Genomic DNA, 70,991 nt, shown 5'->3' on the forward strand with positions numbered 1-70,991 from the left:
CTCAAATTCCCCGAAATCTCATAGCCAACAAGTGTCCAGGTGTGTCAGAGTTCCCTAAGGACCTCAAGGATCCCGGGCAGTGCTCACACCATGACTTTTCTCAAATAGGGACTGGTTATGTGCAGTATGGAAGAGCCAGCCCTAGTATGCCAGAGTTTAGAGAGATCATAAGGATCCCTAAGCAGTACACATACCAGAGGGGCAGAACTTAATAATTAAGAGTAAGTGAGAGTCTTGACATGGTTTTGAAAGACTTAGTGAAAAACAGTGTGGAGGTAACTTTTAGGAGTGAAAAAGATTTTAAAATAGACCAGTTTTAAGAAAATGCTAAGAATGAAAACCAGTTTTTAGAAGAATACTAATAACATTTTGATATCAGTTCCGAAGAGAGCAAATTCAGTAAGCAGCCAATCAATCATAGAATACTCAGATTCACAGGCACTTAGCAAGCAGGTTTGCACACAGGGGTGAAAGGGATTGGGAACATATGGGAATCTCATCGAGGGTACATGAACAAGGTACAGGGAGGCATATAGACAACAATATGCATAGAACAGTTAGGAGCTTCATAGCCTTAACAAATTAACCAGGATAATAGGCAATTAGGACATGGAGCAAGGATGTAGTGGACAGAATCAGACACAGAAGTAGGGCCAATCACATGCATTAGGTAACCAACCTGATCACATAGTTAAGGGATTAAACAGAAATCAACAAACATGCTGGTCAAGTATCAGATAACCAGGTGAAGTGTAGACATACTAGCTATACATTGAACATGACAGAATTTAGACATGCTAAGCAAAGAAGTAAACAAGAAGAGAGGTTGAATTCATAGTCAATGAGCTAGTGCAGGAATGAAACACATAGAGTTTGGGTTCAAAGTTTAACTAGAGACATACCAGTTGAAGAAAAGAGTGCAGAATATAAACCAGGTGTAGTTCCAATATCTACCCTTGGCTTTCAGCTGGCTAGATCAAGAGTTATCACAAGTAGCAGAGAAAGAAAGAGAGTTTGAGTGTGAGTGTGTGTTCTTTGAACTTGTGTTCGTGCGTCAAGAAGTAAAACAGATGAGTTCATATAGTAGTTTAAGAGTAGGGCAAATAAGGTAACAGTACCAACTTCAGTTAATCAAGGGAAGATCACATAATCAATTACACTAAAAATCAGCATAGTCTTCCCTTAATTAAGGGAATTAACCAACGGTAAGGACATGAAATATTTAAGGAAAGAAATTCAAATCAGACTTAGGCAAAGAGTGAATGATTAGGAATCTAATTAAGGAAATAATCGGGCAGGGAATCAGTAGATACTACAGGCAATTAAATAAGGCAAGAAGACTAATTAAAGTCATAAACAAGGAAATAATCAAGAATCATGCACACGAATTTTTAACAGAGCAAATCACTTAACAATTTCTGGAAAGAACATATCATTTCCATAAACAAAATAGGCTGAGTAAAACTTTAGGAACATAGAGAAATTAGACGGAAAATAATTCAAAAAACACTAATAGAGATTAATTAGGATAAAAAATCACAAAGCAATGAATTTGACTAAGGAAAAGCGTGTAAATCAGAATATAGAATGAACCAATACGACTGGTAACTTTGAAAAGCTCATAATCGAAGCAAAACATCGGACAGTTAGAGTTTTAGCATACATCAACTAAGGCTTATGCAACTTTAGCATAAATCAGTCAAGAACACTTAAGAACAAATGACTAAGCATTCAAAAATCAGAAAAACCTTCTGAGAAGATGACTTAGGGTAAACCCTAGTTTAGGAAAACGGGAAATCATTTGAAAACCAGAAACTTTCAAGGAAAACATGTAAGGCTTGCTCGATTCGTCTCATATCTATACAGACCTAAGAAGATCGAGATAATAAATTAGGTTTTCTTATAAAGCATAACAGAGACGAGAACATAGGCCTAGAAAACCACGGGTTCATAGATAAATAAGAAAGGTTTCTTACTCATGGTCGAGCAAACGGCCTGAAACAGGCAAAGAAATCACAGGTGCAAGCTAGACCGCCTAGGTCCCTTGAGATCTTCTCAAGGATCTAGGAAACTGATGAACCATAGCAAGTAGGAGGCCAGTATAGGCTTGAGATGACGAAGAAACATCATCGAATGGTGGTGTGAGCCGGTGACGGCGCCTGAGGATTACGGTTCAGATGGAGAGCATTTGAGAAAGAAGGGAACGGAGGGCGGCGGAGTATCGTGGGAAATGAATTAGGTTAGAGAGGGGTTGTTTGGAATTAAAATGGTAAGAACAATTACGGGTCGTTGATCTCAGAGATCAACAGCCAGGATTATGGGGGCCTTGGTCGGGTTTAATTGAATTTGGCCTGGGGTGAATTGGGTTAGGGACTTGGGCTGGTATTTAGGTCCGAAAATTAGAGAAATTAAAAGGCTTTTTTTTAAATACCCAGATAATTAAATAAAAATTATTTTATAAAATAATTAACAATGAGAAAAATAATTTTCATGCATAGAAGTGCTTCAAAATAATTATTCAATATTTTAAAAATATAAGGGACTAATTTCTGGTAAAATCATGCATTGATGTGTACGTGGGCTATAATTGCAAAATCAATGCAATTATAACCAAAAGGTGTAAATCTTGCCTTTTGTGAAATAAATAGAACTTAATATGGCTATAAATAGCAAAATTAAATCAATGAAATATTATAAGGACATTTGTGATGCAATTTTATAATCATTTATATAAATAAAATACTAGAATAAATTAATTTAAAAATATGAAAACTATGAAAAATGTCCATTGATGCTAATGCATAGTTTTGAAGGTATATATGCATTTTAAAATATTATAGGGGAAAATCGGGTATCAACACATGGCTGCTCCACCAAATTTTGAAGAGGGTCAGTCTACCTGCATACCACCCAGGTTCAATGGGCAATATTATGGGTGGTGGAAGACAAGAATGCATGACTTTATCATGGCAGAAGACTCCGAGTTATGGGATGTTATTTGTGATGGTCCTTATGTCCTACAAAGAAGGTTGAAGACCCTGCTGAGACAGTGCCTAAGACGAGGAGAGAATACAACGATGCGGATAGGAAAGTTGTAGAGAAAAACTTTTGTGCCAAGAAAACTTTGGTGTGTGGTATAGGACTTGATGAATACAACATGATCTCAGCTTGTCAATCCGCCAAAGAGATATGGGAAGCTTTGCAACCAGCATACGAGGGAACCACTCAAGTAAAGTAATCCACGATTGACATGCTCACCATTGAGTATGAGCTCTTCAGGGTGAAGGACGGTATCTCTACTTCTTTTACGATTTTTTTTCACCACTTCATCAAAGTTTCTATTTCTTATCAGGTAAATCAACCGATCTTCTTTTTTTTTTAAATTTAATTGCACAAAGCTCATGTTAGTGCACCCAAGGTATGTTATCTAGGAAAAAAATAACTTTGTCGTCAATTACAATAGTTATATTAATTTTGTGACCTTTTTCACACGATAATTTTAAAAAATAACACATGATATCAATAAATAAAAATAGGAAATTTTTGTTACGAATCAAAGTCATCCTATCACAAAACTAACATTTAAATAGGTTAGTAATCAGAGTTTGACTGGGATTCAACTACTACTCTTCTATCGTAGAAGAGTTCATGATGATCTCAAACTCTAACACTATTTTCATCCTAAACTGTGTTCTTTTCATGTAAGGAGTCTTTCTCTCCTTATCCAATATGCAACATTTTCGATCAGATCGGGAGATATTGCTGCTTGATCAGTTAGACTTATCTCCTTCACGTGCATCTCACATGTACAGGTTGATCATGACTGTGCTTCAAAAGATGGACCCGGTCCATGTCTGAGTTCTTTTGTCAATCTTCAAAACTTCACCTGTTCTTGGGCCAACACTGGTCCTAACCTCGTCACTACTTCGCCGAGGTTAGGCTAGGCACTTACCAGCACATGGGGTCGGTTGTGCTGATACTACACTCTGCACTCTTTTGTGCAGATCCCGGTGTTTTAGCTTACGGATCGCAGTGAGATTGTTGTTTCTTATTCATCAGGCGACCCGAGGTAGTCGTGCAGGCGTCCGCAGGCCTTGGCGTCTCCTTCTATCTTTTATTCATGTTTCTTTCATGTATTTCTAGAGACTGTTATATTATTTCTTTCAGACCTTTATTTGTAGTACTCCTAGACAGTCTGTGAAGTTGTGACATCGGTCTTGGGTAGATTTGTTATGGATTGGTATTAGCAGTATTATTAAAACTTTGCAATTTAGTCTTCCGCCTATTTAAATTCTGTTGTTATTTAAATATGGTTCTTAATTGTTAACGGATTAAAAATTAAAACAAGGTAAATAATTCAATTGGTTGGCTCGCTTAGCTTTCACTAGTAGGCGCCATCACGACTCCCGAGGGTGGGAAGTTCGGGTCGTGACAAGTTGGTATCAGAGCTCTAGGTTGCATAGGTCTCACAATTCACAGACAAGCTTAGTAGAGTTTGAGGGATCGGTACAGAGACGTTTGTATTTATCCCCTAGAGGCTACAGAGTTAGGAAAAACTTCACATCTATTCTTTCCTGTCGTGCGGTTTGGGTTCTCAATGCTAATTGAATTTCTACTCTGTTCTTTCGCAGATGCCGAGAACACGTGCTTCCTCATCCGCTGATCAGCAGCCCGATCCCCCAGCAGCAACTCCCACGAGGGGCAGAGGGCGAGGACGAGAGGCCGAGGTAGGGGCAGAGCTCAGCACCAGTGGCAGAGCCTCAGGTCGAGTTTGACAAGGAGGTTCCGGCCCAGGCAGTCTCAGCAGGACCAGCTCAGGTCCCAGAGGGGTTCATTGCTACCCTAGTACTTCAGGATGCTCTGGTCCGTCAAGTGGGCCTTATGGAGAGTGTCACCCGGGCAGGCTTGCTTCCTGTAGCACCAGCCGTCTCTCAAACTGGAGGAGGAGCCCAAAATCCTGCTACTCGCACTCTGGAGCCGGTCGCTCCCCAATTTCAGACTCCAGTAGCTCAGCCAGCTAGAGCAGTTCAGCCGGGTGTGGTAGCCCAGACCAGTGATGGAGCAGCTATGTGTGCTGATGCCTTGTGGAGATTGGCAGGTTCACCAAGCTCTTCACTACCACTTTCAGCGGTGCATCTTCTGAGGATCCCCAGGATTATTTAGATAGCTATCACGAGGTTCTCATGAACATGGGGATAGTGGCGACCAATGGGGTCGACTTTGCTACTTTTCGCTTATCTGGATCTGCCAAGACTTGGTGGAGAGATTATTGTTTGGCTAGACCAGTTGGGTCACCAGCTCTGACTTGGGATCAGTTTTCACAGCTATTCTTGGAGAAGTTTCTTCCCGTCACTCAGAGAGAGATCTATTGGAGGCAGTTTGAGCGTCTCCAGCAGGGTTCCATGACTGTTACTCGATACGAGACCAGGTTTATTGATTTGGCCCGTCATGCTCTACTTATACTTCCCACTGAGAGAGAGAGAGAGAGAGAGTGAGGAGGTTCATTGAGGGGATCATTTAGCCTATTCGACTTCAGATGGATAAGGAGACAGGGAGTGAGATTTCCCTCCAGGAGGCGGCCAATGTGGCTAGGAGAGTTGAGATGGTTTTACCGCAGGGAGGTGGTTAGGGGTCTGACAAGAGGCCTCGCATGGTAGAGGCCATCCTCCTAGGCCTTTTCAGTCACCACTTCAGGTTTCTCATGGTGCTTCAAGTGGCCGTGGTTCTCATATGCAGTATTCTGATCAACAGTCCTACAGTGCACCACCAGCTCCTATCAGAGCACCTCATATTCAGAGCTATTCTCACGGTCAGTCGGCCAGCCACGGTAAGTCTCAGTTTCCTCAGCCGCAGCACTCCGGTGGATGCTTTGAGTGCGGTGAGTATGATCATATCCGGAGGGCTTGCCCGAGATTAGTGGGTATTCAGTCGCAGCAGCAGGGTTCCCGTGCCATAGTTCAGGCACCGAGTGTTCCACAGCCTGCTCAGCCAGCTAGAGGTGGAGGTAGAGGTGCTAGGGTGGAGGTAGAGGTGTTAGAGGTGGAGGTCAGGCCGCTAGAGGTGGAGGCCAGCCAGCAGCAGGCCATCCCAGAGATGTAGTCCAGGGTGGTGGGGCCCAGCCCCGATGTTATGCTCTTCCAGCCAGGCCTGAGGCTAAGGCTTCCGATGCTGTTATCACAGGTACAGTTCTAGTTTTGTAGTAAGGATGCTTCAGTGCTATTTGATCCAGGGTCTACATACTCTTATGTGTCATCTTATTTTGCGCCGTATCTGGTCATGCCTAGTGATTCTTTGAGTGCTCCTGTTTATGTGTCTACACCGGTGGGTGATTCTATTGTGGTAGATCGTGTTCATCGTTCTTGCGTAGTTGTGATAGGGGGTCTTGGGACCCGAGTAGACTTGTTACTGCTGGACATGGTTGATTTTGATGTCATACTGGGGATGGACTGGCTATCACCTTACCAAGCTATCTAGGATTGTCATGCCAAGACTGTGACCTTAGCCTTACCGGGTCTACCTCGTCTTGAGTAGAGAGGGACTCCCGGTCATTCTATCCGTAGTGTTATCTCATATATGAAGGCTCGGCGTATGGTCGAGAAGGGGTGTTTGGCTTATTTGACATATGTTCGTGATTCTAGTGCTGAAGTCCCTTCTATTGATTCTGTGCCTGTAGTTCGTGAGTTTCCTGAGGTATTTCCTTCAGACCTGCCGGGTATGCCATCCGATAGGGATATTGACTTTTGCATTGATTTGGCTCCGGGCACTCAGCCCATTTCTATTCTGCCGTATCGTATGGCCCCGCCTGAGTTGAAGGAATTGAAGGAGCAGTTGCAAGACTTACTGGATAAGGGCTTCATTAGGCCTAGTGTCTCGCCATGGGGTGCGCCGGTGTTGTTTGTCAAGAAGAAGGATGGGTCGATGAGAATGTGTATAGATTACCGGCAATTGAACAAGGTAACAATCAAGAATAAGTACCCATTGCCGAGGATTGTTGATTTGTTCGACCAGCTTCAGGGTGCTCAAGTGTTTTCTAAGATCGACTTGAGATCGGCTACCATCAGTTGAGGATTAGGGCATCCGATGTCCCTAAGACAGCTTTTCGCACTCGGTACGGGCATTATGAGTTCTTGGTGATGTCATTCGAATTGACAAATGCCCCAGCAGCTTTCATGGATTTCATGAACCGAGTGTTTAGGCCTTACTTGGATTCGTTCTTGATAGTCTTCATTGATGATATGTTGATTTATTCCTGCAGCCGGGAGGAGCATGAGCAGCATCTGAGAGGTCCTTCAAACTCTGAGAGATAGTGAGCTGTATGCTAAATTTTCAAAGTGTGAGTTCTGGTTGAGTTCAGTTGCTTTCTTGGGTCATGTGGTTTCAGTAGAGGGTATTCAGGTGGATCCAAAGAAGATAGAGGCAGTCAAGAACTGGCCTCGACCCACATCAGCTACAGAGATCCGGAGTTTCTTGGGTTTGGCAGGCTATTACCGTCAGTTTGTGGAGGGGTTTTCATCCATTGCAGCCCCGATGACCAGGTTGACCCGGAAGGGTTCCCAGCTAAGGTGGTCGAACGAGTGTGAGGTGAGCTTCCAGAAGCTCAAGACAGCTTTGACTACGGCGCCAGTGTTGGTTTTGCCCACAGGTTCCGGGCCACATACAGTTTATTGTGATGCATCTCGTATTGGACTTGGTGCGGTGTTGATGCAAGATGGCAAGGTTATTGTTTATGCTTCGCGTCAGTTGAAGTTTCATGAGAAGAACTATCCAGTCCATGATTTGGAGTTAGCAGCCATTGTTCACGCGCTGAAAATTTGGAAACATTATCTGTATGGCGTGGCATGTGAGGTGTTCACGGATCACAAGAGTTTGCAGTACTTGTTCAAGCAGAAGGAGGTAAATTTGAGGCAGAGAAGGTGGTTGGAACTGTTGAAAGACTATGATATCACCATCGTATATCATCCGCGAAAGGCCAATGTGGTGGCCGGTGCTTTGAGTAGGAAGTCAGCTAGTATGGGCAGTCTTGCGTATATTCCGGTCGGTGAGAGACCGCTTGCCTTGGATGTTCAGGCTTTGGCCAATCAGTTCGTGAGGTTGGATGTTTCTGAGTCCAGCCGTGTATTAGCTTGCATAGTTGCTCTTTCTTCTCTATTGGAGCGTATCCGAGATCGGCAGTATGATGATCCTCATTTGTGTGTCCTTAGAGACACGGTGCAGCACGGAGGTGCCAAGCAGGTTACATTAGGAGATGATGGAGTTTTGAGGCTGCAGGGTCGAGTTTGTGTGCCTAATGTGGATGGGCTCCGGGAGCTAATTTTAGAGGAGGCCCATAGTTCACGATACTCTATTCATCCGGGCGCCGCCAAGATGTATCAGGATTTGCGGCAGCATTATTGGTGGAGGAGAATGAAGAAGGACATTGTTGCATATGTGGCTCGGTGTTTGAATTGTCAGCAGGTTAAGTACGAGCATCAGAGACCTGGTGGTCTGTTCCAGAAGATTGAGATTCTTGAGTGGAAGTGGGAGCGTATCACTATGGACTTCGTTGTTGGACTCCCACGGACTCAGAGGAAGTTCGATGCAGTGTGGGTTATTATTGATAGGCTGACCAAGTCAGCATATTTCATTCCTATGGCAGTCTCCTATTCTTCCGAGAGGTTAGCTGAGATCTATATCCGGGAGATTGTTCGTCTTCATGGTGTGCCCGTGTCTGTCATTTCGGACCGAAGTACGCAGTTTACCTCACATTTCTAGAGAGCAGTTCAGCGTGAGTTGGGCACACGGGTTGAGTTGAGCACAACGTTTCACCCTCAGATGGACAGGCAGTCCGAGCGCACTATCCAGATTTTGGAGGATATGCTCTGAGCTTGTGTTATTTACTTTGGAGGCTCGTGGGATCAGTTTTTGCCTTTAGCAGAGTTTGCCTACAACAACAGCTACCAGTCGAGTATCCAGATGGCTCCTTATGAGGCCTTGTATAGTAGGCGGTGTCGGTCGCCGGTTGGGTGGTTTGAGCCGGGAGAGGCTCGGTTGTTGGGTACGGATCTGGTGCAGGATGCCTTGGACAAGGTCAGGATCATTCAGGATAGGCTTCGTACAGCTCAGTCCAGGCAGAAGAGTTATGCCGATCGTAAGGTTCGCGATTTGGCATTCATGGTCGGTGAGTGGGTGTTGCTTAGGGTGTCGCCTATGAAGGGCGTGATGAGATTTGGGAAGAGGGGCAAGCTTAGCCCTAGGTTCATTGGCCCATTTGAGATTCTTGATCGAGTGGGAGAGGTGGCTTACAGACTTGCGTTGCCGCCGAGTTTATCAATCGTACATCCAGTGTTTCATATGTCCATACTTCGGAAGTATCACGGCGATCCATCCCACGTGTAAGATTACAGCACTGTCCAGTTGGACAAGGATCTGTCCTACAAGGAGGAGCTGGTAGCTATTCTAGACCAACAGCTTCGTCAGTTGAGATCGAAGAGTTTCCCTTCTGTTCGTGTTCAGTGGAGAGGTCAGCCTGCTGAGGCATCGACCTGGGAGTCCGAGTCCGATATGCGGAGCCGTCATCCCCATCTTTTCTCCGACTCAAGTACTTCTCTCTTATGTCCGTTCGAGGACGAACGATTGTTTTAGAGGTGGAGGATGTGATGACCCAAAAAGTCATCACTTGCTTTAGAAATAAATTCTGTGTTCCCAGGCCTTAAAACCTCCTTTTTGTCCCACCTCGATTTGCATGCGCAGTCCGGGCGCTATCCGGAAAGCCATTATGTGAAAATCTATGAAAAATAATAAATTTTGCTTTTAAAATGAATTTAAGTTGACTTCTGTCAACATTTTGGGTAAACGGACCCGGACCCGTGATTTGATGATCCCGGAGGGTCCGTAGGAAAATATGGGACTTGGGCGTATGCCCAGAATCGAATTCCGAGGTCCCAAACACGAGAAATGAATTTTTAAAGAAAATTATTTCCTGGAAAATATATGAGTTTTTGGAAATGAAATGTGTTTGAAAGTTGATGGTATCGGCCCCGTATTTTGGTTTCGGAGCCCGGTACAGGTCTTATATGTGATTTAAGTTGAGCCTGTAAAATTTGGTAAGAAACGGACTTGAAATGACGTGAATCGGACCTTGTTTGAGAAAATTGGAAATTGATGTTCTTAAGTGATTTCATGAATTTGAGGCTTAATTCATAGTTATTGATGTTATTTTGGTGATTTGCACGAGCAAATCCGTATGATATTTTTAGGTTGGTGTGCATGTTTGGTTTGGAGCCCCGAGGGCTCGGGTGAGTTTTGGATAGACCACGGAGTGAAATTTGCACCTAGGAATTTGCTGGTATGTTGCAGGCCTGCAGGCTTCGCATTTGCGAAGCCTGGCTCGCAAATGCGAGCTCGCAAATGTGAGAAGTCCATCGCAAATGCGAACAAAGGCTCGGGCAGGCCTGATCGCAAATGCGACCATTTAGGGTCGCAAATGCGGGAGGCCCCAATCGCAAATGCGACGCCTGCCTCGCAAATGCGAACCCCTTAGGAATAAGGGGAGGTCGCAAATGCGAAGATTTCAGTCCTCTGAAGGATTCGCAAGTGCGAACCCTGGTCGCAATTGCGACATCAGAGACCAGTTAATTAACACCTAGACGCATTTTCAGCCATTTTTCATATCTTCTCAAAACATAAACTCTCTTGGGCAATTTTCCAAAGAAATTTTTTTCTCCAAATCGATTGTAAGTCGTTTCTAACTCGTTTTCTTCAATCTTTAGCATCTTTTCACATGATTTCAACTCAAAATCAAAGGTTTTCATGGGGGAAATTGGGTGTTTTGGGTAGAACCTAGGTTTTTAAAATTTTGAGGATTTGGACCTCTATTTGAGGTCCGATTTCAAAACAAATTATATATTTGAGATCGTGGGTGAATGGGTAATCGGGTTTTGGTCCAAACCTCGGGTTTTGACCATGTGGGCCCGAGGTCGATTTTTGACTTTTTGGGAAAAACTCTAGAAAACGTATTTCCATGCATTAAAATTGATTCATTTAGCATTTATTGATATAATTAAGTAACTTGTGGCTAGATACAAGCGAATTGGTGGTGGAATCAAGAGGTAAAGTGATAGTTGAGGCTTGAATTGTGTTCGAGGCATCGAGGTAAATGTCTGGTCTAACCTTAGCTTGAGGGATTAGGAGCCGAGTCCTATTTGCTATGTGTTATATGATGAGTACGACGTATAGGCATGGTGACGAGTATCTATACGTTGGTGTCAAGCATGCCCGTGAGTCTTAAATTGAAATCGTTGTGTTCTTAATAAGTACTACAAATGCCTAAGTTGTTGATTCCCTGTGTTGGGGAAGAATTATGATTATTCTCGCGGAAATTGCTTATGGTTGAGTAAGGGTTCTAGCTGAGGTCTCTTTTGTGAAGTTAAATGTTGGAACAAGTTTGGTTATAGCTGACTCCCTTGTCGGGACGTATTTACTTCTTAGTGTCGATTCCCTTGCCGGGATATTGTTGTTCCCTTATTGCTCCCTTGTCGGGATTCTTTGTGATTGGTGTTGAATTGAATATTGGGATCGGGTTGCACGCCGCAATAATATTATATGGATCGGGTTGCACACCGCAACAATATCATATGGATCGGGTTGCACGCCGCAACAATATTACATGGATCGGGTTGCACGCCACAACAGTGTTTTATGATTTGGATCGGGTTGCGGGCCGCAACAATAAAGAATAAAAGTGGATATTGATTTGTTACTGTTCCCTTATTCCCTCTGCTGCGAATTTAAATTGTTCTTTATACTTTTCTCCCGATTTACTGTTGGTAAATGATACCACCACCACCACCACCCCCACAGCATGTCCCCTTCCCTTCTTAAACTGCTAGTTTACCTTATTATTACTTGCTATATATATGATTTAACTGCACAGGTTTATTTGGTAGTCTGGTTGATGTTCTAAACGTCAATACCACACAAGAGGGGGGTGGTGATTTGTGTGGTACCCAATTTTCGCTTATCTGAACTATAGAAGGACCTGGTTCTTCTAGGTGTTCCAACTACTGCTGTTTGCAGAATAATAAATACAGAAAATAAAGAACACATAGATTTTTTACGTGGAAAACACCTAGCTCAAAAGGTGAAAAAACCACGAACTACTACTCAGTAGGATTTTCCAAACTTCCACTAAAATCACTGAGCCAAAACAACATTTACAAAAACTCTTTGTAAACCTAAGGATTAACTCTAATCCCGTTGTGGCACACAGCCTCAACTGTTGCGACAACTTCAAGTTAACTCTAACTTGAACGCTCAAGGTACCGAATACAATTGCTTCTATGAAAGCTGAAAGGTACAATGTAAAATCACCTACTACAATTGAACTAGAATAAAAGATAGACACTTGGAACTGTTCTTCTATCTCGTTCAAGTAGCTTCAGGATTGCACATTCGAATCACACATAAATTGCTTGCAAAATCGCCTTGCTCTTTTGCTCTCAATTTAAGTTTAACTTATGCTTGTGTGCATTACCTGTAAAAGAAAACAACACTAACATTTAATAGGTTAGTAATCAGAGTTTGACTGGGATTCAACTACTACTCTTCTATCGTAGAAGAGTTCATGATGATCTCAAACTCTAACACTATCTTCATCATAAACTGTGTTCTCTTCATGTAAGGAGTCTTTCTCTCCTTATCCAATATGCAACCTTTTCGATCAGATCAGGAGATATTGCTGCTTGATCAGTTAGACTTATCTCCTTCACGTGCATCTCACATGTACAGGTTGATCATGACTGTGCTTCACAAGATGGACTTGGTCCATGTCTGAGTTCTTTTGTCAATCTTCAAAACTTCACATGTTCTTGGGCCAACAAATTCCCCCTTTTTGATGATGACAAACTATGTTCTTTTTACTTACTTGGATCTTGTAAGAACTCAGCTCAACCATCAAAATAAAGTGTAGAAAATTTACTCATCATCAAGGACCAGGTTAATTAGGTTATAAATATCACTTATTCATAATGTGTGTAAAGCACAAAATTCCCCCTTTTGGCATCATCAAAAAGTTGCATACAATGTGTGAGTCCCAGATATTAATAAGTACTCATGGCCACTAGGACAACTGCAAGTGCAATCATGGTTTAATCATCAGTAATCAAGCAAACATATTTAAACTATCAAGGAAAGATAAACATTGAACAAGAGAAAAAGCAGTAGATTTCATTAATAGAGATATGTTGCTACCACAACCCACAACCAGAAAGCAAAAATATTTAAAACATGAGCAAAAAGATAGAAAAATCCCTAATCTGGGTCACTGAAGGTACTGAACAGGTTCGGGAGACAAAAGCTAGGATTTCTAAGGCTTGGGAGAGCTAGAGGGTCGGTTTTGGGCTTGGAGAAGATTCAACATATTGTGAAGAATTCCATTATTCTTCTCCTTTTCCTTGGCAAGCTCAGTTCTGAGGGCATCCCTCTCAAATTCCACCTCTGCCACACGAGCCTTGAGCCTAGCTATCTCAGCATCCTTGGCTTCACATTCCTGAACTAGAGCCTTGGCTTTGCTGTTGATAGGAGTCTTCTTGGATGAACCAGGTTCATTTGGGATGGCATTGACTAAATATTCACAAGCAATCAGAGTATTAATGCCAAAGTGGTCCTTGCTCGAGGTCATTTCCCATTTCTTCAGAGGCACATTGAACCTATCCAGAACCGTGGTCAGAATAAAGCCATAGGGGGTAGCATGAGTCTTTGAGCCATTGATGACCCTGTCCAGCAGCTTGGTGATTAGTGCAGGCCAATTGATTTGCATTCCTCTTTCCAGGCACTCCATCAGCACTAAATCCATATAATTTGCAATATGCCTTCTCTCCTGTTTGGGCAATAGACACTTATTGACAAATTCAAACAAGACCTTGTGCTCAGGCCTCATTTCACTTTTCTGCACAGCCCTGGCTTCATTCACATCTTCAGCATCACACAACCTCCTGGTAATTTCAAGTGCAGTAGGAAGGGAGTCCAGACAAGGCAAAGGTCATCAAACCCTTCAGAGGGTATATCAAGGATCTCTCCCGGTTTTTCAGCATCAAAGGACACTTGAACTCCTTTCACCTGGTTGCTAACCTTGCCATCCTTAACCTCTGTATTATCCATGAACTCAATAATTTCATTCCTGGCTAGCCTTCCATCCATCTGAAGGACCATGTCCTTCCACCCCTGAGCAGTCAAGGCATCCACCAGTCTCATTATTCCTGGTTCCACCAGGTCTTTCAGCAGTCTACCCTTCAAGATCTTTCTTTTTCCAAACATGGCAAGCTTGTCTTGTTCACCAGACTCTTCTTCTTCTTCTTCTCCACTCCATTCCTCATCTTCTGAAATTCTCACTTGTTTACTTTTCACAGCAGGCCTTGTCCTCTTGGCTAATGAAGGTTCAGCAGCTTCAGACACAGAGGAAGACTTCTTGAAAGAAGTCTTGGGCTTTTTGGGCTTGCGGGTCTGAACCTCCATTGGTTGAACTTCCTCCTGATGGACCTGTTCCATCTCCTCAACCTCCACAGCCTCTGAGGGCTCTGCAACCTTCCCTTTTCCTTTAGCCAGCTTTTTCTTTTTACTCTCAGCTAGAGCCTTTTGGAGATCATTCTCACTCTGCTTCACCCTGCTTCTTGTAGCTCTACCCTTTGGCAATGAAAATTCAGTAGTTGTTGGGGATCAAGCCTTTCTTTTCTTGGAGGGTTTAGGAGCACTGGGGGCTTTTGGTGTGGTAGGTCTTCTTTTCTTTGGATCATAACTCGCCCCAACCTTTTTCAAGAGGTCTGCTAGGGTCTCTTCAACTGATGAACCAGGTTCATCTCTCTGTGAACTTAAGTCAACCAACCCCTCAGCAGCTTCACCAGAACCACTTCCCCCTGACTTCTTGCCACTCTCTTCTACATGTTCTTGTTCAATCCCACAGATAGCAGGCACAGACAAACCAGCAGTGGGTGAATGATCAACCACTCCTTTCCTATTTCCCCTCTCTTCACCACATGCACCCTCTCTCTCTTTTTCTTTTGCAGATTTCTTTTTACCACCACTCCTACCTACTCCAGGTAATTCTACATCCCCAATTGGCCCAACCAGAACAAACCTAGTTTCTAAATTCTCAGACGCAAAAGAAATTACCTGGGAATCTTGAGACTTCTCCGAGTCAGAAGACCCAGTTTCTTCCCCCTCACTCGCTGACTTGTACGACTCAGAATCAGAGGTAGACTCAGAGTCTTGGACCTGGCTTGCCTTTAATTTTGCATTCAACTTCTTTGAAAGAGCCCCAGAAGCCACTGTTTTTCGAGCAAGCATTTTTACCCTTCGCAACCTGGGTTTGGGAGTTATGCTGGGTGGAGGAGAGGAAGATGAATCAGAGGGAGTGGGTTGTGGAGGAGTTCCAGGATTGTCTTGTGGGTTTGACTTTATTGCTGATTTCTGGGGAGAATAGGTGAATTAGAATTTTTGAGAAGAAAAGGGTAAGTGAAAGTGAAGAGAAATTTTTGACGGTTTAGAATTATGGAGTTGGCAGAAGGAATGATGTGTATTTAAAGAGAAATACACATTTAATGGGTAACGACAACTTTAGCAGTGGTCAATTAGAGGTCTAATCAACCTGAAATTTCAGGTTTGAATGATCGGTTTATCTTCTCTAGATTTTAGGTAATTTTTCCGGTTTAGAGTTCTAGGCAGACGGAACTGGTTCAAAGCTAACGGATAGAATTTTCTAGGAATTGAACAATTGTAGGACTTTTGCTCATGATTTAAATATTTATATTTCTAATTGTGCAGAGTATAGAAAACATACCTTAGCTTTCAGATGAACCCTATACTGATGAACCAGGTTCTTCATTTAGAATTCTCTTGAACATGCCTCAAATTACCATAATAGAGAAAATTTTGTAAGAGATCAGTGAGTCATATTAACACATGTCACAGGAGTATACTAATTAAAGTATGAAGCTGAGTAAGAATTAATCTAGATATTTACACAAGTTCAGAGTTCCTAGCCAAAAAAAATTCAATTTTTTTTCATTGTGCATTATGAGCTGGACCTATTAGGTTATCTTAATCATCCCTAATTCCAACCTGTTCCTCTCAAAGTTTTCTCTACTCAGTGCTTTAGTGAAGATGTCAGCAATTTGTTTATCTGTAGCACAGAATTCTATGGAGATCAAACATTTCTCATAGTTATCTCTTAAGAAGTGGTGTCTAACATCTATGTGCTTAGTCCTCTTATGATGAACAGGGTTCTTTGTCATACTTATAGCACTAGTGTTATAATAGAATATAGGAATGCAACCAACTTCAATGCCAAAATCTACCAGCTGCTGCTTGATCCATAGCAATTGAGCACAACAAGAGGCAGCAACAACATATTCAGCCTCAGCAGTGGATAAGGCCACTGAATTTTGTTTTTTAGTATCCCATGATACAAGACATGAACCAAGAAAATGAGCCATACCTGAGGTGCTCTTCCTATCCACAAGGAAACTTGCATAATCAGCATCAGCATACCCTAGTAGATTAAAATTACTACCTTTAGAGTACCAAAGACACATATCAGTAGTGTCATTCAAATATCTCAGTATCCTCTTGACAACAGTTAAGTGAGATTCCTTTGGATTAGCCTGAAACCGAGCACAAAGCCCTACACTGAAAACTATGTCAGGTCTGCTGGCAGTAAGATACAAAAGTGAACCAATCATACCCCTATACAACTTCTGATCAACAGATGAACCAGGTTCATCTATGTCTAATTTAGTGGCAGTTGCAATGGGGGTATCTATTTCCTTTGATTCAACCATTTTAAACTTTTTGATCAGCTCCTTTGCATATTTCTGCTGATGGATCATGGTTCCATTTGGGCTTTGTTTGATCTGCAAGCCTAAGAAGAAATTAAGCTCACCCATGATACTCATTTCAAACTCACTCCCCATTAATTTGGCAAAATCCTTACTTAGTTTGTCAGTGGTTGCCCCAAAAATTATGTCATCAACATATATTTTGTACCACAAAAAGATCCTTACCTTTTTCTCTCAAGAATAGAGTACTGTCAATTTTACCTCTTTTGTAGCCATGTTCAAGCAGGAATTTGGACAACCGTTCATACCATGCTCTAGGAGCCTGCTTGAGTCCATAGAGAGCTTTGTCTAATTTGTACACATACTCAGGACATTCCTTGCTCTCAAACCCTGGAGGGTGTTTAACAAACACTTCTTCTTTTAGGTAGCCATTTAGGATGGCACTTTTGACATCCATCTGATGAAGAGTGAATTCCATGTGTGCTGCAAAGGCTATGAGGAGTCTTATTGCCTCTAGTCTTGCAACTGGAGCAAAAGTCTCATCATAATCTATACCCTCCTCTTGGCTGTAACCTTGAACCACCAGTCTTGCCTTGTTTCTTGTAACTGTTCCATCTTCATCAAGTTTATTTCTGAAGACCCATTTTGTGCCAATCACTGATCTGTCCTTGGGTCTTGGAACTAGATGCCAAACATGACTTCTCTCGAACTGGTTGAGTTCATCTTGCATTGCATTTACCCAATCTGCATCCTGCAAAGCCTCAACAACTTTTTTAGGTTCAATAAGAGATAGGAAAGCATCAAAAGCACACAGATTCTTTAATTGTGATCTAGTTTTAACTCCAGAGGTTGGATCATTAATTATGTTCTCAATAGGATGAGAACTTTGATACTTGTGAGGTTTTACAACCAACTGACTTCTGCTTGATGTTTCTTCCATGTTCTGTTGTTGAAGAACAGGATCATGAACAGGTTCCTTTAGAGGATTGATTTTAGTTCCTCTTTGATCAGTTCCCCCTGTCAGGTTGCCCTGGATGGAAGAACCTGTTCCATCACCTGTTCCTTCATTTGATGCTGCTTTGGCTTGAGCTGAGATTTCACTCAGATCTTTTGCCAGCCCAATGGCTTCATCTTCATGTTCCCGTCTCTCAGAAAGAATGTTAGTTTCATCAAACACTACATGTACACTTTCTTCTACACAAAAGGTTCTTTTATTGAACACTTTATATGCTTTGCTATGTGAAGAATATCCCAGAATACTCCCTCATCACTTCTGGGATCAAACTTACCTAGGGAGTCCTTTCCATTATTGTGCACAAAGCACTTGCATCCAAATGCCCTAAGATGGGATATATTTGGCTTTCTCCCTTTAAGTAACTCATAGGGAGTCTTCTCTACCAGAGGTCTGGTCATGCATCTATTTATGATATAACATGCAGTGTTTACAGCCTCTGCCCAGAAGCTATGGGGCAGTTTACTAGAAAGAAGCATAGTCCTAGCGATGTCTTCAAGAGTTCTGTTCTTTCTTTCAACTACTCCATTTTGTTGAGGAGTCCTAGGGACAGAGAAGTTATGATATATACCATGCTCATCACAAAATTCAGCAAACTTAGCATTTTCAAATTCAGTTCCATGATCAGACCTGATGGATGCAAGTTGATTACCTAGTTGTTTATGAGTTTTTCTAACAAAGGCAGTAAACATGTCAAATGCTTCATCCTTAGATGTTAAGAATAGTACCCAGGTAAACCTAGAACAATCATCAACAAGTACCATCACATATTTCTTACCACCTCTGCTCAATGTTCTCATTGGACCATAGAGATCCATATGAACCAGTTCCAACGTCCTGGTCGTGCTTACCATTTTCTTGCTTTTGAAGGATGATCTTACTTGCTTCCCCTTTGCACAGGCCTCACAAACTTTGTCTTCCTTGAACTTGATGTTAGGTAACCCTATCACCAAGTCCTCGGAGACTAATTTGTTGAGTTGATTCAGACTTGCATGACCAAGTCTTTTGTGCCACAAGAGGGGATCATTGTCCAACACACTCAAACAAGTGAGCTCATTTTCTGAAAGAGTGGACAAATCTACAATGTAAATATTGTTAACATTTTTTTCCTGCAAAACAATCTTGTCAGTGGTAAGGTTAATCACAAAGCATTTGGTAGAGGTAAATGCTACAAGGTTACCTCTATCACACAGTTGTGATACACCGATTAGGCTATATTTCAAGCCATCTACCAAGTAGACATTCTCAATGGAGTGTGAGTCTGTCTTACCTACCTTTCCAACCCCAATAATCTCACCTTTCTTCCCATTTTCAAAGGAGACATTACCTCCTTTTAAGTCCTCAAGTGAAAGAAACTGGTTCTTGCTTCCAGTCATGTGTTTTGAGTAGCCACTATCCATGTACCATATTTGGCTACTTCCCTTCACTTGGTCCTGCAAAAAGAAATCAGGGGTTAGTCTTAGGAACCCAAACTAGTTTGGGTCCCTTTCTATAGGCAAAGGGGTAAATCAAATTTCTTTTAGCCCACCCAGGCAGCCTATTTTTCTTTTGAACAAAAACTTTATTCTTTTGACTGGCCTTTTCTTTAGCATTACATTCATTTTTGTAATGACCAGTCTTGCCACAGTGTGTGCAGATTTTATTTTCAGGAAGAGCGAGGTACTTGCTTTTGGGATCCCACATAGGTGTTTGTGCCCCATAGCCAAGTCCTCTCTTGTTGCTACTGTGATGTTCTTGTAGCCAGGATAGTGCATCAGAAGCCTTATTCCATTTGCAAGTTCTGTCTAGTTCATGCTTTACCTTCCCTAGGTCTTCCTTTAAGACTTTTATCTGCTCATCTTTCCTGTACAACTCATCCTTAATTTTTCCTAGGTTTTCTTCTAAGGTGAGATGTGTGAGATCAGCTTTCTTCTTACCTGTTCCTAACTTTAGTTTTAAATTTTCAGACCTAAGTTCTAGGACACTGGTTTCAAGTTCAAGAACCTGGTTCTTCAACTCAGCATTTTTACTGTCACTCTCATTAGCCCTAGATTCTAGATTTTTGCACTTATCTTTTAAGATCACACACTCCCTAGACAGCTCTTCCTTCTCATTGTTAATTATCTCAGACTCATCGATGAAGTCCAGTAATAATTCAGACAACCTTTCTTTAGATAGAAATTTTATCTTGTCTTTGAGATAAAGGACACTTACCTCTTGTTCATCATCTGATTCTCCGATGGCCATAAGTGTTGTTCATCTCCAGCTTCATCTTCTGAATCCTCATCTGATGTTTCTCCCCAAGCAGCAACCATAGCTTTTGTTGATCCTTTGTTCCTTTTGGGTTGAACCTGTTCCTTCTTCCTGTTCCTTCGTTCAGCCCTTTCCTTCTTCCATTCAATTTCCACTGAGGAAAGTTCTTGATCATGTGATCAGTCTTACCACATTTGTAGCAACCCTCGTTGGTCAGTTTCTCAGGAGCCCTTGGTTTGTTGAAGGTTGTACCTCTTGAAGAACCCTTTCCTCTCATTAGGTACTTTTTGAAATCTCTTGTGATCATGGCCATTTCATCATCCTCCAGATCTGCACCTTCAGCTATTCTGAGAGCCAGAGTTCTTTCCTTTTTGGGTGCATCCATTTTCATGGTTTGCCTTCTCAGTTCATAGGCAGTGAGGTTTCCAATCAGTTCATCCAGCTTGAGGGTAGCAATATTCTTTGATTCCTGAATAGCAGTGATTTTGTTTTCCCAAGTCACTAGTAAGACTCTTGTCAAGATTTTCTCAACCTTGTCTTCTTCAAGGGTAATTCTCCCAAGAGATTTAAATTCATTTGTTAGTGTTGTGAACCTTGTGTACGTCTCCTGGATAGTTTCTCCTTCCTTCATAGTGAAATTCTCATATTGAGAATATAGCAGTGTTCCTCTTGATCTCTTTACTTGAGGAGTTCCTTCATGAGCCACTTGTAAAGTGTCCCATATTTCCTTGGCAGTGGTACAGCTTTGAATCCTGCTGTACTCGTCTGGACCCAGTCCACACACAAGCCATTTCTTGGCCTTGGCATTCTTCTCCCATTTCTTCAAGTCTTCAGCGGTGCAGTCAGCTCTTGCCTTTGGTACGTCCACTCCTTCAGCATTCTTCTTTGTAGTTGCCAGGGGTCTATCAGTGACTATGTCCCAGAGTTCATAGTCTTCTCCTATGATGTGATCTCTCATCCTGTTCTTCCACCAAGAATAGTACTGACCATTAAAGAGTGGAGGCCTAGCAGTGGATTGCCCTTCCCAGTTCCCAGGTGGTGCACTCATCTTGATCTTTTCCTAAGGTGTTAACCTCTTCAAGGATAACCCGCTCTGATACCAATTGATGTTCTAAATGTCAATACCACACAAGGGGGGGGGGGTGATTTGTGTGGTACCCAATTTTCGCTTTTCTGAACTATAGAAGGACCTGGTTCTTCTAGGTGTTCTAACTACTGCTGTTTGCGGAATAATAAATATAGAAAATAAAGAATACAGAGATTTTTACGTGGAAAATACCTGGCTCAAAAGGTGAAAAAACCACGACCTACTACTCAGTAGGATTTTTCCAAACTTCCACTAAAATCACCGAGCCAAAACAGCATTTACAAAAACTCTTTGTAAACCTAAGGATTAACTCTAATCCCGTTGTGGCACACAGCCTCAACTGTTGCGACAACTTCAAGTTAACTCTAACTTGAACGCTCAAGGTACCTAATACAATTGCTTCTATGAAAGCTGAAAGGTTCAATGTAAAATCACCTACTACAATTGAACTAGAATAAAAGATAGACACTTTGAGCTGGTTCTTCTATCTCGTTCAAGTAGCTTTAGGATTGCACATTCGAATCACACATAAATTGCTTGCAAAATCGCCTTGCTCTTTTGCTCTCAATTTAAGATTAACTTATGCTTGTGTGCATTACCTGTAAAAGAAAACAACACTAACATTTAATAGGTTAGTAATCAGAGTTTGGCTGGGATTCAACTGCTACTCTTCTATTGTAGAAGAGTTCATGATGATCTCAAACTCTAACACTATCTTCATCCTAAATTGTGTTCTCTTCATGTAAGGAGTCTTTCTCTCCTTATCCAATATGCAACCTTTTCGATCAGATCAGGAGATATTGCTGCTTGATCAGTTAGACTTATCTCCTTCACGTGCATCTCACATGTACAGGTTGATCATGACTGTGCTTCACAAGATGGACCTGGTCCATGTCTAAGTTTTTTTGTCAATCTTCAAAACTTCACCTGTTCTTGGGCCAACACTGGTCCTAGCCTCGTCACTACTTCGCCGAGGTTAGGCTAGGCACTTACCAGCACATGGGGTCGGTTGTGCTGATACTACACTCTGCACTCTTTTGTGCAGATCCCGGTGTTTTAGCTTACGGATCGCAGTGAGATTGTTGTTTCTTATTCATCAGGCGACCCGAGGTAGTCGTGCAGGCGTCCGCAGGCCTTGGCGTCTCCTTCTATCTTTTATTCCTGTTTCTTTCATGTATTTCTAGAGACTGTTGTATTATTTCTTTCAGACCTTTATTTGTAGTACTCCTAGACAGTCTGTGAAGTTGTGACACCGGTCTTGGGTAGATTTGTTATGGATTGGTTTAGCAGTATTATTAAAACTTTGCAATTCAGTCTTCCGCCTATTTAAATTTTGTTGTTATTTAAATATGGTTCTTAATTGTTAACGGATTAAAAATTAAAACAAGGTAAATAATTCAATTGGTTGGCTCGCCTAGTTTTCACTAGTAGGCGCCATCACGACTCCCGATGGTGGAAAGTCCGGGTCGTGACAACACTAGACATAAAAAATTGGTAAGCATAACTTGTATTATCAAATTGAAAGTCTTATAAAGTATGATATTGGTTTGTGAGCTCTCATCCAATTAAAGGAATTTGACTATTAAATTTCACTGTCAAGTTTATTCTTTTACAGAGAATTTATTTTACCAAGTGGAATTAGAATGTAGAGTTTATTATATATTTCTTTTTAATATTCATGTGTTTAAAGCGAATAAAGAATCATATAACTTATGGTTGAAGCGGTGGGTTGATCTTGATGGTATCAAAAGTATATTTAATTTGGTTTCTATTTTTCATGTATGTTAATTTAAAAGGTAGATGTTTTAATTATATGCATATTTTGTAAACGTACGAGTATATGTATTTGTCTTTAAATTAAGGTACTACGTCAGTAAAGTAGAGTTAACATTTATAAAATTTTCTAACTTCAAATAACTAGCTGTTACTTTGTATGCTTTGATTTTTATTTTATAGCTCAACGAAAGGTAAAATATGTATACCGTTAACATTTTACGGTTCAAATCTCATATAAAATATTTTGGGATAACGTACAACGTACATTCCGAGAGACTAGTGCTATAATATATATCAAGCATAAAAAAAATTAGATTGAAAGCAGGGTTGTTTTGGAAATTCTGGACCAAGCAAATGACTCCATTTATCAAGTTTGGGATTCTTTATGCCCAAAGTTTCGAAATTGTAAAACCAGTAATCTTATGAATCTGAAAATTGAATTACAAAGCCGAAACTTAAAGAGATTGAAATGGGGTTAACTCGAAGTAGAAAATTAAGAAAAAATAAATTCTAACATATTTTGTATTTAAATGATACATTGTAATTAGGTAATAACCTCTTTAAAAAAGGTAAATAAGTTTATAACGTAATATATATGGAATTTTTACCTCTTATAGCAAAGGTTAACACCTTATTTATTTTAAAAAAATACTATTTTAAAAAATTATATTCTATAGATACCTTTTAATGTTTATAGCAAAATATCTAATTTTAGTTACCTCCAAACCCTAAGCCACTAAATACGCTATTCAGTTACATTATTTTCTTTCTCTCTCTACTTTGATACATGCCATTCTCTTCCCCCATTCCTGAAAACACGATGCTCAATCTTAAAATTTCTCTCACCCACATCACCTACCATTAGTCAAAAACCCCATGCTCTCTCCTCCCTCCTGCACTTTCAGACGACCCTTCAGATCTTCAAACTATCAGGCCTACCATTGGCAACACAATTGAATTGCTCATCAATAAGAGAACAAGAACCGGGTTTGTACAAAGGATAAGACTCATTTGTAACCCAATTCCCATCAAAGAAATCACAATTCAACAAAGACTTAACCAAATCTTCATCTCCTTTCTTCACTGACACATCCATATTTGTCCCATTTCTCTGCTTCTTCACCAAAGAACAAGTGAAATTTTTCTTCACCTCCTTCTCTATAATTCCCTTTTCTCCGTTTCCATTTGCAATTTTGTCTCCGGAAGAGGGCTTTGGTGCTGAATTTTCAGTATGATTCACATTAACGGGAAACTTTGTAGCCCCAATTGTGCTCTGATTTGCCTTCAAAATTCTAACTTTATCATCAAATTTTTTACTTTGAGCCTGATTCACATAAGGGAAGGGAGGTCCAAAACTCAGAAACAGAGAGAAAAAGAGAGAGAACGCATTAGATTTCGAGCCATATGAAGATTCATCTTCATTATTATTTAGTAAATAGATGAAGAATCAGAGTCAAAATTAAAACTTGGAGACAATGAATTTTGAGCCAGAGGAAGACAATATGAGAGACGAAGATCTGTTGGATATATGGTTTTTGCGATGAAAAGAGTTGCTGGTTCTTGGTTTTTACGTTGTATTTTCATGTATTTCATCGTATTCATTGTCTTTTTTTTCCATTGTAATTCAATGTATCTCACTGTATTTCATGTATTTTGTTGTATTCACTGTGTTTTTTTTCATTGCATTTCAATGTATCCCGCTGTATTCTATGTATTTTATTATTTTCACTGTCTCGCTCTATGCCATGAATGTATTCATATATTTTTTTTTAATTAATATAATTTATGTATTCAGATGTATTATATAATTTCTCTGAAGATTGCTATATTTTTGGGGTATTTTTCGGTTGAGAATCTTTTTTATAACTTGAAATACAAAATTTGTGTGTTATAATTGAGTTAGTTGAGTTATATGAGGAGTCTATTATGTTAATTGATTCACTTTCTGTTTAAAAACAGTGTAATCTCCTGTTTCACGCCGTGAATATAGTTGAATACAATAATCTGTCTAGCTGTAATCCCACGTTTCACGCCATGAATACAGTCGAATACAACAACTGATAGCTGGACTTCCCTGATTCACGCCTATTTTTGCTATTGTATTCATGAATATAGTAGCTTAAATACATCTACTACATCTTATAACAACAGAAAACATATCTACAGTCCGTAATATAGCAAATGGTATCTGTAGATAGCTAATTACCACTAAAAGATAGTGCTTTATGATAATTTCTCTATATATACTAGTATTCGTACCCGCGCGTTGCGCGGAGAATGAAAAGTAAAATAAAATAAAATTTTTACTTGAATAATACGGCGGACACAAAGGAGCATGAAAGAAATCTAATTTTGTTATTCATTGATTCGTTATATATGTTGGGTCTGGTTACTCTTCATATATTTACATACATAATCGACACACATTGTGAATTTCAAACAAAGAGAAAATCAAGACAGATATCATACATACTTATAGCCAAAATAACGTAAAGCAAATTTTTGGGCTTTATCATTCTTAAGAAAACCTTTGCCTATCTGAATGAAGAAACAAAAATGTTAGTGAAATTAACTACTTATAGAATTGATGTGATCCAAGTTTACTTTGACAGCTCTAATTTTTGCTATTGACCATCACGAAATTGATGTCTCCTGCTTCTCAAGATCAAGAAATGAAAGAGAAGTGTGTTCGACTTATGCCAACGAAAGGGTATCAGAAAAATTTGAAATCAATACAACTTTATTTAACATAAAGGAAATAAAAATACCTACCAACTTTGCTGAATGAATACTGTACTAAAGCTAATTTTCGTCTCGTCCTAAAGCTTTTACATACTTTCTCCAAATTTATAGTTGTCTCATGTTTTGTGCTACTACTATATGCCAAAAGCTGTAAGCGTTGTCATGTTTTTCCTTAAGGATAGGGACTTGCAAACTTATCAGTTTGGGAATGTTAAGCAAGTGTTTCTAATGGACAGTATAAGCTTGCGAGATAAAAGTAGATGCACGAAAACAAACGTGCATTTTCAATCAGCATATTACGGTCCTTAAAGCACACGTATCACAAAGAGATATCAAGGGCACATATCTAAAGCACACGTCGAATCTCAAACAACTGGTTTTCACCAAGAGTCTTTAAAGGACTAACGAATATGTAAATAGTAACGTGGTATAGAATTTCTTCAGATCCAATGCACCAATTGATGTTATTAAACTAAAGAGAGACATGTATTTGAATATGATGTTGAGAAAGATCACTTGCGTGTATATTAAAGAGAGACATGTATTTGAATATCATCAAGACAGATTATTGAGGAAAACATGAAGCAAGCAATTACTTGTCATTTACCAAGAATAACAAAAGGTTCATGGCAACTTTCAAATGTTCCCTCTCACATTAGCCATTTGCTAATTTTTTGGATAAATCTATAGCAAGGAAAATGAATTTTCGGCGGGGCTTTCAGTTGCCATTAGCGCACCGATAGGAGCAACTTCAAAGTTGCAAATGTTAAGGCGCATGGGACAATGTTGGGAACAATTAAAATATTTTAAAATATTTTACCAAGATAGTATATTGAAAGCAGCCAGTATCAACAAAGAGAGCATTAGATATTTCCTGAGTTGAGTAAATTCTAATTAAATGAGCTCCTTGCTCATTAGTCGCGGCTTCAACAATACATAACTTTATGAACTCATCATGTGTACCTTCAAGTTGAGAATAAATAATGGAAAGTGTGAGAAGGTCTCTAACCAAAAAACGATATAGAGAGATAAGAATGATAACTACTGACCAAATGCACCCCAATTTCTAATTGATAAAATTGTGTCGTGTGTTTTAATAGAATAGTTTTTATAATTAATAAAAGATTAAAGAGACAATTACTATTGCAACTTGTTGAAGAAGGATAAGATTGAGCCGGCACTCTGTTAGATATCAAAAGAAACTTATCCTAAATCTTTCATTTCAGATCTCAAAGAACAGAATACCAAGATAAGAGAACTATGGATGGTCTAAGAATATACAGTTGAATATCGATTACTTTTTGTGTCAACTTTATATTTATCCTAAAGAAATGCTTCAAAAATTACCTCGCAACAGTTTGTTGCCGTGTAGTACAGTAATTTTAGCAATCAGAGATATTTTAGCAATCGAAGATATTGAATAATAATGTGAAAACCTTTTCTTTAAAAAATTAGTACCGTTGAGATGTGAAAATCTTTTTTCAATCTAAAAGAAGTTGTTGGTTTATTTCAAATTTTGTGGTGCCATAATTCAGTTAACGGAACTGAGCAAAATCCTAAGAATTTTCTTATATTTCTCTAAATAATAGCCAACAGGACCTACTTGATCAATAGACAATCCAATTTCAAAATGTGTACCCTTTATTGGACTTCCAATATAAAAGTCAAGAATTTGTTGATATAAACTCAATAGATCTCAAACTTAGTCAAAATGAACAATTTGATCCTCTCCACCCATATGTTGAACCAAATTTCAGATCTGCTAACGCTTAAATTAAAATTTCACAATGCACATAGGATTGAATCCAGTATCTTTCTTTTAAATTCTGTATCTGACATCCAAGATTGCTTCTCCACTGTTTGAACAATGAATAATTTTAGAAAAAAGCAATTCGATTACCTCTAGATAATGTGTGACATTGGATACTTAAAAAAATGAAGTGAACTGACATCCAAGCTTGCTTATCCACTGTTTGAATAATGTATAATTTCAAAAAAAAAAAAATGCAAAAAAATAATTACAGAAAGGTGTCTTGTTAAAGTCGATTACCTCTAAACAATGTGTGACATTGGATACTCAAAAAAAATGAAGCTCCTTCGTCAATATATCTTCAAAGCTGCAGAATTAATTGAATAAGGTTTCGTAAAGCAGCAAGTCAAGGAGCAAAGAGTTGTGCAATGTCTTTCTGACCTAAATTGTAAAGTTTTTTTTTTGTGGCAGACGACTTTCACTATTATGATATGTTCAAGCAATTATAAAACAAAGAAAATTGTGGTATGCAAGCTATAAAATGATGATAATGCTTAATGAAAAACGAACATAAATGAATTAGCCCAAAGGAAGAAATAGAAGAAGATCTAAAAAAATTGCTAGTATAAAATACAACAGAATGAGAAGAATAATACCTAAATTGAATAAATAAAGGGAAAAATAGGCAAAATAGAACTTACCTTATTAGTGAATATATACTCCCTTCGTTGATCACATTAGAAGAATCCCATAGATCCTCCTTGTAAAAAATACTGCAAAAATACAAAACAAACAAAACCGACTTAGAAGTAAACTAATTAAAATTGAAATGCAGAACTTGCACTTTCTCAAATAAAAAGAACATATTTTCTGGATGAAATTGTGAACTGATGATTTCAAATCTATAACCATGGTTTAACAATGTTGTCGACGATGAACTTTTAGCAATTCAAAATGTTACTTTAAAATTGAACTCCGGAGTGCACGAATGTAGAATCACTACAGATACCTTGAGTGGGAGATGTAAAATTGCAGAAATTTCAAGCCCACACATTGAACAAAGTTCGTGATTAAAGAAAATAGGAGGAGAATCATTTATGAGGGAGAGAGTGCGGATGAATAGTCCAGAACGTGGGTCTTGTTTCAGTTTTTTTATTTGCTTTTTTTAACCTTTTTCGTTTTTATGAGGAGAAAGTGTTTGATTAGTTTAGGATATTGTTGCCCACGTTTGAGAACACGGTCAATAGTAGATTTTTTTTTTTTTGCTTTATTACTATTTCTATGTAGGTTTATAATAAAATAAATAAAAACTAATGAAAAACGTGGGAGTCCATTTTTTGGAATTCGAGTAATTTTTTGTTTTGTTTTCAGTTTTAAAAAGTATCTGCCAAAAAAATGTAGGAATATCTGAACTTGTTAATTATTGTAATTTTTTCTATTTTAATTTAGAAAGAATTTGAATCTCCAAAAGTATTGGAGTTTTGTCCTAAAACATGACACATGCTGATATTTCATTTTGACACCTGGCATAATTTCATGGATTTGCTTCTCCTTTTATATATTAATAAATTTTTTTTGTTTTCAGTTTTAAAAAGTATCTGCCAAGAAAATGTGGGAATAATTGAACTTGTTAATTATTTAAAATTTTGTAATTTTTTCCATTTTAATTTAAAAATAATTTGAATCTCCAAAAAGTATTGGAGTTTTGTCCTAAAACATGACACATGTTGATATTTCATTTTGACACTTGGCATAATTTCATGGATTTGCTTCTCCTTTTATATATTATATTACATTACATATTACATATTACATATAAATATATATATAAATTCGGAGAACCAAACCACCCATGTGGACAGCACCTTTGAACCAACTAACCCAAATGACCCGACTTGTATGTTTGGTCCAAACCGAATATCGCCAAAATAAGGCCAAGCCCTAACTCGTTTTGTGAAACAATCCCGCCAAAATCCCGCGTCTCCAAATTTGAAGCTTTTCACGGTTTCACCCAGTATTGTCCTTCATTTCTCTCCCCACCCCCACCCTCGCCTCCCTTATCGTGACTTACCGGCCAACTCCTTCCGACGGGGACGGCTGCATCGGCGACGTTGACTCTGATCTTTAATGGTTAGTTCGATTCCTCACATTCCGTAACCCTATATTTTCAAAGCGATATTTCTTTTCAGTCTTTAATTCGAGATCTCCGTTTCAGTAATTGCTAATTTCTGTGCTTTCACATCTTCCGAATGTTTTTAATGATTAGCTGAGTTTTAGTACGAACAAGCCTTATGTTAATTATCATCCATTAACATTTTCTGTGTCACATAATTTTTCCTATCATATTTTTTTTTTTTTGATTTTTGAAGAGCTTATCTCATTTGGTTATATACATGTGTATGTGTGCCTGCACGTGCTAAATTTATGTGTACTTATATTGTTTTGCTGCATCAGTTGGTTATAGACTCAGTTTTCATGCTCCTCTTCTGGACAATTTTGGTATCATTTACAGGTTTTCGTATGTGGTTTTGGTTTTCAGTGAGCTAGCCACAAGGGAAGTACATTATGTTAATTCATGCCCAAAGCCACAACAAATGAGGCTAGTTTTATTAGTTCAATTGGATAATGTATTTTCTTTTTATTTCCTTTTTTTTTTTTTTGAAATTTTGTTTGCTGGAGTTGTCCCTTTTCATTTTTTTAAAATGGAGGTTCAATTGCAGGACAGTCAATTCAGCTGGAGGTTCCATGTCTAAAGATAAGCTTCCAAAAGTCAACTGGACGCAGCATGCTACTGCACACGAGAATTTTTCATGCCAAGATAAGTTCTTGACTTCAAATTTCCTTTTCTCTCTGCCAACGCAAAAACCCCGTGTCAGAGAACAAATGAATGCCAGGTGTGTTACTCTATCATTACCTGATTTGTTTTCTCTTAAGAGTGCACAGTTTTTCTACTTAAATGTTTCAAAGAAGATAGCTTTTGTACACGATTAATGCATACAAAGATATTGAGCGTTGGGTTGTCTGATTGAATTTTTAACCGTGCTACTATAGTCATATTTCACCATTTCTAAATTCTTGTTTATTCCACCATCACTATACATGCAAATTTTTTAGAACAAGTAATGGCTATTATGCTGGATGTATTCAATGCCAGTGCACATACAAAATTGTCCATCTCAAGATAAGTAGTTATGGAGAGTAACAAACACAAGATGTCATGCACTCGCCCATACTAGTTAACCTACTCAGAGCCATCATCATGTTATCACTTAGCTAATTCCTCGGGAATTTTCTCTTTTTATTTCCTTATACTATATGAATGCTAATTGCATCTACGCTCTTTATGGTTCATTATCGGTTAAAGGATGTTTGTGTTCTTATTCAATTGCTTGCTGTCATTTTTACAGGTCGATGGCTTGTCAAGTTAGAAGTGTACCAAAATTGGAAACTGAAAAGGTACATTTGGGTCGGCAGGATATGTTGATCCTGCAGTCATTTCATTCATGATAGCGCTCAATACATCTATTACTAATTCAGATCAATTGAGTATTAGTTTTGCTTTTTATTTGATTTAAAATAGCGCATTTTATAAAATTGTAGAATGGATATATGTAGGCATTAGCTTTATGAGCACATTTCCACGAGATCCTTGCACAAAATGCTGAAGGACATATTTGTTTGTGTTCGAGTCCTGTGTCTTTGTTTGGTAAGCTAAAAGCTTCTTTTTTCATATTTGGATTCCAAATTCTTGGCAGGCTTGGAAGCTTCTAAACAGCCTTAAGTTGTCTTCCAAGAGTTATACAAGACCAGGGAAAACCCTACCATTAACTAAAGATAACAAGACCTTTTCACAACACTCTCATCACACACATGTTCCGCGCGCATCTGATGTCAACTATGCTTCTGCTAGATGCACGCCACTGCATCAAGGTGTTGATGAAAATAGCGAATATAGTGACACAACAAGGCATGCAGGAAATCGTTTTCCATCACATTCAAGTGGTGTGGCAGAAACTGGGAATTTTGTGAACAGGCAGAATGGAGAAGACACTTCAGTGGCTAATAATTCTCATTCTCGAGGAATAGGGGGAGTATCCAGCAATCATGCAATTGGTGTAAGCAAGACAAGGGAGTCTGATAGCACATGTGCTGATGGAACTGAAGAAGATGACATTCTTCAGGTATTTCTTTGTGTGGCTTAAGCATTTAACAGAAAGCACTTCCATCTTTCCGTAGAATATATCAGATTATTGGTTGTTGACCTTTGAAACGAGAAATTGCAAATCTGATCCAATTTGAATATGCTGAGATTTTTCATATAAAAGATCAAAACCAGTGATTACTTAGCTTCTTTAAAGTTAATTCCAAAAAGAAAGAAAAAACCAAAAGTAGAAAACAGAATTAGATATCCTGCACTAATTGCTACTGTCTCTTCTTTAGTTGTTTCAAGTAAAGGATGAAATGTGCCTGTTAATCAGCTACTATATTTGTCACTTCGACTATCTTCCCGCTATAATTTGTCTCTACCCGGGATTTTAGACAGTTACAAAGTTCTGCTACATTCCTTTATCAGAATATAGATATCGACCAAATAGTAGAACACTATCAGACCAATTGCACGCCGCGGCCTTCTGTCTCAAGATGTCCGCCAATTACTCCAGTTACAGATTCTAAATGTTTGGCTGGATCCGAGGAGACAAATTTGCCACCGGAATTGTCCTTAAACTGCAATCATGGGTTGAAGGTGTGGTAATTTTTCATGCCTCAATTATGTGCATCTCGAAGTAACTGATGTTTTCTTAATTCTTATGCTGATTCCTGCCATTAATACAGCTAGGGCTTTGTCCAGAAGCGTTGGATCATTTACAAGAAATGAAGGATAGGCTAATTAACATTTCAAATGATCTTCTTGACAATGTTTCAGAACTGAGTTTAGAGCAGGTTGAAATGCTTCGCCAAGAACGGTGTGTTCTCCAATTGTTCTTTTCTATTTTTATTTTCTCATCTTTGCCTTGTCTGTGCTGCACATTCATTCTTCCTCGACAGGTTTTAGACAATATTGAAGCTAATAATTGGTTGCATTTGCATACTCAGGTCACAGCTGAAGCTGAAAATTCAGCACCTTGAAAAGTTTCTTCAAACTGCATCAGGCAACGAGGAAAGAAGGATGTCACAGTTTTCTGCTTCCACACAGACTTCCGCCTTTCAGTATGAAACACCTCGTGCAGTGCCTTCCAGGATTGATCCTATAAGACTTGACACACAGTTTCATGGATATAGTGAGTCCGGTGGCTTTGGCAACTGGAATTCCTCATCACTTTCATTTGATGTGACTGGTGGATATGGTCTTTCAACAGCTCCAGTGGAGAGAGAACCCTACATCCCAAAGTATCTTGAAGTTAAGTATACTGAAGGTTCAAATGACAAGAAGTGGAGTAGCCGAGATTTCCCCTGGACAAAGAAGCTTGAGGTGTGTATTTACATGTGACTGCACGAATGAGATGTTTCTGTACAATTTTTGACATTTGGACATATTTTCCACTGACAGGCCGATAACAAAAAAGTATTTGGCAATCCCTCTTTTCGTCCTAATCAAAGAGAGGTGATAAATGCAACAATGAGTGGATATGATGTATTTGTTTTAATGCCCACAGGAGGAGGCAAGAGTCTGACATATCAGGTAAGACATTTGATTTTCTGGCCTTCCCAGTGGTGATTATAATGTGCATCAAATGTAATCTGTTCAAGATGCTATTATCTGGTGAAATTGCAAGTTTTACAGGGAGACCTGGTTGTATCTGTGCTTATTTTGCTGAGAGGCCAAGAGATTTTACAGAAATCCCTTATTGATTAATGTTACTGCTTAATTGTTGCCTTGCCGGGAATTGCCACAAAGGTTGTCACATCTCATAGCATTAAATTTTGTTCAGTTTTCTTCGGTTTGTAATTGCAAATGATAGAAGTATGTCTTCTATGGATGAGGTGCTCATTCCATATTTCCTATATAAATTGTAACTCCGGCAGCTCTATAAGTGCTGACATAAATACATCTACAGCTGTTAACACTTAACAGTCACCCGGTTTTGAAAGTTTAACTCAGCTTGTTCTGGAACTTGCTTGTTTGAATTTCTTTGTTCAAAGTCGTCTGGTAAAAGTTCTGCACTGCCTGGAGTCATTGATTCTTCCAAGTTTGTAGCCCTACCTCTTTCTTGTAAAACCACGTCCCAATAAAATCGACTCCTATTTCCCAAGAAAAAGAAAAGAGCTATCAGAAAATTTACACATATATGTGTAGTTCACAGCTGAAGAAGAACTCATGTAATTATGGAGAAACGTATTTTTTCAATCTCTTTAATGGAATTACCCCTGCAAAAAACTAAGAGAGGAGGGCTAGGAGGAGAATCGTTGAAGCTTGACAAGGATGTATGCTTCCACCAGTGGCAATTTGCCTGAAACCCTGGTGACTGCTAGAGGAGAAGTAGATAGCCACAATGAGGCTAATGAATGTCTAGTGGAAGCCATCAACAACAGTGGTAGGTGATTCCTTGCCTATGAGGAGATAAGCAGGGTGAAGCCATGGGGGCATGCTGCGGGGAGTTTAAGTAGGAAGTTCCCTTTTGAAACTTGAAAGAGATACTCCCCATAATATGCTGAAAGGCATATATGCAAATTGCAAAAAAATAAATACATGTTTGTGAAAATATTCTAGCCAAGCTCTGTCTTGAGCTTGTCTTATTTATCTAAAAAGGCTAGAGTCAAGTTAATCGTTTTTCATGAATTGTTATAGCTGATAAATGCATCATTTAGAAAAACTATGCCATGATTATGGAATGAGCTATACTAATATAAATTTTTATTGTCCTTGTGGCTCCATTCTTGATATCCACATTCTTCTTTGTCTTCCCTTGGTAATTAGTACCCATATTTGGACTTTGTTATTGCTGCTATTCTAATAAAGGGCAGCCCGGTGCACTAAGCTCCTGCTATGCACGGGGTTCGGGGAAGGGCCGGACCACAAGGGTCTATTGTACGCTTAAAAAGATAAATATATTTTCGAGAGTTCCAGTTTGCAGTTGCACCTTTTTTTCTATTATACTATCCTGTTCCATAGACGTAATTTGTTTCGTCATTTGGAGATTACACTTATTGTTTACCGGGCTTGGTACTTAGAACTTTTGGTTGCTGGGATCTCACATTCAGGTCCAACTTCCTGCAGCTTCCTGCTCTCATTTGTCCTGGGATTACTCTGGTCATTTCACCTCTTGTTTCGCTCATCCAAGATCAGATAATGCATCTGCTGCAGGTAATGCTGGTTGAGACCATAATAACTTATCTGCTTCTAAGAACTCTACCTAATGCTGGTTTTCATGGTATGTTTACATTACAGGTTAATATACCTGCTGCTTATCTTAGTTCCAATATGGAGTGGACTGAGCAACAGGAGATACTTAGAGAGCTCAATTCAGATGTTTGCAAGTACAAATTTTTATATGTTACCCCGGAGAAAGTTGCCAAGTGCGTGCTTGTGATTTCATTTGGTAACATTTGAAACCAAATTATATTTTAAAATACTCAAATATTACTGATATGGTAGTTCAGAAGTGATGTTCTGTTGAGACACTTGGAAAGTCTACATACTCGTGAATCACTTGCTAGAATTGTTATTGATGAAGCACATTGTGTGAGCCAATGGGGACATGATTTCAGGCCTGATTATCAGGTAATGTCTTTGCAAACTTTTTCTTGCCCTCATATTTTGTTGGGGTACTTTTGACGGATGCTAAACTTTTCAGTTGTCATCTAGGGTCTAGGTATCCTGAAGCAAAAGTTCCCAACTGTGCCTGTTCTGGCCTTGACTGCTACTGCCACAATGAGTGTCAAGGAAGATGTTGTTCAGGCTCTTGGTCTTGCCAACTGCATTATTTTCCGACAAAGCTTTAATCGTCCAAATTTAAGGTGAATAAATAATTCTGAAAGTCTAGTGGTACTTTGCCAGTCCTGGCCTTACAGAAACATGATTGTGATAATTTATCGATTTTGCAGATATTCCGTTATCCCAAAGACAAAGAAGTGTTTGGAAGACATTGACAACTTTATAAAGAAATTTCATTTTGATCAATGCGGGATAATTTATTGTCTTTCTAGAATGGATTGTGAGAGAGTAGCAGAAAAGCTGCAGGTTTATCACCTTTATTAAGCCAGTCTGTTTCTTTCTATATTTTTCGTGCAATTTATATCGTTGGTTTCCCAGCGAGAACTTTCTTAAAACTTGATACAGAGCATGATGCAAGATGATGTTTTTATTTATTTCTCATGTGATGTAGGAATAATTGTGAACTTGTTTGAGTGGTTGCTTGTTAGTATCTAGATATCATCTTATAAACTACCCATAAAAAAAAAGATATCATCTTATAAACTCTCTTCTTCCTAAATCATTGATTTGCAGCTACTATTGAAGAATGTTTTGTTTTATCTTGCATTAGTTTTATAAAAGATTGTTTTAAATTTAGAAATCTGTCACTGTTAGTCTGATGTTCAGGTACTTTAGATTTAATCTAGCAATAAGTTAGGGCTGTCTGAAGTAATTCATTTTTTTAGAAGTATATATTTCATTTCTAAATAAACAGAAAGTGCTTTATCAAATACTTAGCAACCTTTATTCCTTATGAAACAGAGTTATGTTCAAGGAGCTTGTGGCTGTTTGATTGAATTAGGTAGAAAAACATCTTTATTTTCTTCCAATAGCTAGATAGATGATGACTGAAACAAAGATCCTTTTTACCTTTTCTTTTCTTGTTCAGTCCGGATAATTCTTCTTTGGAGTTTATTATTGTCTAATGGGAATGTTCAATTTGCAGGAATACGGACATAAAGCAGCATTTTATCATGGCAGCATGGAGGGTGCTCAGCGAGCTAACATCCAGAAGCAGTGGAGCAAAGATGAGATCAATATTATATGTGCAACTGTTGCATTTGGAATGGGTACGATTGGGACTTATGTTGCTTTTTAAAGCTGATTTGCTGTTAACTAATCAGCATCAACATGATCGCCTCAGGTATCAACAAGCCAGATGTTCGTTTTGTCATTCATCATTCTTTGCCAAAATCTATTGAAGGGTACCATCAGGTGGTTGCTGAAGCTTTAATTTTTAGTTCTTTCTTTTGCTTCTCAGAATAACTAGTGTTAAATTCAGTTCAATAGAGTATGAAATTGACTTTGCTGTTATGTCTGTGCAATAGGAGTGTGGTCGTGCTGGTAGAGATGGTCTACCTTCCTCTTGTGTTTTGTACTACAGTTACAGTGATTATGTGAGCCTCCGTCCCAATACGTTCTTGTTTCCTTTAGCAAAGTATATGAGTGCTGATCTCCTCTACTTTTTTTGTTTTTGTTTTGGTATCAAACATATTTTTTTTCTTTCTCAATTTTCAACAGATACGAGTCAAGCATATGATAAGTCAAGGCACTGTAGATCAGAATTCCTTTGGCTCTGGATATGGTCGCTCAAATGTGGCAGCTTCAGGGAGGATCCTTGAGACAAACGTGGAAAATCTTCTAAGAATGGCATGTGATTGTTCTTAAGTGTCTGAGATCTTTACTTTGTAATGTTAGTGTGCTTAAGTCGTTCAACATATTTTCAGGTCAGTTACTGTGAGAATGATGTTGATTGTCGTCGTCTCCTTCAACTTATTCACTTCGGAGAGAAATTTGAATCTGCCAACTGCAGAAAAACATGTGATAATTGTTCCAAGATTCAGAAATGTATTGAGAAAGATGTCACTGAAGTTGCAAAGCAATTAGTAAGGGAAAACTTCATTTGTTCAATTATGTATCTCATAGGAAGACATTCATTTCCTTGAAACACTAGACTGTTGCTGGTTTTAGTAAACATTGATATCTTGCGTGCATGTCAGGTTGAATTGGTGAAGATGACAGGACAGAAGTTCTCATCAGCCCATGTTTTGGAAGTCTACAGGGGCTCCTTGAGTCAATATGTATGTCTTAGCTGTTAATTTCTCATTGCTTATTTTTTCTGGTTGGCTAATATGGTACGATTATGTAAAACATAGGTGAAGAAACACAGACATGAGTCCTTGCGTCTGCACGGAGCTGGAAAACATCTAGCCAAAGGTGAAGCATCCCGCGTGCTACGTCATCTTGTTACTGAAAATATTCTTGTGGAGGATGTTAAAAAGAGTGACCTATATGGATCTGTATCATCAGTCCTAAAGGTAATTTACTGAAGATAGAATAGCCTTTCAGATATCATATGTGAAAAATTTGTCTTTCTTCATCTCCGATATTCATCTTTTTAATCTCAACCATTTGAGGTTTTTCTAAGAAAGGAAAATGTTTTCTGTGTTCAGGTGAATGAATCAAAAGCCTACAATCTATTTTCTGGTGCTCAGACTATGAGATTAAGGTTCACTTCTATTCTCGTTACTTCCATTTAGCTTGTTATCTGTTTCCTTGTTACTGGACGCGTGCAAATTCTTTTCACATTTCTTACCATTACTTAAGTAACTACTGCTTTAAAGTTGATCTGGAGATACTAGCATGGTCTGTCATCTGGAAGTGTATGTATAAGTTGATTTTGCATCTAACTAACTGAGTAAACAGAAACATGGCTTATCAGAATCATTAAAGATGTGTTTTTGAGCTTGAAAGTTTGTTGGCTTTCTCAATTCTTCCTGGCTTTCAAATTTGGTCAAACTGTGGCCAGGAACGATAACATCTTTACTGTATTCCAACCTTTATCTTGTATTTTTTGAGAACTCCAATTAGGGATGTGGTTCATGCATTACTTACAATAGGAATCTTCTTTTTCCATCTTTTTCCTCCATCCCAATACATATAATTGGGGATGTCACAGAGTGTTTGGCACCTTTTATATTATTCTATACAACTTTCACAACGTTCAGGATTCTAATTCATCTAACAATTCGACTTTTGAACTTTGATATGATGTTTCCTGTGAAATAACTTTTCAACCACAAGTTATATTAATATCTTAAACTCCATGCTAGTTAAATGGTGTCATATTCGATGGGATGGGAAGAGTATATATTCCAAGGGATTAAAATGTAGTACATCCCACTTTGTGTGTTGGCAGCCGCCACCATGAGAGGCTAAGAACTTTCCTGATGTGTAGAATAAGACCAATCAATGGATATTTTACATATCAATACCCATCCTATTCATTCCATTCTCTTGATTAGTGCAAACCACATATCTATAATCTATCTATTGCTAAAATAAACATGGTTCTGGTTATTGAAATCATTCTGGTTTATCATAATTTGTTATAATCAAGACGAACTGACGCATTTTTGACTTGGGTTTTTTTACAAGTAAATACATGCTTACCTGCCTGGTCTGCGATAATTTAGTGTTTTGGTGGTTGACTATCACGAGTCCAGTAATGTATGTATATTATGACAGCCAGATGGTGGGAAAATTGTCCCTTTCTATCTTCTACCACGTGTAGAATGCGAATATATCTGATTTTCCTTTTCGGGAGTTGCATAATTTTTGGCAAACTTGTTACCAATAATCACATTTTTAATACTATTATAAATCTGAAGAAATCGTTAGATAACTCACTCTGTAAAGGTCATATACTCGCATCAAATGATCTAAACATAAAGTAGGTAATCAGTCTCTAATGGTGCCGTTTTCTATGACTACTCGTATATTAAGCAACTAAACAAATATCTTCATTCGTTCCTGATCAAATGTCACATGCAACACATGGAAGGAGTATGATCTATTTGATGTAATTACAGGCTCCCTTCATCTGTGACTCAATCTAAGCTGGGTAAATTTGAAGCCACTCCAGCAAAAGGTTCACTAACATCTGGAAAGCAGAGTCCTCCCAGTACAGACCCTTCTGCTGTACCTCAATCTCCAGTTGATACGGTACCTTCAGATTACATATGACTTTCACCTCATTATAGGTGTGCTTTTCCCATCAATAAGTTTCTTGCCACACCTTATTCTTTTTGTTTATTTTAGAACCTTTCAGCGAAACTGTATACAGCTCTACGGAGACTTCGTACTCTTCTAGTTAAAGAAGCTGGAGACGGTGTCATGGCTTACCATATATTTGGGTAAGTGCCTTATTTAAACTCGTTTTCTTTTCCTTTCTTCTCCTTTTTGTCTAATAGATCATTAAGCATTTTTGTGTTGCTAGTATTTCACTTGGGCAGTGGCGATGAACTTAAGTTGCACTCTTAAGTTTCTCCTGGCTTTTAAAAGATGTGATATACTAGTCAGACCTGTTGTTTCGCTGCCTCAAGATTTGGTTCTCTTAAACCATATGGGAAACGTGGACCAAAGATTCACGGGAAATTCAGAACCCAGGAGAATTTCAGAACCCATTCAAAAGGATTCCTATTGAATAACATATTGTGCCATGGAATAAAATCTGATTGATGTTCTGTATTCTTAAAGTTGGTGTATATGTATTCTTTGCAAGAGCCCTTTGCATTCAAGCAGCCTACGTCACCTATTTTTGTTTAACTTATTCTAACTTATTAAAGAGGAGAGTAATCAAACGATAGATTTGAATTGTTTACTTGTTATGCTGGACTCTGTTTCTTTTTAAAGTTGAACATTCCAGTGTAGTATAAATTTCTTCAGACTTTCGAACTCAGGTTGGACATAATGAGGGTTTTCAGTAAGTAGGCTTTTTCTCTGGCATTCTCATAAATACGATGCTTCGCTTGAATATTGTTCTGTTCTGGAGGATGCAAAGGGAAACAGATTTGACACTTTGGTACAGCTTAGAAGTTAGAAGTGCGTGATTTATAAGGCTCTTTGATTTGTCAGTTTGTACTTTTCTTCTTTATTGCCAGGAGAACTGCTGCTAAAATGATTTCTTTTTTGTTCATTTTCTAGAGATGCTACCATGCAGCAGATTAGCATTAAAGTACCAAGAACTACGGATGAGCTACTCGACATCAATGGCATTGGCAAGTAAGTTTGAGAATAAGTTGGACAATGTTTTCATCCATAGTTCCACATGTTTAATGAGCTTGGTGGTGCAATTTAGGGTAAAAATCACCAAGTACGGGGATAGGGTGCTAGAAACCATTGAAGCTACCATCAACGAGCACTACAAGTCAGCTAAGACCAATAGCAGCGGCAATGACAGTACAGATTCAGGTAAGAAGAGAAGAAATTCCATCAATGTACAAAATGCGAACTCCAAAGATGAAGAGGATTTCACTGGAAGCACTGGACATTCTAAGAAAAGGGTGTTGAAGAAGCAGAACAAAAATCCAGAGGTTATCGACTATAGGGACCTTGGGTATTTTGATGAATGTATGGATGGTGACATCGATTTCGATGAGAGTATGATGCCATAGTGAATGCTCCCTATTCAAGTGTTGATCAGAATGGAGGAAGAGTTTCATGATATGGTTTGGAGTTGGTATCATAATTTACATGGCTGAAAAGTTTATCATCACTACACTGTTTTCTATTCATTCTCGTGAAATATTGAGTTATTTGTTGACAAAGCTGCTGGAACAAGGTCGAAATTCCAGTTATTATGAGATGTTAAATTTATCTTGCTGTGAAGTGATACCATCCTAAATGTATATAATATTTCTCCTTTCTCTAAGGAGTAGTGTATTTCTGAACTTGTTGGATTTTAAGTTCATACGGGAAGATTTTGCGAGGGAAGGGATTTTAGAATCCTGCCATCTATTTTCCGTTTTAATTGGCTTTGGACTTCTCTCTTACTAAAAGTTTGTTACAATTTTGTTCTTTATAATTTTTTGGCCAAGTTATTTAGTCTGGACTTTTTTCCTGAGTAATTTTTCATTAGGTGGGTATATAGTCATTTAGCAGTTATGATTTTAAATGAACTATAAGATGATTGGCTCGAGATGCTAGGGCAGTTGGCTTATACAAAATGTGTATTTATTACTTAAGATTTGAAATCACAATCTTTGTAATGTTGGTCATGAGAAGTAAATGATAATTCAGTTTGGAATCAATATGCCTTTGTAACCAGAATCAGCTTGTTGGACCTTTTGCATGGGCGAATTGCTCGTAAAGAAAGCACCTGTTGAAACTGCCATATCGCTATTATTTACTTTCTGAGGGTAAAATTGACTACTTTCTGGAATGATGTCAGAAGTGAATATTATTGCCACTTGATAACAAAATTTAAATTTAGAATCAAGGTTTGGTCAATCTTTAAGATCATGTGGTGTCTTTACTTTAGGAAGTAATATAAAATATTACATCTTTAAAGGAGTGTGAATAACATTATGTAATTGGAATTATTCTGATGGTTAACGTGTCATTAGTTAATTAATTCTAAATTCAAAATCATAAACATTCTCCCGATTCTAAATTCAAGTTACGACGAAACTCGCAGATCCCAAAGTATTGGAATCAAAATGTTTAATTGTTACTCCCTCCGGTTCACAATAAGTGTCCAATTTACTTTTAGCACGCCCATTAAGAAAATACTAAATTCTATACAAAAATACCTACCATGACTAAACTACCCCTAATTAAACATTTAATGTGAGGAGTAAGAAAACTTTTTAGGGATATGTACATAGGGGTTATTTTGTAAAAACAAATTGAATTCTTTCTTGATTACATAACTGAACACTTATTTTGAACCAAAATAAAAAAGCAAATTGGACACTTATTGTGAACCGGAGGGAATACCTAGGAATATTCTGTATCTATGTTTTGCTATTATTGACACATCTTATATGATGCAAAATTATATTAGTATTACTGTTGTTATCGTTTGAGAAGTCAAACAATATTTTGTCTGATTACAACTTTATGTTTTACAAACATTATCATAAACATTACTCTTTTTATGTAAATGATATGTTTCAAATAATACAAAACAAATTAGATTTAACATCTTTAAAATCGAAACCATTCTTTTTGGACAAAAGAAATACTACTATATATTTCAGTATGGGATTTATTGGAAATGAAGTGTAACAAAAAAAAAAAATAAATGAGAAAGAAGATATTTCAGTGGGCACGAGTAGGGCCAAATACGTGATTTCAGAAACGAGAATAGGACAAAAAGTACGAGAAGGGTGGGTCCCAAATTCGTACACATAATTCAAATGAATCAGCAACGTGTCAACAGCATTACGTGCCATGTAAGTAAATTCGCGGTGACTAGAGTAGGCTCTTCATTTCTTCAATTTTTCTTACTGTATTATTATGCCTACTCTCACAGCTTATATCATCATCTCACACCTCACTCTGTTTCTCTTACAGTGTGAAAAGAAACAACAAAAAAGCTCTCTTTGTGTTTTTTTATTTTGCAAGCTTTGAGAAAGAGCAAAAACTCAATGGGCTAAATGCCTATTTTCTCGATTTGTATATATGCTTTATAGTTAATGAGGATATGAGAGAAACTTGTAACAATTTTTGTACGTCTTTGTAAAACATGGGAAACCCTAGCATTTCTAGCTCAAAAAGTAAGAAGATGGAGGAGGAAGAGGGTTTAAAGAGTATAGGGGAAAGTGAAAAGCCACCAGAAGATGACTGTTGTCCCATTTGCTTTGGAGATTTCTCCATTCCTTGCAAAACAAACTGTGGTCACTGGTTTTGTGGTACCTTTCTACTCTCTTTTACTTATTAGTTCTTACTTACTAGTGCTACTATTTTTTTTAAATTTTTTTTATGTTAGTTTTTCCTTATTTGTGTGTGTGGATAAAGTAAGGTTCTCTGTTTGTTTTCTTTAGTTGCTTAGAGTCTAACAACTCTCTGATTATAACTGCATTGGATGTAAACTGAACGTTGCAAATTATTTTCTTGCCTTTCCCTCCCTCTGCTTCCTCCACCGCCGACCCACCAAAAACACATAAGAGGAAGAATCTGTCAATAGCACAAAGTTTCTGTGCAGTGTGTGCGCATGTGTGTGTGTATACTCCCTTTGTCTCAATTTATCTCACATAGAAAGAAGTGAAGGCTTTTGAAACTTGTGGTACAGAATATCACACAACATTGGTGAGGCTATAAGACCAGTGGCGGAGCCACCTTATAGCAACGGGTCGCGGGAAAAATAAATTATATGTATATATTGACTCCCCTTAATTTCCTGGTATATCTATGACTTATGAAAAATGTGGTTTTAAATATCTCATAATATTTGAGTTACTATAAAAGCTTGTCAATAATGGTAAGGTGAAAAGTTTAAGTTAATTATTTCCACATTATGAAGCTGCCATGGTAAGGTGAAAAGTTTTAGTTAATTATTTCCACATTATGAAGCTGCCATTCTTTTTGGAATGTGATAAGGAGGAAACGCTGTCACGTAAACGGGAACGGAGGGAGTAGCACATATAAAGTATATAAGTTCTATGTAAATTATGTTTTCCTTATTCCTGATTTCTCCTCTGCTCCTGTAAATTACGTTTTCCTTATTCCTGCTTTGTCCTCTTCTTTGCAGCAAGTTGCATATTGCAGCTCTGGCGCTTCAGATCAACGCTACAGAGATGCAAGTGCCCAATATGCTGTCGCCCCATCAGCAAGTTGGTACCAGAGGCATCATTACTTATTCAACAGGAAAAGGATGTCATTGAACTCCTTAAGAAAATTGAGTGCTACAATCACCTTTACATTGGTGGTGCCTATGGGGTTTTTCTGGTAGGCTGCTATGTTGGAGCTCCATACCTGCAATGCAATTCTCAGTCGTGCATATCTGTTGTATACTTCATAGTTTTTCTCTTTGGTTGGGATCTCTTTCCTTTTTGGTTCTCGCGAAATTGTATTAGCATCTTGTACTTAATCTTTCTCAGAAGAAAAAATAACAATTGAACTCTATTAGCATCTTCAGGTAAAGATTTATTGCTTTGTAAATGTCTAATAAGTGGAACAGATTACATGACGATGTCTATTTTAAACTGAAACAGTTTGCTTTTTACAGTTACAAATAAGACATAAGATCTGATTTTGTGCTTTTCTACCCTGTCAAATGTAAATTAGTTTCATTATCTAGTTGCATATAATTAGGAATTAGGATTTGTCCTCATATCTAAGCTCTCAAAGTAGAGTAGGATATTTGCTTGTACCTTCTATGGTGCTTTGAGCCCTTGACTGGTCCAACTGTGCTATATAACATAGTGGGTCAGGCAAGTTGGTTCTTTACTGAGACAATTTATCGGTGAAGATAAGCCAGTTGATTTTATTTCGGATCAGTAAACGTTAAAATTGCACCTTCCTGTGCTATCATTTAGTTGTTTCATTTTAAAACTTCAGAATAATGTTTATCATAGGTCTGGTTTCATGGGTTCTCTTTCTCTTTCGTGCAGAAGGTACTAGCAATACCACTTTTAACGAGAAGAATTCTCCGGTCTGTAATGGATGGACTGATGAATCCTGATCAAATTCGGTTAAACTATTACCTGATGCGCATTCTTGCAGTAAGTTTTTTAAACAGTTAATTGGAAATAGTGCAATTACTTTGTGTTCTGACGTTACATGGGGAAAAGGTCTATGCAATTCATGTTTGTGCTGGAAGTCTAAACATGCGGAGATTTGAATTGCGATGCACTCTCATTTCTTCCGGTTCATTTATGATTATGATTTACTCAATAACCTTACATGATGAGAGAAAACAATTCATATTCTTTTGGCGTGCTCTGTTCAATGTAAAGCATAGATTTTCCGGAAGTACCCTGGGTGAATTTTGGTAGAACTTTTCTGTGTACTTGTCATTGCTTATTTCAACTCTAGAAATTGTGTATATCAGAAATCTTAGTACTGTACTATGCAAAACCCGAAGACCATTAAGCGTATCTTGGACATTGCTTCATGCTCCATCCAACAGTTAAATTGTAAATGTTCGTTGTTATCTACTTCTGGTTTTTGATTGTTAATGCTTTAGCTCGTTTTGTTTCAATATTGGCTGTGAAGTAATTTCGTTGTGGTTACTGCAGTTGTTGCTGAGTTGGATCTACTGTAGCTGCCAATTGAAGTTCATTCCTACTGGTATTCTACTTGTCCTACTCAACTAAACAATGAAATTGTATATTACGCTTTATGTTATCTGCAGCCATAATTATTGAGACATTCTGACAAATAATCATCCTTGCTAGAGGACTGGTGATTTTAATTTATCCATTATCGTGCTCATCTTCAGAATGCAACCTAATAGAGAGTAAACTATATCGAAAAAGCTATCTTATGGAAGAAGATATTTGTTTAGGCCTTCTTTAGAGTAATTGCTCTTCCGGACTTCCACATCTTGTTTGTTTGTGCATCCATGGGTATTATGTGGCTGATAAAATAATTGTTTGTAGGAGGATTGGGAATCTGGAGACTGTTTGACCTATGTGCTATTTTCATGGTGGCCATTTTCTCCTTGGCTGGCCTATATCAGAGGTGGGTGCTTCGTCGTCGTGTGAGACAGTTGGCTATTCTACCAGCACAGCCCTATTGAGCCTAATGGAGAGTCCATGCTGTGAATATATCTTGACTTTTGTTGCTAAGAAAATGACTCACTTGCAGAAAATTTGATTGTTATTTCAACGGTAGCTCCCACTAATAGGCCATATTAGTCTCACTCTAATCAATGAAGTGTTTAGCCTAGATATACAAATGTGGACAGCTTTTGCTTCAGATTCAAACTTCAGTAGATTATCCAACCAATTAGTAACCCGAGGTCCCAGACATTCATTTATTAACCGGAAGAAAATAACAACATGATATTCAGTTTACCAAGAATTTGTTAGATAGTTGTGGTTTCTCGTGGTTGATTTGACTCATATGAAGTCAAGTTTAAGCGTGATTTAAGTTATCAAATGTCTTTAAACAAAATATCTTAAGATCACCTTTGACTGAAATGATTTTAAACTTTCCAAACTTTTCCAAAATACGGTGTCAATATTATCTTATTACTACTATATCATATACATCCTCTATTTACTTCTATTTTTTGCTAAAATGTGTGATCAAATTAACAGTTAAGCACCGTAATTGGCAAAAATTTATTTTGTGAAATACTTGGCGAGTATGTCACCCCTTGGTGTGCGGTTCTGCTCCTGACATGTAATTTATGCATTGTGTTGTCCTTTTTGATGTAGTGAGTACTCGACCAAACATGATTAAGATCTCATATTTGAAAGGGAAAATGCTTTAAAACACATTAAAGTTAGACCTCTAACAATGTGAAGAGGAAAAAAAAACTAACAAAAGATAAAAAAATAAAAGCTCGTTTGGTTGCATGTACATAGAATCCAACATTAGTAATGCAAATATGCAATATTGTGCAATGCACTCTATAGTTGTATCTGTGTGCACACAAACAATACATTAATTTATATAATATTATTTTATACGTAATTAAAAGTAAAATAAGAATATAAAAAGTAATAATATATATATTAAAACATGTAAAATACTAAATAACTTTTTGAAAAAACAAGCAGATACTATATGTTGTATTTGTTTACCTTGAAAATGATAATTATATTATATAAAAAAGGAAAGATGGTCAACCAAGGGCATATATGTCATTTCGAAAAAAATTATTATATTGTTTGTATTTCTTAAATGCAAATTGTGTCCTTCTTGATATACGNGCTCTTCCGATCTAACTAAAAATTTTTACGGAAAAAGTAAATTTAATTTTTAAATAATAAAGCAACAAAAAGAAATATAGATAAATATTTAAAAAAATTTAGATCGGAAGAGCNAAAGTTTAAATGTAGTGTTGATAAGACTACATTTGCATAGAGTTACTCCATGCAAATACTCATTTTGAATGTTTTTTCTCATTGGATAAAATTATTAATTTTTGTTCAGTCAACTAAAAATTTTTACGGAAAAAGTAAATTTAATTTTTAAATAATAAAGCAACAAAAAGAAATATAGATAAATATTTAAAAAAATTTCATATTTACCCATACTATTTTATTTAAAAAATAAAATTAAAGGTTTTCATGTATTCACACTATTTGAAGGCGGTTTCAAACGTAAAAGTTTTATATTCAAAAGTAATTTTAAAACTATAGTTTGTTAAACTTACTAAAAGTTAATTTAAGTGATGATATTTATTCATCTATTCTAGGAGATTATCTCTTATGTACTTAATTGAAGTGAAAATTTAATTTATATGGTTTGAACTCCATTCTTCCATGATAAGTTTTCAACAATCTATAAATTGTCTTAAAATATTTTATATTATTTCATTATAATAATTAACATATGATAAATCTATAGAAAAAAATAAAAATATTTCTCTTATATCCTTAACTAGATGAGCAAAGGCCCGTATACGGGCCCAATATTGCAATTTTATTAAAATTATTATTTGTTGGTGTTTAGTTAATTAACTTTTGAGGTTTTAACAAGCTATATTTTTTAAAATTACTTTTGAATATAAAAACATTTAGTATGAAATCGTCTTTAAATAGTAAGGATAGAAAAAAATCATTCAATTTTTATTTTCAAATTGCTTTAAGATAGTATGGGTAAATATGAAAATCTTGTAAATATCAATACTTCTTTTTGTTGTTGTATTATTTAAAAATTAATTTTATTTTCTCTATGGAAACTTCTATTTGAATAAAACAAAATTAATAATTTTTCAAAATGAGAAAAAGATTGAAAATGAGCATTTGCACTGCACAAAGTCTAATCAACACATGCATAGTGCATTTAAAGGAGAATTGTGGCTAGATAAATGTAGGGTCCACGTGTATTTTTGCATTTAAGAAATGCACACATGAATTTTTTTATGAAATGACATATATGCCCTTGGTCAACCATCTTTCCTTTTCTATATAATAGAAATTAAGAAAAAATTAAAACCCTATAATTAAAAATTCAAATATAGTGGGAAAATAATACCATTCAATCAATTTTACAATTTGATGTTTATATTTGACATTGATGTTAAAATGAGTATTATAGCACATAGTCTTTTTATGTTAATAATTGGAGCAACTTAAGGAGGTTATAATTTATAGTTTAATTTTTTGTAAATTATTAAAATAAATTAATTGTAAATTATGATCCCCAATATCATTCTCTATCAGTTATTAAATGGATATAACAATGATCGATTTATTTATCAAAAAATTAATTGAGCGCCGACATATAATAATATTAAGATTACAATGTTGGGCCCGTATACAGGCTTTTCCTCATCTAGTATAATTAGATTTGATTTTGTGGTTCTAAAAATACGTGATTTATTTTTATGTTAGTTGTTAAGCAATGGATGCTAAGTGAGAGACTAGAAAATAAGATAAGAACTTGAAGGTAGCGTATCAAGCAAACCGAGTGGTTGAGAATCGGGGCCTCGAGCTGGCTGGTACGGGCTCTCGAGGTCGAGTTATACGTTAGGCTGTGGACAGTCGACGGGGAACTAACAGATCTAAAGGCCTTGATGAGGGCTCTTTATGACTCAATAATGAGCAATAAATGAAGAACAATCAATGGATATACAATAAATATGAGCAATAAATGTAAGTAATAAGATCAAAGGAGAATATGTTTAAGCTAGAGAGCAGAGAATGTTCTTGTTCTTGTATTCAATGTAGTATATTTTTTTCTTACAAAACAGTAAGGGCCCCTTTTATGTAGGAGGTGAAACCCCAACATTGTGCATGAGTAATTATTACAAAGAAAATATAGCTGGTACAGCTACTCGCTAGTTTGGCATAGACTAGTGCTTTTCTTACAGGTTTTGTCAGCTTTGATCACTTGCCTTGGGAACTTCCCGCTCGCCCATGACAACCATCGATGTGTGCTGTCCTGAGGTCAGTCATAAAGGATCCTCGGGGACGAACCTCGAGCTGTGCCTCGAGCCTTCGAGGTGAAGCTTCGGCGAGGTACAATGGTCGTAAAATCGGGCTCTCCGGTTTTAGCCGCGCACAGATAGTCCCCGCGTTTCTTAGAGTAAAAATGATAAGAAACGATCTTGAATCCTCGCCCCTTCGATACTTCCATCACGACGGTAGCCATGCCCTATCGAGCAACTGACGTGACAAAATAAGGTGTCTAGAGGCCGCGTCCACGCAACCCTTTTTGGAAGTCTCCGAATTAATTACAGCGGTTGGCTGTCCTTTGGTCTGCTTCAACGTACACCTTAGATCTCTATAAATACTTCTCCTTTCGCCTCTTATTTTCCACTGCATCATCAAACCCCTAAAAGATTTCTTTTTACTTCTCTCATGTGCTCTCTTCCGAAGCGCATTTTTATTTCTCCTCTGAAATCTCTTAACAAGAATGGCGAAAACTTCTACCTCTGTTTCTCAGGAAGATGTGCCTCCCTCTTCCTTGCGCTCGTCTAAGGGCAGAGCAACAGAGCCCCCTCTCGTTGGGGAATGCATTCCAGGAGCCTTTGAAATGACCTCTGATTCTGGCGCTTTGTTTACATGACCAGATATTACGCGAACATGATTAAGGGGATGCCCTTCACCCTCGACCACCTGGTCAGAATGTACAATCCCCGACTCTTCCGTGGGGGTCTGATTAAACTCCACTGTCGGGCCTCGAGAGCCCTATTTGCTTGCACCGACGAGGTTAGGAATGGAGGATGGATGAGCCGTTTTGTTCGAGTTAGGACTTCGGACCTGATCCCAGCGGGGAGGATGCCATTCCCCAAACGGTGGAACATGAAACGTGACTAGATATGCTAATTAAATGTTCTCTTGTTTCTCTTCGGGTACATTTCCCTACCAACTGACTTCCTTCGCCGATGCAGCCGTCGCAGTGTATCCTAATGCGGTTAAGGATCTCTCGGGTTGGGTCAACCAGCTGGATTCAACTTGCCCATAAGTTGAGCGCGTGTGGCGCGTTCTGTCCCAGGCTCGATGGGATGCCAAGGACCATGGTGAGCCTTTACATCTGCTGTAATTGTACCTCACAGAAGAATTATCACTGACAAAGTCCTCATTCCCTGCGTTTACATTTGTGCAGGTCTGGGGGAGGTCTTCTTGATGAGGGAAGCACCGCTTGGTGAAGCGAATACCCCGAAACCTGACGAAGAGAAGAAAAGACGTAGGAGGTTGTCGATTCATCCCCTGAAATCCAAGAAAGCCAAAGTAGAAGAACCTAAGGTCGATTCGGCGGTCTTAACTCCAGGGGTGCCGGGGAGTCCTTAAGCTGAGGGCGAAGGAAAGGATGATTCCTCGGAATCTCCCACGGGGGGAGAAAACCTAACTATCTCGTATACCGTAGAGTCGATGGCTTCTAAATCGGAACTTGATTCCATTGTTGTCCTACCTCGGACTGAAGAGACCCTCGAGGGTGCTTCGGGTGATATCCCCGAGTTAATTGGCGATCCAAAATTTCCACGAGCGGAGGAGCATTCATTAGGCGGTCCGGGGGAGCCTAGTTTAGAAGCTTCCCAGAAATCGGGGTTATCGAAGTGAGCGATTCCCCCTTGGGATCAACCTTTTCACCGAGGCAGATGTAGGACGCCCAAAATAAAAAGTCTTTCGACGTGGGGGCGTCCGCAGGAGATAAAAATGTGTTTGAAAGGCTTTTTGCTGCGCTTGAGGAAAAGCCCGAGCCTGACGTTTCGCTTATTTTCAGTGAGATCGACAGGCTCTGTGAGCAGGTAATCTTTTCGTAAATTCTGCTTGGTGCCCCGATCTTTGTCTCGTTAACCTTGTTTCTTTCATGGTTCCAGGACAAGGTGCTTTATAATCAAACTTTTGCCAAGTTTGAAACCGAGCTGACCCGTTACGAGAGTGAGCATAGAAAGCTCACCTTGGAAGCTGGTGATCTCTGAACTCTTTCTACCAAGAGGGAGGAGGAACTCCGTGGCCTTCGGGATTGTTTGGAGGCGGTGTTCCGAGAAAGGGCTCATCTCACCGAGCAGGTTATACAGCTCCTGTTTGTGTTTTGTCTACATATTTATCTGACTTCAGTGCTTTAACACCTTCGGGCCGATCCTTGCAGCTTGAGAGGAAAGATGTCCTAATAAGGGAGGAACTCCGAGCTAAGGATTCTGAAATTCTCGAACTCAAGCGGCACGTGAGTGAGATAGTCTCTGAGAGAGATACCCTTCAGGGGGAGGTGGTCTCAGTCGGACGTCAACTTGATGACGTATGGGTGCAGAGTAATAAGTACATGGATCTTCACACCAAGTTGGTTACTGCATTATCCGAGGTTAGGGCTGAAGCCGAGGAGTTCGTATCCTCGTATAAAGACGATGCTGCTGCTATAAATGCTCAGGCCAGGAACGTGTCCGAGGAGGCCGAGCTGTGGAGCATGCCCGGTTAGAATCTCGGAGACAGGCTCTCGAGGATATATATGCGGGGGGTATCGATTTAACCGCCGAGATTGAGAGGGTGAAGACCCTAGAAGAGGGGGCTGCGTCCCTGCTTTCTTCTGAAGGCGAGTCGAGCAGTGGCTCGGGGATGATGAAGATGGAGGCGAAGTCCCTGAAGGGGAAGAGGCCGTTAAAAACCCGGGGGTCATGGCCGGTGCTGTTGAAAGCACAATTTCCGAGGGAACCGTCGAAGGCATAGCCCCGGTGGTAGATTAGGCTTTCATTTGCTCTCTGCCCTTGTAAGGGCTTCAGACGTAGGCCTTGTGAATGTACCCTTGTGAACCTTTCAGCATATATGTAAAGGCCTCTCATTTTTCATCGTTTTTCGTTTTTCCTTTGCTTTTTTAGGAATAAATTGTGACGCTTGTTCGACAACTGATCCAAAATTGTGGACCTCGAATTTAAACCCTTAGGCTCCTATTGCCACTGAGCGGTTTGTAATGGCCGAGAGTTGATCGTTTTGGGGCTTAGTCCCCGAGTCATATTTCGACTTAAGCTCTTTAGGTCCACCGTATCGGCCCTGAGTCTATTCTGGGCCGGCCTTTAAGCTCTTATGCGTTGGGTTGGTGCGACCTTTAATATAGGATGGCGCTTGGGCTCTCACGCATTTGCCTTCAGGCACTTTTTAGTTAACTGTTTCGGGTTCAGTCTTCGAGTCGAATTTCGACTCGAGCTCATTAACCCTCAGGTTTTTGAATTTTTAAGCTGGCGTCTGGGCTCTTACGCTTTGGGTCGGTACAACCTCTAATACGGGCTGGCGATAGTGGCTCTTACGCGCTGGGTCGACACGACCTTTAATTTAAGCTGGCGACAGTGGCTCTTATGCGTGGGGTCGGTACGACCTCTAATACGGGCTGGCGACAGTGGCTTTTACGCAGGGTCGATACGACCTTTAGTATAGGCTTATTTTTCCCTCGTTGAAGTTTTTTGTGTTCGTCCGACTCTTCGATGGTTCGATAAGAATCTCGATTGTGAGCCGTTATGTGACGATGGGCGAGCACCTTGGGGGGTTTCGCTCGATGGCTGAATGTTTCGAAGCCTATCGTTCGGAGCTGACATGGTCGAAGCTTTTTTGTTTATGCCGAGGGTAGCCTGATTAAACGGTTCTTTTTGAAGTTTTATCGAAGTAATTTGAAGGCCTGTGAGTTTATTGGCGACGGTCGGGCATCCCCAAGTCGCGTTAGTTTGGCTGGTACAGCCTTGTGACCGTAGTCATTGTATTTGGCCGTAGCCTTTTAGCCCCCGAGTGAAGTAGCTTCGGCGTCAATATCCAGGGTATGCCTTTTTAGAGGTCTTACAAGTTCGAATATATAGCCTTAACTTTAAGATCGGGATTATGCCTTTTGTAAGGTCTTATGAGTTTTAACATGCCTTACTTGACGTCTTATAGATTTGGTTACTTGGTACAAGTATAACCCATGCCTTGCTTGAGGTCTTACGGATTCAGTTACTTGGTACAAGTATAACTCATGCCTTTCTTGAGGTCTTACAGATTTGGTATTGCTTTGTGAAGGTCTTGTGAGCTCGAGGTTGCCCGCATGGGGTCTTATGGCCTCGAGTTGACGAACCGATGGGGTGACCGTCGGTGACAGTCCCCGAGACATCGAGAGTTTTTTGGCTCTGGAGCCGTTTTGTGTAAACTTGGAGTCGCCTCATCGAGGGCTTACGAGTTCGAAGTTCTCGACCCGGAGGTCATGTGACTTCGAGTTTTTGACGTCAGTCCCCGAGTGTTCGGGAATTTTCTGGCTCTGGAGCCGTTTCTTGAAAAAATAGCAGGCTTCTTTGAAACGTAGAGCGTTTCGATGGAGGAAAAAGTATTCTTTGATTACTTGGTACAAGTATACATGTTTTCGCTGTCAAGGGCTCGGTTATTCTACACGGACACGATTCGTTCGACCGTTTGGCCCGACACATCATCTTCCTATTGAGACCCTTTTTGGCTCATCTTGACTTCTTCGAGGGGGTGATATCTCGGGGGGATGCCCCCCAGTATTCGAGGCTGACTGAAGAGAAGCCTTGAATACTTGTTAAGTTCTCCTTAGGTAGCATATAGATGTTGCCTCGTTGAAAACCTCGCCGGTAAAACCCTTCTTGGGATAAAATCCGGTTGAAGGAAAAGAGTGCAACGCATGCTTTAAAACCTGAGGTCTTCAAGCTGGGGGATGCTTCGGCGTTTTCCATCGAACTCCTTAGCAGTAGTAGCGTTTGAGCATTGATATGTTCCAATTGCTTGGAAGCTTCTCGCCTTCCATGGTACCAAGCTTGTAGGACCCTTTCCCGATCACTCCGAGGACGCGGTACGGTCCTTCCCAGTTCTGGCCTAGCTTTCCTTTATTAGGGTTTCGAGTGTTCAGGGTGACTTTCCTCAGGACCAAGTCCCTGACTCCGAAATGTCGGAGATTTGTTCTCCTGTTATAGTACCTTTCGATCCTTTGTTTTTGGGCGGCCATTCGGACCAGCGAAGCCTCTCGCTTTTCATCCAATAACTCGAGAGCCGCAGTCATGGCTTCGTTGTTTGAGCTTTCGATGGTGTGTCGGACCCTGGCGCTTGGTTCTCCGACCTCGATCGGTATCAATGCCTCGGCACCGTATACCAGAGAGAAAGGCGTTTCTCATGTGCTTGACTTTGGAGTTGTTCAATATGCCCAAAGTACTTCGCGTAATATTTCTCTCCATTTTCCCTTTGCACTTTCCAACTTCTTTTTCAAGTTTTGAATGATGGTCTTGTTTGTGGACTCGGCTTGACCGTTTGCGCATGGGTGGTAGGGTGTTGATAGGATTCTTTTGATTTTGTGGTCCTCGAGGAACTGTGTTACTTTGCTTCTGATGAACTGTTTTCCGTTATCACACGTTATCTCGGAAGGAACTCCGAACCGGCACATGATATGGTGCCAGATGAAGTTAATGACTTCTTTTTTTCTTATCTTTTCGAAGGCCTGCGCTTCCACCCATTTTGAGAAATAGTCAGTCATAAATAAAATAAATCTAGCTTTACCTGGCGTCGTCGGTAGGGGTCCGACGATGTCCATTTCCCACTTCATAAACGGCCATGGTGACAAGACCGAATGTAGCTATTCACCGGGTTGGTGAATCATCGATGCGAATCTCTGGCATTTGTCGCATTTTCGGACGAATTCTTTGGTGTCTTTCTCCACGCTGTCCCAATAGTAACCTGCTCTGATTACCTTTCGGACTAAGGAATCGGCACCGGAGTGATTTTTGCAGGTGCCCTCGTGGATTTCTCGAACCACGTAATCTGTGTCCCCGGCCCCATGCATATTGCTAGGGGCCCATCAAAGGTTCTCCTGTACAGAGTTCCGTTTTTGTCGAGCGAGAATCGGGCTGCTTTGGTTCGTAGGGCCCTTGACTCATTTGGGTCCGTGGGTAGCTTCCCATTTTTCAAATAATCGATATATTTATTTCTCCAATCCCATGTTAGGCTGGTGGAGTTGATCTCGGCGTGGCCTTCCTCGATCACTTATTTGGATAGCTGAACAACAGCCCCGGCAAGTAAGTCATCTTCCTCGATAGATGACCCCAGGTTTGCGAGGGCGTCGGCCTCGCTATTCTGCTCTCGAGGTATGTGGACCAGGGTCCATTCTTTGAAGCGGTGCAATGTGACTTGAATTTTGTCTAGGTACCTTTGCATCCTGTCTTCTCGAACCTCGAAGCTCCCATTTACCTGATTTACTACCAAAAGGGAATCACATTTTGCTTCGATGACTTCTGCTCCTAGGCCTTTGGCCAATTCCAGACCTGCAATCATAGCCTCATACTCGGCTTCGTTGTTAGTCAATTTCATAGTTTTTATAGATTGCCTAATCATGCCGCCCGTAGGCGGCTTCAGGACTATACCGAGTCCGGACCCATTCACGTTCGAGGCGCCGTTGGTGAACAAGGTCCATACCCCCGAAGATGTGTCCGTTTTTAGTAGAAGTTCTTTATCTACTTCGGGCACGAGGGCAGGTGTGAAGTTGGCCACAAAATCTGCCAGAATTTGGGACTTGATAGCCGTTCGGGGTTGGTATTCGATATCGTACCCCCCAGAGTTCGATTGCCCATTTGGCCAAACGGCCCGACAGTTCGGGCTTATGCAATATGCTTCGGAGAGAATATGTCGTCAAGACACAAATACGATGGCATTGGAAGTAAGGCTTTAATTTTCAAGATGCACTTATTAATGCAAGAGCTAACTTTTCTAGGTGCGGGTACCTGGTTTCGGCATCTCCCAGGGTCCGACTAACATAATAGACAGGGAATTGCGTACCTTGCTCTTCTCGAACCAGCGCACCACTTACCGCTACCTCGGACACAGCCAGGTACAAATACAGTGTTTCATCCTCCTTTGGAGTGTGGAGTAAAGGTGTGTTCGTCAGGTATCGCTTCAACTCCTCTAAAACACGTTGGCATTCTGGAGTGGATTCGAAACTGTTTTTCTTTTTGAGTAGGGAGAAGAAGTGATGACTCCTGTCTGACGACCTCGATATGAATCATCCCAAAGCTGCTATTTGTCCAGTCAGCCGTTGCACGACCTTTACATTGTTCACCACCGTGATCTCTTCGATGGCTTTGATTTTATAGGGATTGATCTCAATCCCCCCGTTTGACACCATGAAGCCTAGGAATGTGCCCCAGGCACATTTCTGGGGATTGAGTTTCATGTTGTAGCTTTTGAGGATGTCAAATGTCTCCTGCAAATGAGTTAAATGGTCCTCTGCGCGTAGGGACTTAACTAACATATCATCAATGTAAACTTCCATGGAATTGCCTATTTGGTTTTCGAACATTTTATTAACTAGGCGTTGGTATATGGCTCCCGCATTTTTTAGCCCGAAGGGCATCACATTATAGCAGTACGTACCGTACTTCATGATGAACAAAGTTTTTTCCCTATCCTCGGGGTTCATCTGAATTTGATTATACCCCGAGTAGGCGTCGAGAAAGGTGAGGATCTCGTGGCCGGCCGTAGTATCAATCAAGCGGTCGATGTTGGGCAACGGGAATGAATCCTCGGGGCATGCTCTATTCAAGTCTTTATAATCTACGCACATTCTTAACTTATTCCCTTTTTTGGGAACTACCACCACATTGGCCAACCATTCAGGATATTTTACTTCCCTAATAGATCCTATTTTGAGGAGTTTTGTTGCCTCATCCTTGATGAACGCGTGTTTTACCTCGGACTGAGGTCTTCTTTTTTGCTTCACCGGTTTGAACCTGGGGTCGACACTTAGTCGATGGGTGGTTATTTCCGGCGGGATCCCTGTCATATCTAAATTGGACCATGCAAAGCAATCGATGATATTGATAAGGAATTGAATGAATTTTCTCCTGAGTTCGGGGGTTAATCCCGTTCCCCAGGTATACCTTCCGATCTGGGAGGTGCTCGATCAAAACGGCTTGTTCCAACTCTTCAACTGTTGGTTTTGTTGCGTCCGATTCTTCGGGGGCAATGAAGGTTCGGGGGGCTAGGAAGTCTTCTTCATCGTTCTCGGGGGTCTGTTCGTCCTCCTGCTCCCCCGAGGTGGAGGGTATTGAGGTAGGTGGTTCCTCATGAACCGCAAACATTTCCTCCGCCGCATGCTATTCTCCATATACCATTTTTATACCGTCCTCTGTCGAAAACTTTATCTTCTGATAAAGAGTTGACGTTACTTGCCTCATCTTGTGTATCCACAGTCTTCCAAGTAATGCATTATATCTCATGTCACCTTCGATGACATGAAATTTTGTGTTTCGAACTATATCGGACACATATACCGGGAGGGTGATCTCCCCTTTCGTTGTTTCGCCGGCCATGTTGAAACCGCTGAGGACTCGGGAGGTGCGTATGATTTGATCGAGCAATTCAAGCTGCTCCACCACCTTCGACCTAATTACGTTGGCCGAGCTACCTGGATCCACGAGTACACGTTTAATTTGAACGTTATTCAAGAAAATGAAATTACCAGCGCGTCGTTATGGGGATGAGACAAGGTCTCGAAGTCCTCTTCGCTGAAGGCAAGGACGTCCTCGGGCATGTGGCCCCGGATTTGTCCTTCCGCTGCGACGGAAACCTTTGCCCGCTTGATCACGGGTCCTTGGGGAACGTCGGTCCCTCCGATGATCATATGAACGACGTGCTGGGACTTTTCCGTTCCGTTTCTCCCGTCTGCCTCTCTTTCTTCTCGGGCTGGATTATTCCGAGCTCCCTGTTAGCTCTCTTGGCGTATACTCTTGTTGGTGAGGGAGCTTATATCGACGTGTTGGGCGTTGCGCGAGACCACCTCCACGGGAATTGGTTCTGGTGCATCCTCAGGGTTGTGTGGTGGTACACCAATACCTGGAACAGCTACACCATTCTCTCCACGGTCCTCAGGGCCGTTGTTCTCATGTGTATTCACTGAGTCTGTCATTTTGACCTGAAATCAAAGATTTTTGGACAAGAAAAAACGTGAATGATAACTTGCGTTATGTAATAAACCAGCAAGAAAATAATCACTATTATTTTTAGCCCCACGGTGGGCGCCAAACTGTTTACCTTGAAAATGGTAATTACAATTAGATTTGATTTTGTGGTTCTAAAAATACGTGATTTATTTTTATGCCACTTGTTAAGCAATGGATGCTAAGTGAGAGACTAGAAAATAAGATAAGAACTTGAAGGTAGCGTATCAAGCAAACCGAGTGGATGAGAATCGGGGCCTCGAGCTGGCTGGTATCTCGAGGTCGAGTTATACGTTAGGCTGTGGACAGTCGACGGGGAACTAACAGATCTAAAGGCCTTGATGAGGGCTCTTTATGATCAATAATGACCAATAATGAAGAACAATCAATGGATATACAATAAATATGAGCAATAAATGTAAGTAATAAGATCAAAGGAGATATGTTTAGGCTAGAAAGCAGAGAATGTTCTTGTTCTTGTATTCAATGTAGTATTTTTTTTTTCTTACAAAATAGTAAGGGCCCCCTTTATATAGGAGGGGAAACCCCAACATTGTGCATGAGCAATTATTACAAAGAAAATATAGCTGGTACAACTACTCGCTAGTTTGGCATAGACTAGTGCTTTTCTTGCAGGTTTTGTCGCTTTGATCACTCGCCTTGGGAACTTTCCGCTCGCCCATGATAACCATCGATGTGTGCTGCCCTGAGGTCGGTCATAAAGGATCCTCGAGGACGAACCTCGAGCTGTGCCTCGGGCCTTCGAGGTGAAGCTTCGGCGAGGTACAATGGTCGTAAAATCGGGCTCTCCAGTTTTAGCCGCGCACAGTATTATTCATGATTAATAAATTATGCAATAGTAACGTTTCTTACAATTCTTATATTAATAATCTTTCTATTAAAATTCATCCCTTATTAATTTTTTGCTAACCCGAAATAACTAGTGAGGTAGCGAGCGAGCTGATTTTTGGATAAACTTTCAGGCACGTCATCGGCATTTTCGCATATAAAAACAAATTCAAAACTGAAATGCTTCCATTATTTTCAGCTATCACGAAGAAAGCATGAAGTTCTTCCTGAATCGTCTTCGTCTACGAAATCGTCGTCGTCACCAAAACCAAAACCCTAACCCTGACCTCGCAATTTCTCCTTCTACGCTTTCTGAATTAGCTCCTGAATCCGAAGACATACAAGAGGGGGAAGCGGCGGAGGCCTCTTCCTCCGCTATGATGAACTCCGATGAGGAGGAAGAAATTGGATACGAATCGCCGGAGAGTGAGGATTCGGTAGACACTACGGCGTCGTATTCAGTGGCGGAGGAGATTGAGGATGAGCAGGACGGCAATCATGGACGGACAATTGAGGACGAGAACCGCGGTGAGTCGAATGGTGCGTCATCGAAGAGCCTTGTGGTTGTTGAGGCGGAGAATGCGTTTATGAGGACGGAAAAACCTCCTACTGACGATTGTTGTCCTATCTGCTTTAGCAATTTTGTGGTTCCTTGCCGAGGTCCCTGTGGCCACTGGTACTGCGGTAATAAAATTTAGCTAGTCTTAAAGCTCTTTGGTTCATTTACCGGTTTACTGTGATTGTTTTATTACAATATCTCTCAAGCATATGATTTGTTTTCCATGAAATCGATTTTGTGCAGTTCTATTGGGAATGAATTAGGGTTATATGGAGCAGACGGATGTTCTTCGCTATTTTCTGAAATTTCTTAATTACTGGTTGGTGCTAGAGGTCGTTTCACTCTACATTTTGATTTTAGCAACTCGCGTAGGAAACTGATGGTAGAGGATGTAAAAACATCACATAAGATAATATTTAGCTCAACCTAGTTTTTGTGAAGGACGTAAATGTCATGTTAGATACAATCGAGGAATTGCACAAGTTGTAACTATGTTTTGCAGCATTAGCTTAGTGCTGTTTTTTCTATAATATATTCCTTACTACTTATTTAAAAAACTATATATAGTTGGAAACCACATTAATCCTATTATTTTTAGGTTCATTAGGAGGCTTTAAAGATGTGTGGCTCATGTTAGATCATTTTCCTCAAATCATTCTACGTTTTTTCTGTTGCCCCTCTACGTTCACTAGGTAGGGATGAGATCTCTAGGTAGGGGGGGGGGGGGGGGAGATCTGCGTACACACTATCCTCCCCAGACCCCACTTGTGGAAATATACTGGGTTTTTTGTTGTTGGTGTATTCTACATTTTTTCTGTTATTTGTTCAAAATCTGAATTATATTAGGGTATTTCGGGAATCCCTTCTTCTGTCATTATTTAAGGTGGGAGAAGGAAATGATAACCTGATGCAAGTGTAGTCAGCAATTATTGATTAGGATGATATTTGAATCTTCTTGGGCATTGTTAAGATCTGTAATCTCATAACTTAACTAACCTTGGCTTCCTAGTTCCTACCCTCTTGCGTGATGTGTCAAGCCTGTGCTGTACTCTTGTGTGATCGGGGTTAGTTGTTTGGATGTAGGTTAGAGAAAAAGTAACTGCACTCTTGACTGCTTATTTGTTGATAATGTGAAAATCCACTTCTTGACCAGTCTACCACCACAGTTGCTTGTCTTGAAGTTATTTCGGTCAAGCTTTTCGGTATACTTATTTTTTAACATATTCTTTACTATTGGTTTCTGCATGTGTAGGAGGTTGCATTTTGCAGTACTGGAACTATGGTGCCGCACTTCAGCCTTGTAACTGCCCCATGTGTTCGAGGAAGATTACTGATTTGACACCTGAGGAATCATTGTACAGCCAGCAGGATGCTGAAGTCATTGAGGTCTTAAAAAAAGTTAGAAAGTATAATCGCCTCTTTGTGGGTGGCACATATGGCCTCATGCTGGTGCGTTGAACTTGTATGTTACTCTATCATATGTTAGATTGCATGGATGGAATTATCCTTATATTTCAAAGTGCCAATTGGACTATCTTTCTGGATGTTCTCTCTCTATGTTACACTTGCAAGTTTGGATTGGTATCTATTTGTGCTTTGTCCTTTGTAGTGTCAAGCTGAAAACAGCTGCTGAATCCATTAATTTCAAGTTCAAGATCATGTGCTTGGAAAGAAAAGGTCATTAGTGTGTGATTTCCCCAAATCCAGCAAGAGATTATGCGAATTAGTCAATGTTTATCATATTAGTTGAATTGATCTGATTTTGTGCTGCCTTCGTACGGATGATCATTCAATAATAGCAGAGAGCCACAATTTCTCGTGGTTTCTAATTCTGCACTTTCTGCGGACATGATTACTGGTTTACCATTAAGTAATAGCAGAGCACCATGTTTTCTTTTATTTTTAATCCTTCTCTTTCTATTTTCTGCAGAAGGTGCTTGGGCTGCCCTTTTACATGAAGAGAGTGTTTAATGAAATGCTGAATCCTGATAGGCCTGGTGCTCATTTGAACAAATTGCGAATTTTTGCTGTAAGTTCATCTGACAGCTAAATGCATTGACTGCTATGCATAATGCAATCTACTTCAGCCAGCTACCTGTAGTATTTACATTTTATAGCTCTACAGTCTCAATTTTTTTCCTCAACATTTCAGAAGTGAACACTGAAGCCTCATAATCTTCTGGCCTTAATGGTTGTTATAGGTTTCTTTTCAGATCTACTATATCTATCTTATGCCATGTTATTCTTTAACATATTGTAGTGACCTCATTTCTTGAACTTATCCGCTGAAGCAGATAATTTCTTGCAGATGTTCCTGGGACTCCTCTACACACTCAGCCCCTTTGATTTTCTCAGAATAGGTACTCACATCTGCTTGTTGAACTTGATGGATGTAGAATTAGAAGAATGATAGACTTAAGCAATTTGATGCAGTCTTGGTCTTTTAGTACAAATATAAACTATGAATCTCTGTGGCACTACTGGGAGAAGTGCTACTGAAGGGCATGTGAAGACAAACTGAGAATATGCATCTTCTTGTGTCTTACTAATACACCTTTCTCCTTTATTTATTTGCTATGAGAGCTTGGCTAGGCTGAGCTTTTCTTTCTCCATCCTGCATGTCAGGGTGCTAATGGGTATTTTTATTGGCGAACAACTCAAGATGCATTTGCCTTTTCCAGTTATATTCTTTCTTTTAACGTAAGTTTATTGCCATCTTACTGCAGGCCGTCAAAATGTCATTGATGTCTTTGATTATTCTGCCATTGCACTTTCGTCAGTGTTGTATTTGGTTGGACTTTACCTTCGACGAAGGCGTTTTCGGCATATTAGGGACATGGCTGCTGCAGATTTTGCTGCTAATTGACGGCTGCCAAGTGATGAACCAGACACTTGTAGTCAGCTCATTGTGGAAGATTTTGGATTTTTAAAGATCTTGCTCTCCTTTTGTGGGTTTTCGACATCTTCAAAGTGTGCTTTGGCAAGTTTGAGACGGTCTTGCCTCAGTTCTCTTACTTTGCCTGCCATTCTGTACAGATAGATATGTATAGTGTATACTCACTTAGTTAATCTCTTTTCCATTTGGTCCATGTTGTTGAATCTTGCCTGAAATGAGAATATATACCTACCGGAAAACTGCTAGCGTGTTGTACTATGTGGAGTGTATGACCGTACTTGAGCAAGCCTTGTTCTATAGGCTCTTACCACTATTTCCTTGAGTTCGAAGGAGTTTGTTTGTACCAGTTTTTGTTTTCTTAAGTTATTTCTGTTATTTAGTTGGGTTGCATTGATGCGAAATACGCAGCATCATTGTGGAGGGATCTGGTATCATAAGAGTGTATTTACTTATTTGGGTACTCCACAACTTGTAATCTATACCTGCTTTTACATCCATAGCATGAAAAGTTAGTGCTATTGAGTATGTACTGTTGCATGTAATAAGGGCAACAGAAAATTAGATATTCTCGTGTTATAGGCTTACTTGTATAGTTTTTGACAAAATCCAAAGGAAACTAAAACGAAGGAATAATGTGATCAAATGATACATCAAAGAAGGAAAACAAGAGAGTTCGGCTAATTATGTCCAATGGGGAAGAAATAAAACTGTCTAAAGCTTTCAATGATGCTTTGGCAATATATGAGGTAGCATTAAGCAAAAGCGATAGATAGGCACTATAATAGTCGGGAGTTGCTAACAATGGTTGCATATGGGCATTGTCTCCGCAAATCTTGAGCGACCTGTTTGCATAAGTTTCCCTTGTAATAATTACACCGTTGCACGGTACAAAAAGTTTTTTGCATCGGGCAAAGTTGTTCAAATATTCAAGCAATGTGTATCGCTATAAGCTATTGAGGTGTTGGTTGAGAACACTGTTAGTTATATGAGAGCAGCAAATCAGGAAATTCTAATAATACAAGAAGCGGCAGTGCGTCCATTTTCAGCGGAAGGGAGGAGGATCAAACCCGTTTCTAATATTGCATACTAGTTTTAAACCGGGGGTCTATTGAAAACAATCTCTTTGCATACTCATTACCCTTCCCAGACTCCATATGTGGAACTACATTGGGTATGATGTGGACTACATTGGGTATGATGTTGTCGTTGTAGTAATAATACAAGAAGCTCTATATAATTAATGACTCTTTTAAAAGTAGCCATGATGACTTTGACAAAATCACATATGTATTTCTGAAGTCCTCATGTATCAAGGCTAGTGTATACTTGAAGCCTGTTTCCGTTTCCTCCAATTTCTTCAAGGATGAATAACGATTTCGCAATTCCTTGAACAATCAGTTTGAAAAGAATTGCCATCCAATCAACGTAGACATCAGGGGAATGGATACGAAACATTCTTGGCTGTGAAAACCTGTAAAGCAACAGCAAAATTTGCAGTTTGCACCATGCTGGAAGTTAAGGTTTCTCCATAAGGAAACCTCTTGAAGCCAAAGGACTTACGAGCTCCAACACCACTCTCCCTGATCAAATTTGTATTATCTGATATGAATTTTGACGTAGGAACGTTTTATGTTCAGTTTGAAAAGCCTAAACCATACATTATATCAACTGCGATGTTATTACGTTTCAGTCAAAAGGAAGATCACGCAACTTGCTTTAGAAAGGAGCCTTCTCGGGTTACAACTGCTAACCTTCTTTTCTCTCTTAATAGTGATAGTCTCCATGTCAACTTATGCACGCCTCGACGGCATAAAGTACCTACCGATCACCGTACGTTTGTACGGGATAAGACACCATTTTATCTTGGATCATTCCAAATACAATCTTCTGGGGCAGCAGTGAGAGAACACAACAGAAGAACTTCCAAAGGAATGGAAAAATAAATTACTGACTTAACAACCGTGTGTGTGGCGCAAACAGCAAAACTCTATTTGCATAGGTAATAGAGCTCCGTTTTAGGCTCTCGTCTTAGCCCAGTACAGTCAGTACAGGTTTTTTGTTCCCATTTGCATTCAAATTATTTGTCAAACTTGAAATGTTATATACAAGCAAGCGTTTCAGTTGCCTTATTTCAGCAAATATCTACATTCTCTAGGTTTCCATTCACCTTACTACAATAACAATTACCTTCACTCTAGGGAGACTATTAGCTTCACAACTAGATGAGATACAGTAGTAACTACATGCCCTGATATGTACAAAAGAATGTAAAATACCTTCACATATTATCTACCAACTGTGCATACCAAGGACCATGAACATTCACTGTCACACGCGTCGCCACAATCAATACAGAGGCAGCTTCCACAACCTCATCAATTAGAGCAGTTGCTCCCACCTGCTGCAGAGCCATTTCAGCCAATTCTCTTCCCTGTCTTCCGGTTCCCCCAAGTACAACTCCTCTTCCAGCTAAATATATTGCCTGAGATATGCGTACAAAAATAGCATCCCCAGCTTGCAGGCTCTTGGATAACATCCTTGCCATGATCTCCTTGATCTGTTGAAGCTTCATCACATCAGCACCATAGTTGCCATGCTCTAAAGGTTTGCCAAGTGTCTCTATGATCTCTTGAATCCCAGCATCACTGTTGGAGTCGAGGAGCTCAGAAAGCGCTTTGACACCTCCCTGAACAATTTTATCCATATCTGCTGCACTTGATACCATTTGCATACTCAGAAGAACCTGCCTTTGGACTAGAATGCTGCATATAATCAAGTCAACAAGTATCATCAAACGTCAAATAACAGATATCCAAAAAACAAGAGCATTTGTTGTATCTCAAGGCCTCTTTCTTTAACTGTTGCTGAGGGTGGGGGAGGAGAATGAAGTGGAGATAAGATTTACCTGGTAGCTATTACTATGATCTTTTGGATTTTTGCCTGAATAACCCTTAGTCTAAAGAAGTTCAGCTGCATAGTTTCAGGCAACCCTTCTTGTGTCAGACCTGATACTGCATTTACCAACTTTAACAAACCCAGCCTCACCAATAAATCAACCTTGTCCCCCGTGCATTCTTGGCATTCATCTATAGCTTCTGAAAAGAAAAGACAGACACTAGTCAGGAAAAGAAAACAGGCAGTTTAGGCATGTTAATGCTCTAAATTCATCTGATGCCATTTGGAATTTGAAGGGGTAAAAGGAAGGGCCAACTCTGAGGTAACCAACCTGTAGAGGCCAAAGGTGAAGCATGATTTTTATACATTTTAACTGAAAAGCTTCCTCCAGTTCTAAGGGTGGCAGAAGGAAGGAAACGATCCTGTCCACTTGTCAGCCCTGATTGAGCCTCCTTGTGTTCATCCCATTCCTGGTCCATGGAAGCTTTGACAGATAAAAGCCACTGCCGTGTTAAGGGTAAGGCGGTCATAGCCACAGAAGGAAGACCGTAACGCTTGGTGAAAGCTTTCTTCAAATAATCAAAAGCTGCAGGTCCCTTGAGAATTGGTTCCAACATTCTAATCTTTGCCTTGCTTATTTCTTGTTTGAGTAGCTGCAAAGAAGAGGAGGAATGTCAGGTTAAGAAAATAGCAGAACTGTAAGGCGTAAGCACAATCATCCTCAAAGACACAGCTGATGGAAAATCTCTACCCCAAAGACTTGTTTGTTAAGCAAAAGTGGTACAACAATTATGAAGGAGAATCATTGGTAAGAGATAACCCCACAGAATCTTTCAAGATGAATTCAAACACCACACTGTGACAGTGTGACAACACTCTGTATAAGAACAGAATATACTCGCACTAAAGAACTCTTTTGGAATGTGCAGTAGGTACCTATCTAGACTATTACAAATGCCAATTTTATTATCTGACAGATTTATGCACCCCTATTCTACAGCATAGAAAGGGAGAGAGGGGGGAAGGCAGAGAGATCCCAAGAAAACAAAAAGTTCAGTATATGTTTATACTACCAGTATCAGTCCCTGATCATCTAAGTGGAAGTAAAGTCTTCTACTTTGACACAACAGAAATACTCATCTAGCAGTTATCCACAAAGTTAGTTGACCGAAGTCTATAGTTGATGTGTTAAACCATGGAACAAATGAAAGACATACCGAAAGATTTTTACCTGTATCTCTTCCAGTATAAAGCGCAAACCCCTAACTAGTGCCAGGATAAATGAATTCCCTGCCCCATCCTGACATATATCAGCTATTTCTCTAAATAACTTTTGACAATTTGCTTTTAGCTCATCCTCTTTAGCAGGAGAGGAAAGTTTCTGCAAAGTGACTAATGTGAAATCCATGATCTTTTGCAGATAATCCATATCCAGTTTGCCTGAGATCAACAACTAAAAAGGAAGGCAAATTAATAGACAGATAAAAAAGCCTGCTCATATCATAAGGTGAAAGAATCAGAGATATGAACTTAATGACCAGATACCTGAGAGAGAATGTCTATATCTATCGCTTCATTGATCTCTTGTCTCCAGCTCTGAGGAGCCAAGCTACAAAGTACATCTCTTGCTTCTCTCATCAGATCAACAACACGGTTGTAACCAGGTTCATCCTTTCTCATGGATTCCATGACACTATCCCAAAAAGCCTTCTCCATTGTCTCTTTAACTTTGTCCTGTAAAGGTCATCAGAGCAGAAGAATCAACTAAAATTTCTAAAGTCTCTTCTAGTTTCAGGAGCCTAACCAAACTGTGCTCCGGGTTCAGTAAATCAAGATGTAAGAAATGCACCTACCTCAATACTACTATAATATTTATCAGCAACTTTTGGAGACTCAGCAAATTCAAGATGCTGCCCATGAAGACTCTCATTCACAATTAATTCATTCTCCATTTCCAATCCCTCATCACTACGGGATGCCTGCATGCTGTTATTGGCTGAAGAACCAACTTTTGGATGTGGTTCATCCCTAAATAAGGAGCGCGCCACACGGTTTGGCTTCTGATCCCTCACCTCAAGCAAATTCTCTCCTTTACTTGTACCACCAAGAGAAGAAGAGGCACTTGGGATAGCAGTTGGGCTAGGAGATATTGAATGCAGAATTGGAGAGCTCAGAGGACTCCCATCTTCTTTAGCTTCAAAGTATTTGCTTCGTGTGTCAGAAATCGCATTATCCATCCGTTCAATACCAGCATCTCCACTAATATTAAGCACCTTTTCTCTGAGAAGTCTCTGATCTTCGGTCACCTACATGACAGAAATGATAAGTCTCAAAAACTAAGCTCGATAAGAATGTATATTTTTTATGGAAGCAATGTTCTCTACCAAACTTACGAATCTAAAAGTATTGAAATGAATGAATACGTCTCAAAAACTAAGCTCGATAAGAATGAATATTTTTTATGGAAGCAATGTTCTCTACCAAACTTAAGAATCTAAAAGTATTGAAATGACAACAACTTTTCCGTGCTACTAAGGAAAAAAGAAAAGCTAGGGGTAAAACCTGTTTCTGGATAGCCTTCAGATCATGAGTAAGAGCAACACTATCGCCTTCAGGAGTTATCCGGCATTTTTGAATCATAGAAAGTTCAAGCTGGCAAGCAGCTCTAACCAAATCCTCCTCTAAAGACTGGGCATCTTTAACCTTCCACACCACAAAGCTATTCAAGTAAGAGCACCATGCTGAATCAAACTCTGCGAGTTGTGACTTGAAGGTCTTGCGGCTTGCCAAACCGCAATCAGAATGCCCATCAGAAGTCTGTATGGGGCCATTTAAAATTATCCTAACCAGTAGTTCAAACTCTCTGACAAATTTTTCAGCCGATTTGGCCAGGGCAATCTCACGCTCGCCTTTACCACTGAACACAGCATCCGGGTGACCTAGAACCATATATGCACACAGCACAATTCGAACAGGATATCTCGACAACTTAACTGGATCTCTGGCTGCTGGTGAGTTGGATACTGTTTTTTTTACACCACCACTGCGGAGAGATCTCCTTGTTGTAACCTTTCTTTTTGGCGAAGCTACTCGTTTAAGAAGATGATCAATGTCCCCCCAACCAAAAGTACTTGCGGCACTGTCAACATCATGCAACAATTTAAAGCGAAGCTCAAGCCTATCGAGCAAACCTTTAGCTGTCTGTAGTGTACCAAACGATTCGATCATCATTGCTAGCTGCTCAAATGGCATTAACTTAGCTGATCTCTCATTAATACTCAGCATATTATAAGCTTTTGCAAGATGGAAGGTCGTCTTTCCACGTGTAAGGAACTGCTTCCAACACCTGCAAAAGAACACTTATAAGATCCGCATATCTCATTTACAGACAGTAATTTCATGCAACCAGGAAAATGAGCTCACTTATATTAAGACAACATGTGTGACGAAAGAGGGTTTGTTGCTTCCCATACCTTGCTAATTTCCTTGAAAGAAGGTCAGCCTGGTCATGAATCTTGTCATAACTGCCATGAAAAGAATTTGGTGATTTTCCTCTCTGCATCAAGTATTCTGCTCTTTGTCTCTTTGCCTGTTCATTGAGACAGAAATAGTGTCACACATTATGCATAGGATGTCATCATCAAAATTTATTTGACTTAAATCAAATGCATATGTTGTTACCCTTTGTAGTTTGTCTTCTATTTTAATCTTCATTTCTCTTCTTTTGACCTCTTCCTGGTGAGAAACAGACTTAGCAACAGTCCGCGCCTGCATGACTCTAGCACATGCCCTCCTCTTTTCGGCTTCCAGCAATCCCATCCTCTTCTTCTCAGCAGCTGCACGCTTCTGAGAAATTGCAGCACGCACCCGCTCTTTGTACTTGCTCTCACGAGCCATTCGACGTAGTAATGATTGAGATGTCCTCTCCCTCAGTGTGGCCCTCCTTTGGCGATTAGCTTTTAGGAGAAGCATCCTATTTACCTCAGCCTGCTGAACACGCAACTCCACCTTTGTACCCAGTTCAGCTCGTTCCTGTCTGAAGCGCATTTCTGCTCCAGTTTTAGCTGCCTGCCTCAACTCATCTAATTTTGCAAGCCGCAACTTAGCCTTCGCTAGAATGCTCATCCTGCGTATAAAAAGAACTTAGAATTCGAATAACAGGATGGCTTGCACAATTACACAGCACAACCTACTAGACATAAACATCATATAGTCATTTTACTCATTTTCTTGTACGAGATCAATATATAGCAGAGCATGGCATGCACAATCATTCAGATAGTTGCATGAAGTCAATCGGTTCTTTAACTCTACAAGCTTATTAATCAGGTAAAGAAAAGAGATTATGTGCATACATCATATCAAAGTAGTATTTTCCCCTGCTTTTGCTTTTCATTTCTCTTTTTTGCTTTTCTTTAGGCAAGTGTACTTGAGAAGTATGGGATGTGTTTGTGTTTCCCATCCGGAAGAATCTTCAATTCAGACCATATTGATATGAAATGCACTTGTATAAGTATTTGAACCCAGAAACACAGAATAGAGGATTCCCCAGATTCCGATGTATATGACTATATGTACGCCAGAAGAGAGGAAAGCTCAAGTACACATCCGACAGTGATTAACAAAGGAAGTCCGAAAAATGATGGGAGTACTACTTTGAACCACCGGCAAACAAAGAGAACATAATTCTGTTACATGTAAGGGCCTGCCCCATAAATTGCTATAGTGACAAACTGAAAAAGGCCAACAGAGAAACCTAAAAAGACTAGCAGTGTAATACTAATTTAGAGTGCTCTACATAATTATGATGAATCACATGGCAAAACATTTTATATTTTTCAAAGAAAACCCCTGAGCGTTGTCACATGACCCAATTACTCTGTAGAAAGGCATAATTGAAAAATAAAGCTGCTTACATGCACAAATATGTACCATAGGATTTCAGTAGAAAACTGCTCAGAACAAATAATGAATGAAAAGTTTAGATTCAGGGACAAAACTATATGAAATAAGTAGTTGCCTTTTCTCCTCAGCAGCCTGAAGTTTAGCCTCAAGACGCTGTCCAAGATCTTCTCCATGAGTTGGAGACTGTGAGGGGCTTCTGGGCTTCGGTCTGGCTTTGCTTGACAGATACTCATAGAATTTCTGCTTGATACCAAATTGCAAGTTTTAGTGACAGGATTATCCAAAAAACAAAGCATGACATAATATGACAGGATTATCCTAAAAAGAAAGCATGACAGAAAATTATCATGTAACGTTTTCATCTTTATGCTTCCTGCTAATGAAAAGCCCTTTAGGACCACAACAATTAAGAAAATAAGCAGGAATTAACATGTGGTTAACTAAGAAAAGTTGTTAAAATAAATTCTTCATCCAGAAAAGTTGTTAAAATATCATACCCCAAAAAATGAAAAGGGACAAACAGGGAACAGATTCTAAAACAAAAAAAGTACTTACTAAAATCCATACAGTAAAATATCAAGGTAACAGTGAATTAATATTGCATATTAAAGAAAAAATACACATATTTTTTATCAATGGTTTAATACTTTATCTATCTCAAGAAATTCGGGATTGAGTGTTCATTTTGCTGATTGTATTTCAAAATAAATGGTCTTTTTTTTCAAAGACCTAACAAGAACTGTAACATAAAGGAAAGAATCGCACAC

General features: G+C 39.3%; 4 protein-coding genes across 10 annotated transcripts in view; 3 read left to right on the forward strand and 1 right to left on the reverse strand.

Annotated features, from left to right (window-relative positions):
- On the forward strand, window positions 29,349–41,185 carry LOC109225995 (ATP-dependent DNA helicase Q-like 4A). 4 transcript variants are annotated; one of them, XM_019390812.1, is made up of 26 exons: window positions 29,349–29,537; window positions 29,920–30,034; window positions 30,128–30,301; window positions 30,815–30,863; window positions 31,163–31,588; window positions 31,981–32,151; window positions 32,241–32,371; window positions 32,502–32,877; window positions 32,956–33,087; window positions 34,624–34,710; window positions 34,795–34,922; window positions 35,007–35,127; window positions 35,212–35,363; window positions 35,451–35,586; window positions 36,266–36,389; window positions 36,464–36,534; window positions 36,648–36,716; window positions 36,841–36,969; window positions 37,047–37,205; window positions 37,320–37,400; window positions 37,476–37,637; window positions 37,773–37,828; window positions 39,192–39,324; window positions 39,421–39,515; window positions 40,306–40,383; window positions 40,460–41,185. In XM_019390812.1, coding segments are annotated over exons 2-26 (3,558 nt in total). In that variant the 5' UTR covers window positions 29,349–29,537; window positions 29,920–30,032; the 3' UTR covers window positions 40,776–41,185. The 4 variants fall into 4 exon arrangements, with proteins under 4 accessions (XP_019246357.1, XP_019246345.1, XP_019246350.1 ...); XM_019390800.1 differs by having other exon boundaries at window positions 29,920–30,006; XM_019390805.1 differs by having other exon boundaries at window positions 29,947–30,006.
- LOC109226017 (E3 ubiquitin-protein ligase RNF170-like) lies at window positions 42,637–46,124 on the forward strand. Its single transcript, XM_019390824.1, has 5 exons — window positions 42,637–43,016; window positions 43,856–44,052; window positions 44,718–44,828; window positions 45,345–45,396; window positions 45,708–46,124. The coding sequence occupies exons 1-5, from the start codon at window positions 42,851–42,853 to the stop codon at window positions 45,845–45,847; spliced, it is 666 nt and encodes a 221-aa protein (XP_019246369.1). The 5' UTR covers window positions 42,637–42,850; the 3' UTR covers window positions 45,848–46,124.
- Window positions 59,068–62,917, forward strand: LOC109226022 (E3 ubiquitin-protein ligase RNF170-like). Of its 4 annotated transcripts, XR_002068005.1 has the most exons (6): window positions 59,068–59,653; window positions 60,781–60,977; window positions 61,459–61,557; window positions 61,681–61,729; window positions 61,837–61,888; window positions 62,255–62,273. XR_002068005.1 is itself a non-coding variant. In XM_019390833.1 (5 exons), the coding sequence occupies exons 1-4, from the start codon at window positions 59,185–59,187 to the stop codon at window positions 61,886–61,888; spliced, it is 831 nt and encodes a 276-aa protein (XP_019246378.1). In that variant the 5' UTR covers window positions 59,068–59,184; the 3' UTR covers window positions 62,255–62,346. The 4 variants fall into 4 exon arrangements, 3 of the variants coding, with proteins under 3 accessions (XP_019246378.1, XP_019246385.1, XP_019246374.1); XM_019390833.1 differs by lacking the exon at window positions 61,681–61,729 and having other exon boundaries at window positions 61,823–61,888; window positions 62,255–62,346; XM_019390840.1 differs by lacking the exon at window positions 62,255–62,273 and having other exon boundaries at window positions 61,681–61,719.
- LOC109226037 overlaps window positions 64,466–70,991 on the reverse strand; it is a 7,339-nt gene continuing 813 nt past the window's right edge. Inside the window, exons 2-11 of the mRNA XM_019390844.1 lie at window positions 70,340–70,464; window positions 69,001–69,445; window positions 68,793–68,908; window positions 67,882–68,665; window positions 67,173–67,625; window positions 66,865–67,053; window positions 66,551–66,772; window positions 65,651–65,972; window positions 65,330–65,519; window positions 64,466–65,186 (exon numbers count right to left, since the gene is read on the reverse strand). Coding sequence (XP_019246389.1) covers window positions 64,703–65,186; window positions 65,330–65,519; window positions 65,651–65,972; window positions 66,551–66,772; window positions 66,865–67,053; window positions 67,173–67,625; window positions 67,882–68,665; window positions 68,793–68,908; window positions 69,001–69,445; window positions 70,340–70,464 — 3,330 coding nt within the window. The 3' untranslated portion in view covers window positions 64,466–64,702. The remainder of the gene's footprint in view (window positions 65,187–65,329; window positions 65,520–65,650; window positions 65,973–66,550; window positions 66,773–66,864; window positions 67,054–67,172; window positions 67,626–67,881; window positions 68,666–68,792; window positions 68,909–69,000; window positions 69,446–70,339; window positions 70,465–70,991) is intronic.

This window comes from Nicotiana attenuata, chromosome 1 (genome assembly GCF_001879085.1).
Source record: "Nicotiana attenuata strain UT chromosome 1, NIATTr2, whole genome shotgun sequence".
NCBI lineage: Eukaryota > Viridiplantae > Streptophyta > Magnoliopsida > Solanales > Solanaceae > Nicotiana > Nicotiana attenuata.

Bases quoted from the DNA above. Each gene is read 5' to 3' on its own strand.
- LOC109226017 (XM_019390824.1), top strand. From the start codon at position 42,851: ATGGGAAACCCTAGCATTTCTAGCTCAAAAAGTAAGAAGATGGAGGAG. The intron at 44,053-44,717 runs GTAGGCTGCTAT...TCTTTCGTGCAG, and splicing joins GTGCCTATGGGGTTTTTCTG to AAGGTACTAGCAATACCACT. The intron at 44,829-45,344 runs GTAAGTTTTTTA...TGGTTACTGCAG, and splicing joins ACCTGATGCGCATTCTTGCA to TTGTTGCTGAGTTGGATCTA.
- LOC109225995 (XM_019390800.1), top strand. The intron at 32,152-32,240 runs GTGTGGTAATTT...CCATTAATACAG, and splicing joins ACTGCAATCATGGGTTGAAG to CTAGGGCTTTGTCCAGAAGC. The intron at 35,587-36,265 runs GTTTATCACCTT...TTCAATTTGCAG, and splicing joins GAGTAGCAGAAAAGCTGCAG to GAATACGGACATAAAGCAGC.
- LOC109226022 (XM_019390829.1), top strand. From the start codon at position 59,185: ATGAAGTTCTTCCTGAATCGTCTTCGTCTACGAAATCGTCGTCGTCAC. The intron at 59,654-60,780 runs GTAATAAAATTT...CTGCATGTGTAG, and splicing joins CTGTGGCCACTGGTACTGCG to GAGGTTGCATTTTGCAGTAC. The intron at 61,558-61,836 runs GTAAGTTCATCT...AATTTCTTGCAG, and splicing joins ACAAATTGCGAATTTTTGCT to ATGTTCCTGGGACTCCTCTA.